At 32.5% G+C, this 72,089-nt stretch overlaps 2 protein-coding genes, 1 long non-coding RNA gene and 2 pseudogenes across 3 annotated transcripts; 2 read left to right on the plus strand and 3 right to left on the minus strand.

Annotated features, from left to right (window-relative positions):
* The first annotated feature begins 16,341 nt into the window (after window positions 1-16,341).
* LOC111309619 (DNA-directed RNA polymerase V subunit 7 pseudogene) lies at window positions 16,342-16,873 on the plus strand (annotated as a pseudogene).
* A 5,012-nt stretch (window positions 16,874-21,885) lies between these two features.
* On the minus strand, window positions 21,886-22,275 carry LOC149513528 (MDIS1-interacting receptor like kinase 2-like). The gene has a single exon (XM_089748691.1). The coding sequence runs from the start codon at window positions 22,273-22,275 to the stop codon at window positions 21,886-21,888; it is 390 nt and encodes a 129-aa protein (XP_089604817.1).
* A 458-nt stretch (window positions 22,276-22,733) lies between these two features.
* LOC111310485 (MDIS1-interacting receptor like kinase 2 pseudogene) lies at window positions 22,734-23,660 on the minus strand (annotated as a pseudogene).
* A 124-nt stretch (window positions 23,661-23,784) lies between these two features.
* Window positions 23,785-24,785, minus strand: LOC149513529 (uncharacterized). The gene is made up of 2 exons (XR_016330211.1): window positions 24,284-24,785; window positions 23,785-24,117 (listed from the first exon to the last, which is right to left on the minus strand). It is a non-coding gene; the product is annotated as an uncharacterized LOC149513529 (long non-coding RNA).
* Window positions 24,786-28,814: 4,029 nt separating this feature from the next.
* LOC111289419 (uncharacterized) lies at window positions 28,815-37,466 on the plus strand. The gene is made up of 2 exons (XM_089748693.1): window positions 28,815-32,273; window positions 33,137-37,466. The coding sequence occupies exons 1-2, from the start codon at window positions 29,157-29,159 to the stop codon at window positions 36,545-36,547; spliced, it is 6,528 nt and encodes a 2,175-aa protein (XP_089604819.1). The 5' UTR covers window positions 28,815-29,156; the 3' UTR covers window positions 36,548-37,466.
* The last annotated feature ends 34,623 nt before the right edge of the window (window positions 37,467-72,089 follow it).

Raw genomic sequence — 72,089 nt, forward strand, 5'->3', positions numbered from 1 at the left:
CCATATGCTCTCATACATCATACCTATGTGGACCCTCTCAGTCTCCTCTAGTACACTCACAAACAAACATACACACCCATAAGACGTAGAGCCCCAATACTCCTATGGGGTGTCTATCCCACAAAACCCTACAACTCTCTTACATCTTTTTCTCATATCTAACCCCGTAGAGACTTCACCTATTTATAACCATACAAACTTGCCCATTAAGAATCCCTCTCCTCTTAGAATTCTTCTCCTGTAAGTCAAACTTGCCTATTAAGAATCCCTTTCCTTTTAGAATTCTTCTCTTGCAAGTCAAACTTACCTATTAAGAATCCTCTTTCTCTTAGAATTCTTCTTTTGCAAGTCTTCTTGTCCATCAAGCAATATCTGACAAATCTCAAACAAATCTCTAACAAATCCCAAACAAATCTCTTATGGGATTTGAGTCATTATTCCCAACATCTTAAACTTGATGGGTTCAGACCTGTCAAATTGTTGTTGATAGCCCCAAGATATATGAGTTGTCCACCGAGGCATACATTCTCATGTAATGGACCACCGAGATGGTTGTCCGATATTTGGAATGATTCCAAACGAGTAAGATTGCTGAACGAAGGAATTAGCCCTGATAAATGATTATATAGAAGACTTAACCCCACAAGCTTCGTCCTATTTCCAATTGAAGCAGGAATTGAACCAGAAAACATATTTTGATCAAGGTAGAGAGTAGATAAGCTGGTCAAGTTTCCTAGGGAAGCAGAGATTGAACCCGAGAAATTGTTATAAAAGAAAATAAGTTCTGTAAGAGATACAAGCATCCCTATCTCTTGAGGTATTGAACCGAAAAGCTTATTTTCTAAAAGGTAAAGTGTAGACAATTTGGTTAAGTTTCCTATGAAAGCAGGGATGACACCAGCGAGATTATCACTTTACAACTGCATTGTGATAAGAGATCCAAGCTGTCTTATTTCACTGGGGATAGAACCAGAAAGGTTATTTCCATACAGATAAAGCCATACCAATTTACTTAGGTTTCCCAGAGATGTTGGGATAGGACCAGTTATTTGGTTTATTGAAAGATCAAGCATATTGAGTGACTTCATCATTCTAACTTCTCTAGGTATGGCACCATTGAGACTATTGTCAACTAGGAGAAGTTGGGACAAATTATACAAGCTTCCAATAGAAATAGGTGTTGGACCGGTGAGATTGTTTGCTACAAGGAGAAGTAGAGAAAGTGAACTCAACCTTCCGATTTTAGATGGAATACTTCCGGAGAAATTGTCAAGCCCAGTGAGCTTGGAAAGGTTCCAAACCTCTCCAGGAATAGAACCACGTAGATGGTTATAAGAGAAAAAGATGTAGGAAACTGAACTCAACCTCCCAATTTCTTGTGGAATGGAACCATTGATCTCACTATTTGATAAGGAAATCAACTCAAGACTTTTCAATAAGCCAATTTCGGATGGAATATTCCCAGAAAAAGTATTTAATGTCTATGTGATTTGTTCTAACTTTAAATAAAAAATCTTTTTTCATCATAGATTTTTTTATTACAAAAAAAAATCGATGGTGATTTAACATATGAATAAAAAATTTAAGAGGAGAGAAGTGAAATCATTAAAAATATGTAAATACATTATTTTTTAATGTGTTTGATAAGAAAAATATATAAAATAGATAAAAATATATTTTTTATTTATTATTTGATAAATATATATTTTTTAATTTGTAAGCTAAATAGAGGTGAAAATTAGAATTGAATTTTTTTCATCTAAGATTCTTATATGAAGTTTTGATTTTTATAATATTTTATTTAATATCTTGGAATCAAGTTATTTGATAATTAAAACGAAATTATAACTTTAAAATCTATATCGACTTATAATATTTTATTTACCCAAGTCTTTTGCATAAGCAGTATAATACCCTAGTCGACTCAAAATCGACAAGTTATGCCATTTTTAAATTAGTTTGTTCTCTTCTGTGTATGTTTAAATAATTCATATTTGACATGTCTATTTGAGATGGAAACAATACCCTGAATGCTCCATGGCCAAGTAGAAGTGTTTTGAGCCAAACCTATTTGCAATGAGGTATAAAAGCTTGGTCTATTTGGCAAGCAGCGAGGACGCCCCAATGACCCAGCGATGTGGCTGCCTTGCTAGAGTTTATGGACTTAATATTGAGCACGTAGGGAAAGTTGACTTGCGGTCGTTTATCAGTGTCGGAAGCAAGTTTTTTCAAGAGATTTTTTTTTATCCTCCCCAGAATTTGGCAAGTTCAATTAACATTTCTGGCCATGGCTGCAAAGTTCAAAGTTTCTAAGCGGAAATGGTACTCAGCTGTGAGATGGTCCAAAAGGTTGTGGTCTGGAGGGGATGTTAACCTTAAACTGTATTTTGCTTATTTGTATCTTGTTTCTTCTATGTATTTATTCGGCTATGAAATTTCTGACTTTCAACTTTCTTTTGCTTCTTTCCTTGGGCAATAATACGTGTTTGACACAAATATATTCATTTTTTATTATATTTGGAGTATATATTCATATACGATGAATCTATTGAACACAAGAAAAAAAATAAAGAGGCATGGAAATATGGCTATTAGTATTGAAGGATGTAATTTCGTCGAATCAAGCTGATGCATTGTGAAATTTAATTCGATTAGATTCAAAAGTTTGGGGTTTAAAATTTGATTTGATTTCGATCGAATTTTTTTTCATGTTTAAGTACAGCTCATAATTTAATTATGTCACTTGAGTTTGGCTTGGTAGACTAGATTAAGTTAAGTACAATTGTAAATACATTAAACACTATTTTTATCATTTATTTATATATATTAAATATATTAAAAATAAAAGTCTAATTAGGCTCTTGAATCTCTTGACTAGAATATTAAACTATTCAAATTAGGCTTGATTTATTATTCGAGTAATTCGAATTTGAGCTTGATTTGATAGTAAACAAATTGAATCGAATAGTTCACGAATAGCTTGATTTGTTTACTCTTATAACATTGTTCTTAAATCAAAGCTTAAAAGATTTATACACATGTTTGGGAGAAAGAAAAAGAAAAGGAATGAGATACTAAATTAAAATAAATTTTTGGACTCAGTTTTAACTTAGTATATTTTTTAAATTTGCTTTGTCTTGTTTAAATCACCACACAATAATAATGATAAAAGAAATTTTGGTTTTTATTTATTTTTTTGGGACATTATGAAAATACAAATAATTTTAATTATCTTATTCTCGTATACTATTTTTTTTTTCTTTCACTTGGGCAATTAAATTATTAAAAATGAATTTATTTCAAAATTTTTTAAAGTTCAAATGTATATTTTTCGTATCAAACATAAAGAAAAAGTAATCGAAAAGAGTATTCTTCTTTAAAAAAGAAAAAGTAAAACATTAACCTAAAACTAAAAGCCAAATGACGAACGTTTTTTTGGTTATAAAATTTTGTCACATGATTTGTGAGTGAAACTTTCGTTCTACCAATTTTGGCTGGTTTAAACTAGTATTCATTTGTAGTTTAAAAGGTATTATTTTCAACAGGATTTTGTTTGACCGGCTTGTATTGAATAAGATCATAGAAAAGATTTTGAAGGGGATTTTCTTTCTTTTATCATTTTTGAAATGGTTGGTTATTACAACTTATTGATTTTTCTGTACTTCTCATAATATACAGATCCGAAAATCTATAGCTAAATTTTACTAATGAATGGAGTCGCTACCAATCTTTTTTATTTAAGTGTAATTGGCCACCTAAGGAATTTATTCCTTTAAAGAGCTTCTAAGCTTGACTAAGGGTTCCTAAAAGAATAAGTTCGAATTTACTAACTAGAACAGGGTTCGGAATCGGTTACATGTAGGGAAGGTTATAGCACCCCCACATGCTCATCCAAAGGATGGTATCATATTATTTTGAATTTATCCTATGATCTTGAGTCTAATGATTTCAAATTTTAAGTTAAATATTGGAAATAATTTTTAAGATTCTCTATCAATTTGGTAGAACTCTTAAAAAATACTTTCTCACCTCAAAAGTATTCAAGAATCCCATTTGATTTCTTGAAGAGGCTCCGTCATAAAAAAAAAGGTTTATTTATTATTTTTTTATTATTATCATTTTTTTGTTGAAAATAAATCTAATTATTCCACCATTTGGGCCAAATTAGAAATATTTTCTCTTTTTTTTTTATTTTTTCTTGGAAAGAAAATAATATGACAATTATTTTTATTGAAATTTCATTTAAATTATTCCACTATTTAGGCCAAATTTAGATGAAATTTCGCACCTAGAGATTTATTAGAAATTTACCATTTGAAATTTTTAAGAATCTCATCCTTGGATAATTATCACATATTTTCAACCAAAAATCTTTTGTTTGGACAAAGAATACAATTACTTTTATTGAAACTTTCATCTAAATTATTCCACTATTTGGGACAAATTTAGAGAAAACTTTTCACCTAGAGATTTCTTAGGAATTTACCATTTGAAATATCTAAGAATCTCATCATTGGGTAATTTGTATTTAATTCCCACAATTTTTATATTTTTTTTCATTTATTATTATTATTATTTGTTTGAAAATAAATATTAATTATTGTTATTGAAACTTTATCTAAATTATTACATCATTTGGGCCAAATTTAGACAAATTTCTCACCTAGGAATTTTATAGAAATTTACCATTTGAAATTTCTATAAATTGTATCATTGGATAAATAATATTATTCCCAAAATTTTATTTTTATTATTATTATTTTTTCTAAATTCAATCATGTAAAAAAAACATATAAAAATAAATAAATAAATAAAATACTAAAAAAATACCAAAAATGGCTCGACTGGACCGGATCGAGATGGCTCGACTACAAACTCAGAAAGAGGCTAGAACAGTGCGGCTCGAGGCAAGCGGCTTGGCTCAACACGGCTAAGGGTTTGGCTAGCACATGGGTTAGAAACGGGTTCACGCTCAGGTTAGGTCACCCGATGGCAAAACGAGCAAATCCTCAAGGATAATGAAGGTCAAAATGACGTCGTTTCGTAGGGGATATAAAAAGCTGAGTTCAGTTCTTTTTCCTCAGATCCCTCATCCCCATTCTTTCTTCCCTTTCTTCTCTCTCTTTCTCTCTCTGGCACCCCAAGAACACCGATTGAATTTCACTGGATTCTGAAAATTTTGGTTAGAATCTAGGTTTTTGCCGGTAGTTCATCGAAAAGTTCAATGGTTTCTGGAGTTGTTATGCCAAAAACTATGCAGCTAGGGGAAAAATTGGGGATATTGTCAAAAAATTCAACTGGTGCCGAAAAAGTAACCAAAAAATTCAACCGGTGCCTAAAAATTTCGTCAAAATCTGGAAATTTTTCATAAAATTTTCAGAAAAAAAGTCAAAAATTCGAAAAAAAATTCCTAATAATCCTAGGATTCCCATAGCCCCTCTAAATACTTTTTGCCCACTTCTGCTTTCTGTTTGCCCTATTTTTTGTGTTTCTCTCTTTGTTTTTCTCTCTTTGTTTTTCTCTTTTCCTTTCTGTTCAGTGTGTCAATTGATAGGGAAAATTAAAAGAATTCTAGTTCGATTGTGAATCCTCCTCAGATCATCACAAAATAGATTCAATCCATGTATAATTCTACCACCTTAACCATGGCTAAATTTACTTATTTATTTATTTATTTTTTAATTATCCTAATATTTATTATCATCTAATAACCAAAAATTAATCTGAAAAAAAAGAACATAAAATAAAAAAATCTAGAAGAAAAACAAATAAATATATCAGCATGAATAAATAATTAAGCCCAAATCTTTGGGCTTGACTGACCCCATTGGACCAAGCCTAATTGATTTGGGCCTGGATCAAATTGGGTGTTTACAATTGCCCCTCTTTGCGCATTTCCTGTGCAACAAGAATTGTGCAAAGACATAAACACCCCACTTATGCTAACACATTCATTTTTTTCTTTTTTTTTTTCTAAAAAAGACACTAAAATTTGCTAAATGACTCAAAACTCTTCTAAGCAGAGATTCACAATTTCAACTTTGAAAAAGTAAACAAGGTTCCTCTAATCAGAGGCTCAATGACTTTGGAAAAATAAATAAAGCTCATCTAAAGAGAGGCTCAATGACTTTGGAAAATAAATAAAGCTCCTCTAAACAAAGGCTTAACGACTTTGGGAAAAATAAATAAAGCTCATCTAATCAGAGGCTCAACAACTTTTGAAAAAAATAAACAAAGCTTCTCTAATTAGAGGCTCAACAACTTTTGAAAAATAAACAAAACTCCTTTAATCAGAGGCTCAACAACTTTTGAAAAAAATAAACAAAGCTCCTCTAATCAGAGACTCAACAACTTTTGAAAATAAATAAAGCTCCTCTAAGCAGAGGCTCAACGACTATGAAGAAAATAAATAAAGCTCCTCTAAACAAAGGCTCAATGACTTTTGAAAAATAAGTTGCTCCTCTAAACAAAGGTACCACAACTTTGAAAAGTAAATACTCCTCTAAACAGAGCACCACAACTTTGAAAAATAAATGCTCAATGACAATCATGTCTAAAGGAGTTATAGATCGTGTTTGAAGGAATTTTGTAATGGAAACTCAAAGATTCACAATTTGAGTTCAACATTCAAAGGTTCAGATTTGCAAGAACCTTTCAACTTCGCAAGAATTTACTGAAATTTGATTCTCAAAATTTCAATTTCATAAAAATTCAAATTTGCAAGATCTCAAGATTCACATTTGCAACTTGCAAGACTGGCATCTAACATTTAAAGATCATCATTTAACTTGAAGATTCACATCCAAAAGTTCAAGGCTTTTCACTCGAATTCAAAGGTAAGCATTTGGCAAACTTGGGATTCACATCCAAAAAGTCTAAAGCTTTTTGTTTGAATTTTGGAGATTCACATCCAAAAGTTCAAAGCTTCTCAATTGAGTTTAGAGGCTCACATGCAATAAAACTTAGAGTTTCACATCTAAGTTCAAAAGTTCTCACTTAAAAATTTAGAGATTTGTATCCAAAAGTGGAGTTTGAAGCTTTGAATTTTGGAGATTCACATCCAAAAGTTTGAAGATTCACATTCGATGAACTTTAGGGCTTCACACCTCAAAGATTCTCATTTTGAAACCCAAAGATTCTCATTTGAGTTTGAAGATTGACAAATTTTAGACTTCACACCTCAAATATTCTTATTTTGAAACTCAAAGATTCTCCGTTGAGAACTCAAAAATTCTCATCAAAATATTCACAATTTTTTTTTCAAGTGACTCAAAAATTTGCATGAATGAATGTCATGACCAAAGATGCAAATGCCTTCTTAATGATGCAAATGCAATAACCTAGATTCTCATAGTGCCATGCATGTCCAAACAAAGTTTTAATTCATCAAACTATGTGCATGTACTATTTAAACAACGATGCTTATATGATACATGTAATGCAGACATATGAAATCCTAAAAAACTATGGTAATATGGCTCTCAAGACTCCATCATTTTGAGCTTCTTAGCAATAGCCATCTTAGAATAAATTCTATCTTCTATCACTTGGTCATCACTCATAAGTTTCTCAGTACAAATTTCATCCTTCATCACCTGATCATCGTTCATAGGTTTCTCAATATTTTTAGAGCAAATTTCATCCTCCATCACTTGATCATTGTTCATGGGCTTTTCAGCACCAATTTCACCCATTGCCCCATACTTTTTCATCACAACTCATAGGTTATGTTGACCAATTTATCCCCATATTCATTACTTAGACATACTTTTTTTAAAAAAAATTTGCCTCATTTTCATTTTGTTGACCAATCCATCATTATATTCCTTATTTGGTCACACCATGTGTCTTCTCAATTCATCCTATTATCCTGGATTTCTTCTTAAAGGAATACAAGAATCTTTTAAGCACATTATCATTCATTCATCATCATTTCAAATCATGACAAATATAATACACTCGTATATTTTCTTGATTTATTCTAGAGATGTAACAATAAGGAAACACAGGGTGATTTGAGAGAAAGGTAATCAATGAAGGACGAGTTTGGTGCAAAACAAACAAGGAAAGAAATAAATTGGATACATGTCATTGGGATGAATAGTATATCTAAACAATGAATATCCAGATAATTTTGAACATTAATTTAGGATTCTTTTTCAAAAACTCATTCCATTGACTATCAAAATCATTTTGAGCTCATTAAACTTCGTCCTAGCTTTGAGGGATCCTCAAATGTCTTTGATCTTCCTTTCATGTGAATCGTTTGTCCAACTCTCAACTTAGAAAATTTTCTACTCAGATCGCCCTTTTGGGTTTTCAACTTGAGTCTCCCTTTTTCATCTTTTTTTCATTTTCTCTTTTTTCTTTTTTTTTCTCTTATTTTTCATTTTTTTCATTTTCATTTTTTCATTTTTTTCATCCATTTTCCCATTTTTTCCTCTTTCCCTTTTTCATCTTTTTTCATCCATTATTGATATCTCACACACATTAATATCTAGAGCAATATATCGTGATTCTATTACTTTATCATAAGCATGCCTTTGCCCAACATATGATCATTCAATTCGAGCATTCACATTTGATCCAAATGGACTTTTCAAGGTTGTAATGTGGGCCATGGTGAGGGATCAAAAAAAGATAAAATAGGCTCAAAACATGTGTTTAAAGGTTTCAAAACCAAAGGATCATTAATTATTTGATGCAACTTGGCCTTTTCCCCATTATTTCAATACTTTTTCTTTTTTGTTTTCATTGATCTCATTCTTCAAAAAAGGAGTCCCCTTATTTTGCCCCAAATCACGTGTGACATTCATTTTATTTTTTTCTCTTTTTCTTTGTTTTACTTTTTTCTTTCTTTTCTTTCTATCTTTAAGATCTTTTACGATTTTTTTTGCCATTTTTTTCAAAAAAAAAAAATACCCCACAGTGTAGAGGTGATCCTTGGTTAGGGTTTTTTAGAAAAAAAAATCATAATAGGCTCAAAGAGGTAGCAATGAATGGTTTTTTGATTGGTAAAAGAAAGATGACCATTTTTCATCTCAAATGTGAATGCTTTCCTTGAATATCATCTATTAAGCAAAAATAAGCTCATGGATTTGTATAGAAGACTGCACATCTTCAAGATATATTAATTTCATATCTATTAGTAGCTGGCTTTCTTCGCTCAAATAGTCTCCTCAAATCAATGTGAATAAGTTCTCAAAATTAAATCTCAGAATTATTGTTATCATTGTCTAAACATTCACCATTCAAAATTTGAGAATAGGAGTGGAGAGTTATTAAAGGTAACAGAGTACGTAATAATGGTTGAATGAAAGAGAAAATATAATAAAATGCATTAACTTGCCTTTATTAAAATGATAACAAATGAAATCCTATTGCATTAAAGAAATCCTAACATTACTTTAAAGGAATCCTAAAATGATAAGAAACTTTCAACCAGCCTTATCATCATTCTCCAAAATTGTGTCCTTGTGCAATCAGGTGGAGGATCTTTATTATTTGCCCTTTGATTCATTATAGCTCTTCAAGCCTTTTTGAATTAACATGTTATTGATTCTCATTCAGAGCATTGACATTATGATTAGGCAATAGATTGCCACTAACATTAGGTGTTGTTGCTCTTCTTTAATCAAAACTTACCATTCCATCCCTGATTAACTGTTGCACTTTATGTTTTAGAGCAATGCAATTTTTAGTGGAATAGCCAACAATTTCATAGTGGTAGTCATAGTGAGTTGCAGGATCATACCACTTAGGATAAAGTGGCTTAAAACTCTACACAGATGGGGGCAATCAAGTGGCTATTATAGAGCTCACGATATAACTCCATATAAATCATGGGGATTAGATCAAATACGAGTTTTTTTCGAGTAATTCATTACTCTCGTGAACCATTTGCTAGGCTAACAGGATGCATTTAGGGTCTTGTAGGAGTTTGAATGCTAAAGATGTATATGGGAGCTTGGGGGCTAAAAATGGGTTGGTATGTGGATGAATAAGGTGGTTATGGAGCTAGCTGGTATGGATAAGATGAGGCATTGTTCAGAGCAGGATAGTATGGAGAGTAATCTTGGGGTGAATAGGGTTGATATCCCTTGAATTGTTTGTCGAAGTTCACAACTTGAGCTTTAGTCTTTTTTTTCTCTGATGCCTTCTTGGTTTCTCCTCCTTCCAACTTGCCATTTTTAATGGTATTCTCAATGATTTCACCTGAGATCACCATGTCAGCAAAATTTTTTGTTGCATTCCCTATCATCTTTTTATAATAGGGAGATATCAAAGTGCTGACAAATAGTACTACGATCTCTTTCTCAGTTAGAGGAGGCTGTACTTGAGAAGTAATATCCTTTCACCTCTAGGCGTATTCCTTAAAAGACTCATTTACCTTTTTTTCCAGGTACTGTAAAGATAAACGATCAGGAGCCAAATCCATAATATGCTAATATTGATTAATAAAGTCATGGGCCATATCGTTCCAAGAACGGATGCAAGTTCTATCCAGCTAAACATACCATCTAGTAGCGGAGCTCATAAGGCTATCTTGAAAAACATGCATTAGTAATTTTTCATTATGGGCATGGGCTGCCATTTTTCGATAGTACATGGTGATATAAGTTTTTGGGCACTTTGTACCATCATATTTATCAAATTTTGATACTTTGAACTTTGTTTGAATAACCACATCTGAGACTAAGCATAGCCTAGTAGCATCAATAGAACCATAAAACCCAATTCCTCCTGTAGCCCGTAACCTTTGTTTAAGCATACTAATCTTCAAATCTTCTTGAGATTTCACTTTTATCTTTTTCTTTTCTTTTTCTTTCATGTCAGCCAGATCAGGAACTTGAATTGGTTCTACTGTCTTTTCAGTAAAGACAAGATTCACATAGCTGTGATAATGCCATGGATTGGAGGTTGATGGCATTCCAAGATATGTAGGATATGTGAATTGTTGTGGTGGAACCTCTTGTGTAGATTGGGCTTGAAGTGGACCAAAACTAAGAGGATATAGGGGGTTAGTCACTTCTTATGATGTAGGGCCCTATTGGCTTATGTTTTCTTCTACTCATTTCCCCTTATTTAACTTGTTGAGAGCAACCAAAATTTTACTCAACTCATTCTCAATCTTTTCCTATGTTTTTTCCAATTTTTCAAATCGGTGAGAATTTTCTTGCTCTATTTGTTTGGCTCTGGCTCTGGTGTTGTGTGATGAGTGGGATTTCTACTGGATGGAGCTACTTTGAACCTCGAGTACCATAATTGTATGATTATTAGAAATTATGAATTCTATGTATGATATGCAAATGTATGCATGAAATATACTAATATTTACCACATCACCAATATTGATAAAAGAAATCTCCATTTGAAACTTTATTAAATAAAACTTCAAAATTACATCCTAATAAAGTCAAAGCAATATTTTAAAATCCTAAACATCATTCCTTATTTCTAATGCCTCCTTATAAACTTCCTAGCTTGTTCATAATGATTTTATGCCTTATCTAAGAAATCAAGTAATTGTCGCCTATGGACTCCCACTGGTTGCACCACAGCCTTTAAATTTTTCATTTTTTCTTCCATTTCTGATGTTTTATTTGCAACAATACATATCTGATCAAACAAATGCCTTAGATGCCTTTGTTTTTCTGTGCACATGTTTTTCTATAGCTCACTTTATTGAGCTTGTCTCCTGCATTCATTAGTCAAGGCTTCTACTTATGCTATGCGTCGATTCACTATCTCTTGTAGCATTTGGCTATGTCTATGTGCTCTAGCAGTGGCCTTTTATTCTTCCTCCACCCTCGCTTTTAACAATTCATTTTCTTTTAAAATTCGGGCAAGCTCAGGTGTGATTGATGAATGTGTCATGTCTAAATCATTAAATAAGGCTCTCCACTAATCTTTTTGCTCTGTTAGGCTTTGAACTTTTAGTTCTTGAAGCTCCAAACTCTCTTCCATTTCTTAGTTCAATCACTTATTTTCTTGTTCCAACTCATCTTTTTCAGAGTTCTTTCCACTTTAATCAAAGGATCTTAAAGAACGGGTTTTGAAGAATGCCCTAATTGTTCACTAGGAAGCACAATGTCCTCTCCCCTCTTCACATGCCATACACTATATTCTAGGGTGATGTCGTAATTAAACCTCCCTTGGTTAACCCTGGTGGTTTGCTTTCATGCTTTTTTGATCTTTTCAATCACTCTATATGCCCCTTTATCAGCGAATGAGAACTCTTACTAGTTGAGTCCATATGTTTATGGAATTAATTGCTCACATCCGGATTGTCTTCTTACCAAAGTTAGGGCATAAGTAATAGCACCCCATAGACCTAATAAGAACACCTACGGTTGATCTCCACAACTGCATAATGCTGTATCATGACACATCCAAGGTGCTCTCCATACTATCCCTTGACTATCAAAGGTTTAGAAGTAGGAAACCCATTCTTCTTTTGACTTTGCTTGAGGCCATGTGCTATAACAAAACTCCTTAATGGGGATGCTGGAATGAAGATATGGTTTGTGAAACTGACTTTCTTTGCATTCAATGTGACTATTTATCCATACATAAAGTAACTGTAGACATCCATTAAATCGCCCTTTACTAGTTCTGAGGTAAAAGTTTAGAGAATGAATGGTTTCTGCCAGAATAGTTGGTGCTGCATTGACTTGATATGCTAATTGATCCATAAAATCTATCATTGCGACATCAACATAGCCGATGACTTTTGGGAAGATCACCAGTCCATATAAAGCTATAGCCATAGCCACTAACCCCTGATCATCATCTATATGTCCCTAGATGAAATCTTGTGGAAAACTCCATGGAATAGCCTTACTTTCACCTTTTATCTTAACACATACATCGACTTGAGGTAGGCTAAGTCCAAGCATTTGCACTAGCTTTTTACGATAGCCCACCTTATTGGACCAATAAATCTTGTTTGGGTTTGGCAAATCAAAGTGAAGTAGGACCATATACTCTTCAATTGTAGGCACCATGTCTGTTTTATTGAAAATGAAACATTTATAAGAAGGATCCCAAAACTGAACGATGGCTCTAATCAAATTATCATCCACTTTCACTTAGAGTAGTGATGCTATGTCTCTATATTTATTCGCAAATGCCTTCTACCTTATTCTAATTATGTATCCCAGACACTACTTAAATCAGCTAGATCATTTTGTTGTAGCTTGAGATGAATTCTTTCGGGCAATGATGAGATAAAATCCTTAGGCAAGCAATCTCCATGTTTTCTTTGACCTTTCTCTGACTTGATTTTCAATTGATGAGCAGATTCATAATGGATTGATGTAGACTTTGATTGCATTTGGCTTTGCATGGATGTAAGTGGGAGATCTGATTTATCAATGGTAAATATTTCCTATATAAGAATAATGTAAATGATAGTGTTAAACATGGTCATGAAAATGATGCATATAATGAAATGATATGGAAATGGTGCACTAAATTAAGCAAATAAAATGGTTAGATAACAAACTATTCCTTCTTGTGTCCTAATTTTTGGTTATATCTATTGATGGGTATGAAGGGTTCTATCTTAAATTGGTCTCTTAGGGGTGAACTACATGCAGAGTTAGGAGATTTTGACCACTAAAAGGTTTCCAAATTGTTCCTTACATCATTGTCCATCATAGACTAGTAAGGTAGTCCAATCCTCACCTATCACAAGCTACCAACGAAAATGATTCAATTTGAGTGGGAGTATTTTGCTAGCCATTACAGAGATTATTATCTCACGAGAGCATAGGTTTTTACTCCCTTCTAAGAGGGACAGAGCTTAGGTATAGACCTCATGTAATGTAAATGCATGTGATAGTGTGTGTGAAGGAACACATAGGCTTCATTCCCCAAAAATAAAATACAAGACAAAAAATGTTAATAAACAAATAATTACAATGTAAAACCATTAAACCGAAGAATAGGATAAATTCAAAAATTATTGCTTGACTCTCTATAGAATCCCCAGTAGAGTCACCAAATTGTCATAACATATAGATCCGAAAATCTATAGCTAGATTTAATAAATGAATGGAGTTGCCACTAATCTTTTTTATCTAGGTGTGATTGGCCATCTAAGGAATCTATTCCTTTAAGGAGCTCCTAAGCTTGACTAAGGGTCCCGAAAAGAATAGGTTCGAGTCTACTAACCAAAACAGGGTTCGGGAGTCAATTACATGTAGGGAAGGTTATAGCACCCCCACATGCCTATCCGAAGGATGGTACCATATTATTTTGAATTTATTATATGGTCTTGAGTCTAATGATTTCAAATTTTAAGTTAAATATTGAAAACAATTTTTAAGATTCTCCATCAATTTGGTAGAACTCTTAAAAAATACTTCCTCACCTCAAGAGTATTCAAAAATCCCATTTGATTTATTAAAGAGGCTCCGTCGTTGAAAAAAAGGTTTATTTATTATCTTTTTTTATTATAATTTTTTGTTGAAAATAAATCTAATTATTCCACCATTTGGGCCAAATTAGAAATATTTTCTCTTTTTTTTTTATTTTTTCTTGGAAAGAAAATAATATGGTAATTATTTTTATTGAAATTTCATCTAAATTATTCCACCATTTAGGCCAAATTTAGAGAAATTTTTCACCTTGAGATTTATTAGAAATTTACCATTTGAAATTTCTAAGAATCTCATCCTTGGATAATTATCACATATTTTCAACCAAAAATTTTTTGTTTGGAAAAAGAATACAATTACTTTTATTGACACTTTCATCTAAATTATTCCACCATTTGGAATAAATTTAGAGAAAATTTCTCACCTAGAGATTTCTTAGGAATTTACCATTTGAAATGTCTAAGAATCTCATTATTGGGTAATTTGTATTTAATTCCCACATTTTTTATATTCTTTTTCATTTATTATTATTTTTTGTTTGAAAATAAATATTAATTATTGTTATTAAAATTTTATCTAAATTATTCCACAATTTGGGCTAAATTTAGACAAAATTTCTCACCTAGGAATTCTATAGAAATTTACCATTTGAAATTTCTATAAATTGTATCATTGGATAAATAATATTTATTCCCAAAATTTTATTTTTATTATTTTTTTCTAAATTTAATCATGAAAAAAAAAACATATAAAAATAAATAAATAAAATACTAAAAAAATACTAAAAACGACTCGGCTACAGACTCAGAAAAAAGTTGGAACAGCGCGATTCAGGGCACGCTGCTTGGCTCGGCACAGCTAAGGGTTTGGCTAGCACGCGCATCAGAAATGGGTTCACGCTCGGGTCAGGTCTCCCGATGGCAAAACGCGTGGATCCTTAAGGATTATGAAGGTCAAAACGACGTCGTTTCATAAGGGGTATAAAAGGCTGAGTTTAGTTCTTTTTCCTCATATCCCTCATCCCTGCTCTCTCTTTTTCCTTTTTTTTTTCTCTCTCTCTCTCTTTGGCACCCCAAGAATATCGATTGAATTTCACCGGATTCTAAACATTTTGGCCAAAATCTGGGTCATTACTGGATGTTCATCGAAAAGTTCAACGGTTTCTGGAGATGTTATGCCAGAAATTGGGTAGCTGGCTGAAAACTAGGGATATCATCGAAAAATTCAATTGATGTCGAAAAAGTAGTCAAAAAATTCAACTGGTGCCAAAAAAAATGCCAAAAATTCGAAAAAAAAATTCCTAACAATCCTAGGATTCCCGTAGCCCTTCTAAACACTTTTTGCCCACTTTTGCTTTTTGTTTACTCTATTTTTTTGTGTTTCTTTCTATTTTTCTCTTTTCCTTTCCATTCAGTGTGTCAATTTATAAGGAAAATTAGAGGAATTCTAGTTCGATTGTGAATCCTCCTTAGATCATCACAAACAGATTCAATCTATGTACAATTCTACCACCCTAACCACGGCTGAATTTACTTATTTTTTATTTATTTTTTAATTATCCTAATCTTTATCATCATCTAAAAATTAATCTGAAAAAGAAGAAAATAAAATAAAAAAATTCTAAAAGAAAAACAAATAAATATATCAACATGAATAAATAATTAAGCCCAAATCTTTGGGCTTGACTGATCCCATTGAACCAGGCCCAATTGATCTAGGCCTGGACCAAATTGGGTGTCTATAATTCTGTTCTTGAAGGAAATGCCATATTTTTCTTTATTGTTTGGATTGTTGAAATTTGGTTTAACATACTTGATATTGGGATAGGACTAAATCAGTTTTTGAGTCCTTCAAGATTAATATACTGTTTCTTTTAACTCTAAGGACATTCGTTTAAATGCGAATTGCCTTTTTCTTTTCTTTTTTTTTACATCTCCTTGTTGATTGCAGTTGCAGAATGTTTCTCAAGGTGCAGTTGCCATGGAATGTCATTATACCTTCTGAGAGCTTGGATGCCAAAGTCTTGATGCTCTGAAGGGCTATAGTGGTCCACCTTTTGGATGAATTTGCTCGGAAGAAGGCCACCAAGGATCTTTGATATTTCATGGCTGTAACAATTCTGGAGAGCATTGGAGAGGGCAGAGTTAGACAGGAACACAGGGGATGTGCTTTTCTCTGTTGTCTTCAGTGGAATCACCTTCAAGATGTTCAGAGGAGAGATTTTGGAAGGAGTTGTACACAAGGTACTAAAACATGGATTTTTCTTGAAGTGTGGACCAATCCAAAACATCTATTTGTCTCACGTAAAAATGCCCGACTATCATTATGTGCCTGGAGAGAACGCTATCTTCATGAATGACAAGCACTCAAAGATTGAGAAGTACGTTGTCATCCAATTTATTGTGATCGGAACACAGTGGATGGAAGTGGAGAGGGAATTACAGGCATTGGTAAGTTTGGAAGGTGACTACTTAGGACCAGTTTCCTAAATACAACTTTTGTTTCATCTTTGTATGATTCGGATGTTCTTGGTACTGCTTTCTTAGGAAGCAGTTGACAGTATGCGTGTTGGATGTTGAACAATTCTAGTTGTTGTAAATTCGATTGGACAAAGATGTTGAATTCTAGAGCTTACTTATGATGTTAGCTTTGTATAACTTGGTTCGGTTAAATCGGCTTTTGGTTTTTGAAGTTTTTTAAAACTGAATTGAATCGACCAACTGAACAATTTTCTCTCCCCTTGTCAAGTCTAGCTTTCCATTTCTGAAGGGTTTTTGTTTCAATGGATGGAGCAGTAGCTAAAGAAGTAGTTTGAAAGGATACCAATTACTAAGGCAAGGACTAGTTTGAAGCAATGCAAGGATGAGAAAGAAGAAAACTTGGGACATAGAGGAGATGATACCATTATTAGATTGATCGAGAAAGCTTTGTTGCACACATAGCTATATATGTAAGCTGTGAATATAAAGTAGTGAAGGTAAATATATTTATTCATTTAAAATCAAAATCAAATTGGTTTCACATTTCTACATTTGTTATAGAGAAGAATTAATGGAAGTAATTGCTATGCTTTAGTTAATTGTTTGTAGAATCCATTTTATTTCTCATGCTTTAGTACTTCTGCTTCTAAGATCATTCTTTGTTTCTCAATCAAACTTCTTTCTATATTTAGTTAATTCAATTTGGATAGCAATCAATAAATAAAATTTTAATAATTTTTTTAAAGAACATTAATATTTTCATTTTACAATAATAATTATAATAATATACAACCTTAAATCTGTCTAGATATGAACCTGATTCAATCTAATTTGATTAGAAAAAAATTAACAATATAAATTTGCTCAACTCAAACTTGAAAAATTATTTAAACTTGAATTAATATGACTTTGAAATGATTCGAACTCAAATAACTCAAAAGTTAATTTGAAATTATTATTTAAAATAAATTGATTTGATTTCAAAATATAATAATTTAAACTCAAAATAATCCAACTCTAATAGTTTTAATTTCAAATAATCTGATTATCATCCGAATAATCTATACCTACAACCATCCAAACTTTCTTTTACTCTAATAATTCAATATGAAGTAAAATAACACATAAAGATGCCACCATCATATCTATAAATCTTTTCCAAAAATTATTTGTACAACTAAATTCAATATTTCAAAACAGGTCAATTCTAATGTGTGACTAATTAATGTAGAGATAACTGGCGACACTGAGAAATTTGAGTAAAATGTATTCATCCATCGATTGCCATAAGATTTTATACAATTATATGAAAGCAAGATTGTTTATTGTATTATCTTCTCATTTTAAACACTGTAAAGAAGTTTGCAAAGTTTTTGAAAATCCTCCTAACAATGCAATCATCATGGAAGACATGCCTGCCACGCATTTGTTGGGATTTGCCTTGAATCTCAAAATCCCACATCGAAAGTTAAGTAAGTTTGAATTTGTCTTGTATCCCACATCGGGAGTTTAGTAAAGGTATAAAGGGTTTCACCCCTATAAATAAGATGTTTTGGTTTTAGTTTAGTAACCTCAGAGAGTTAGACACCAAAAGAATAGCTAAGTGAGTAGGCTATTAAAAGGGTGTAATTGGGTTTTGGGTTAAGTTTTGAGTAAGGAGTTTTAGGAGACTTTTCTCATTCTAAAAGTCTCATAATTGTAAAGATTTATTTGATAGTGGATTAGATTTGGAGTAGGCCATTTTGAGTTGGGTCGAACCAAATATATTTGTGTGTTCTTATTCTTGATTTGAGCTTGTTATTTTGTGTGTGGTTGCTGCGCGTGGGTATTGTGGTATTTCCCAACAAGTGGTATCAGAGCGAGGTTCCAGGTTCGAGGTTCGAGGTTCGTGGGTCCAAGAGATTGTGAAGCAGTATTTAAAGATGTCTGAAGAAGGTATGTCTGGTATGTCTATGCCTAAGTTTGAGATTCCGTTATTTGATGGAAAGAGTAATTTTATGTTATGGCAAAGTACGATTCAAGATCTGTTAGTACAACAAGGGTTGGATCAAGCATTAGAGAGTAGTAAGCCTGAAGGAATGTCTGATGCTAATTGGAATAGGATTCAGAAGAAAGCCGTTAGTACTATTAGATTGGCACTAGCTCCAGAGGTAAAATACAGTGTGTTGACTGAGAGTACTCCGAAGAGTTTGTGGGATAAACTTGAAGGTATTTATGCTTCGAAGTCATTGACTAATAGATTATGTTTGAAGATGGATCTGTATTCTTTGAAGATGGAAGAAGGTATGAGTCTTCACAATCACCTGAATGAGTTTAATAGATTGGTTTCTCAATTGCTAGCGATTTCTGTTGATGAGTTAAAAGATGAAGAGAAGGCTTTAATTTTGCTGGCATCTTTGCCCAAGTCTTATAGGCCTTTAGTTCAGACTGTGTTGGTAGGTAGGTCTACTTTAAAGTTGGATGATGTGATTGTTCTATTGCGTGAGAATGAAAGGTTTATGGGAGCTCAGAACTCATCACCTGGGGAGAGTACACTAGCTGTAGAGGGTTTTGATCGAGGGAGGACTCAAAAGAGGATTGATGGATCAAGATGGAGATCTAAATCAAGAGACAGAGATTATAGTGATGTAGAATGTTATTATTGTGGTGAGAAGGGACATATCCAAGTACGCTGCAGAAAGCTGAGAAAGGATATGGCTGTTTTCAAAAGGGCGAATGATGAGAAGAAATCAGATGAAGAAAAGAGTGATACTGCTGCTATTTTGTCTGATGATGATGATGTTGTTTTGACAACTTGTGTGGATGAGACCCAGACTTTGAAAAGTGACAAAGGTTGGGTTTTAGATTCAGCTGCTACAGTTCATGTTTGCAATGATAGGAGCTGCTTTGTGGAGTTGAATGAGAATGAAAAGTATGGGGATATTGTGGTTGCTAACAAAGAAAATGTGCAGATTCAAGGCATTGGGAGTGTTCGCCTTAAATCTCACAATGGTGTTATTAGGACACTTCGTCATGTAAGGTATGTACCAAATTGTCACTACAATTTGATTGCTTTGGGTGAGTTAGCTTCTCGAGGGTACACATATTATGGTAGTAATGATTGGTTGAAAGTGTACAAGAATGGTAGTGTGATTCTACAAGGGAATAGGGTCAATCACTTGTACATGTTTGATGGAGGCTCAGTTGCTGGAATGCCTGTGATGAAAGAAAAGAAGAAAGGTAAGCATGTTAGCTTTGCAGATACTGTTGAAGTGTTTGGAGATTCAAGTCAAGGGAGGATTTGTTGGGATTTGCCTTGAATCTCAGAATCCCACATCGAAAGTTAAGTAAGTTTGAATTTGTCTTGTATCCCACATCGGGAGTTTAGTAAAGGTATAAAGGGTTTCACCCCTATAAATAAGATGTTTTGGTTTTAGTTTAGTAACCTCAGAGAGTTAGACACCAAAAGAATAGCTAAGTGAGTAGGCTATTAAAAGGGTGTAATTGGGTTTTGGGTTAAGTTTTGAGTAAGGAGTTTTAGGAGACTTTTCTCATTCTAAAAGTCTCATAATTGTAAAGATTTATTTGATAGTGGATTAGATTTGGAGTAGGCCATTTTGAGTTGGGTCGAACCAAATATATTTGTGTGTTCTTATTCTTGATTTGAGCTTGTTATTTTGTGTGTGGTTGCTGCGCGTGGGTATTGTGGTATTTCCCAACAGCATTAAGGCAACTTCATCTCCTACCAAGAACTCCTCCAAACAAATGGCACATTGTTTCTTGGAACTCAAATCCTCGAGTCTTCTCCTTTTCTTCATGAGTAAAAGACTATCTTATCGCATCACCAATTTTTTTTTTTCAAAATTTGAATAGAAGACTAACTAGCAGGCTTGAAATTCAATGTCATCGATGGCTTATCAATCACATGAATTTTTCATATAAGCCTCCATCCTTCTATTATAACCAATTAAGTCCTCAAAAATTTTATTTTTGTCTAATTAAATTTGAGTATAATTTTGTTTCGTTAAGCTCTTTTTCTTAGATGAAAATTGCAAAAACTAATATTATTTCTTATCAAATCAACATATATGCCATATTTCTTTTTATGATGCCAGCGTCTACATAGCATATATTTGAAAATAAAAAAGCTATTTGGATGCTAATGTAGCCTATTATATGAGCCATTTATTACATATTATGTAAACTACAATTCAATTTAAATTTTTACGTTTTGCAATACTGAAATTAATTTAACAAATACAATTATTACTGTTGATATGGTAAAAATAATGAATTTTAGTGGTTTTCATGTAAAATAAGACTTAATTAAAAAAGAATAATGTTTTATGCTTTCAATTGGATTAAAAAAAAGATAAAGATTTATTTGAGAAATTTGAAAAAAATACAACATTTTAGCATTTTAGTAAAAAAAAGGTACAAGTTAAAGGTATATATTTCAAAATCATCACTCAAATCTGTTTCAATTGTACTCAATACAATTACAATTAAATTTTGAATGATTTAACAAACAGTGAATGGTGAAAGGTTAAAAAGATGAAACTGTGAAAAATAATCTGTACGAGTGTGTATAAAAATAAACGGCGAGTAAATAGTAAAATCAAAAGGTTATTGTGTGAAGTTCTGTTTATTGTAATTTGGTGTGCTCACCAAATTTTTTTTTTTTTTTATTCAAACAAATAAAAAAGTGATGTTAGAATTGCTGTAGCATTTCGAAGCGAAAGTATTGTAGCAAATCAATATCATAGTAAAATATTACAATTGATACTGAAAGTTGAAATTCTAAATCTGGCCATTAGTTACATTTCAAAAATAGGAAATCTTGAACATACAAATTAAGTGCTTAAACACAGTTGTTCTATATCACAGGCTTAAACATAGCTATTCTATATCACAGCTAATTCACTACAAAAGCTTTATTACTAGAGTGCTTAAACATTTCAGTACAAAGAAGACTAAAAGAAATAGATTGAAAGCAAATACACGTGCTTAGAATTATTATTCAAATTGTTAACACCTTAATATTAGCCACTACAGACTTCACGATCCCACAATTCTCCCAATTTTATGATTGAGAAAGGATTGGGCAATGGAAACGATTGACGTGTAAGGGCTTGAGCAACTTGTCGCATGGTTTGCCGAAGTTGGGGACTGCCATTCAAGCATGCAAATCCCAGCTTTGTAGTAGAGACAACATCCTTTGCAACTTGTCTTACTGGTGGTGAGAGGCATTGGTCTATCACATCTTTAAGTAAAATCAGTTGGTTGTCATTTGGTATCGATGTCGATGTTGATGCTGGTGCCGATGACGACGATGGGAAACATGAAATCAAATCACCAGGATACCTCCCCATAAGTATTTTCCTTGTTAGCACCCCAATACTGTAAACATCATATCTCTCATCTACTTTCATTGTATAAGCCAACTCTATTTAAAGAAATATATTTGATCAATGTACTCTAGTAAGCAATAAATATATCTAATCAACACATTATTATGTTAGAATATTGAGAAGATTAATGTGGAAAAGAAATTGGGAATATTTAAAAAATTACATGAAAATTGAAATTTAGAGGTTTAAATAAGATTTTACATTTAGTTCATTAGTTTGATATATTGAATTTTGTAAAATTAAGTGTTAAAGTTCAAAGATTAATTACACATTTGATACTTAATTAGAGTAAAATTCTTTAATACTTAAATTTGAAAAGTTACAATCTTAATACTACTTGTACTTTGTTTTAACACATCAATTTGCACACAAACCTAACACTTTTAATTGAATGATGACATGTTTAAAGCATAAAAAAAAAGAGAAAGATATTAATAAATACCTGGAGCTATATACCCGAAATTGCTAGCAAGTAAGGTCTAATTGGAAGAGTCGGGCTTTAAAAGCCTGGTTGTGCCAAAATCTGAAACATGAGCCTCATAGTCTAAATCTAGAAGAACATTATTGTTGGAAATATCTCGATGAATTATAGGTGGTGAATGGTCATTATGCATATAAGACAAGGCATTGGCCACTCCTTTTACAACATTTAGCCTCTTCTTCCAATCCAACTCCATTGCCTCGTCCTTGTTGCTTAAAACCATTCTCAAACTTCCCCTTTCTACAAACTCATAAACCAAAAATGAGTCCTTTGGATGTGAACAAAAGCCATACAGCGTCACAATGTTACGATGCTTTATTTCTGATAAAGTATGAATCTCGCTTTCAAAGGCTTTCAAGTTATTGGAAATCATGCTACCTTCAGATTGGTGAAGTTTCTTCACAGCAACCACCTCACCAATGGGTAGCGCAGCTTTATAAACGGCTCCATAGCCTCCTGAACCAATGCAATTGTTGGAGCTGAAATCTTCAGTGCCTTCAATAATGTTCTCGTAGAGTATTCTTCCATTATATCCCCACAATGTGAAAAAATCTCCAAGTTGTGCCTCGATTGACTCGGATTTTCTGGTTCGGTTCTTTTGGCAAAGAATAAGGAAACTTCCAGCCATGATAAAGAGCAAAAGAAGAAGACCAAAGAGTGGAAGCACAATGAAAATGATGACTATGGTGCTTTTTCTATGACCGTTGCTAGTAGCAGCGACAGCACAAAGCATTAGTCCAGTGGCATTACCACATAGTCCCTTATTGTTTCTTAAGGCATCGAATGAAGCGTCATGAAATGCCTTAATGTTAGGAGTAGGGCCTTCTAATTGATTGTAAGATATATTCACAACAGTCAAGCTTTTCAAATCATTAAAAGATTTTGGGATGGAACCATTGAGCATATTGTGAGAAAGGTCCAACATTTCCAAGGAATGTAATTTTGCAAGCTGTTGTGGTATCTCCCCAATGTAGACACCGGTTTTGTCCGGATCTACTGTTTTTTTTTAATAATAATAATATTTAACAAAACAAACAAAAAACAAAAAATAAACAAACAAAAGAAACAGAAATAAAACAAAAGTCAAGGGGTTGGTTCGGCGCCGAACTGGCCCGACCAACTACCCGATCAGCCTCCCGACAAGCCACCAATCACGGACGGTAGGTATGATTTTTCAGTTGAAAAATGAGATTCAAATCTCAGAAAATCTGAGATTTGAATCCCAACAAGCTCTATAAATATAGCTTGTAAACTAGACTAAAAGGGGGAACGAAAAAAAAGAAAAAGAAGAAGGCAGCTTCTGTAAAAAAAATTCTGCAAAAACACACAAAAAAAAAAAACAACAGTCCCCTGGAACGGGGAACCCAGCGCCAGAAAGCCACCTGAAAAAAAAAGAGAGAGATCAGCAGATTCAAAGAAAAAAAAAAAAAGAAAAAAGAGAGACCGAAACTTTGAGCCCCGATCTACGTCGATCACGGCTGTTTCCGGTAAAAAGGACACCGAATCTGGAAAGATCGCGTCGAAGAGAACTTCCAGAAGAATTTTCACCTTTCCCGGTCATCGGAAACCACCGTCCAAGACTGCCGGCGGCGAGCCAGACGGCGGCCGGCACGGTGCTCCGGCAACCGACCGACGACCTCTCCCCCAGAGCTCTCTCTCTCCCTCTCTCCCTTTTTTTTCTGAAACAGAAGCCAAATGAACCAAAAAAAAAAAATCTTCAGCTATATATAGTAAAGCAAAATCTCAAAACGACGTCGTTTAGATAAAGACCCAAAACGATGCCGTTTCAGCCAAGGAGGATCCGCGCGTCAACCCGCGACCCGACCCGGGTTCCGCGCACCCGACCCGCGACCCGCTGCCTTTATCATCTCTGACCGGTCTGACTGGACCGAACCGAACCGCCGGACCAAACCAACCAGATCGAACTGAACCGCCGGACCGAACCAACCAGACCGAACCGAACCGCCGAACCGAACCAGGAGTTGACCGGACCGTTGACCGGTTCGGTTCAGGTAAAAAAAAAAATTTTTTTTTTTTTTTGAATTTTTCTTATTTTTTAAGTATTATTTTATTAATATTTATGCATATTAAAATATCTATATTTGTTAGACTAATTAATGAAATTGTGGTTAAATAATTTTTTATATAATTATGTTATTTTTTAGAATAAACTTTAAAAACAATAAGATAAAAAATAAATTTAATAATAATACTAAAGTAGTAAAAAAATGAAAGAAAAAGGAAATTTTTATCCGACGATGAGATTCAAAGGTATTCCGAGTAGTGATGCCTACGAAATCTCTAGGTGAGAAGATTTTTTTTAAAATACTACCAGCGTATTGGAGTATTTATAAAAAAATTTTCAATACAGTAAAGATTTTCTTTTTTAAAAAAATAATAAATAAAAATTGATTAATAAATTAAAATATAACTAATAAAAAATAAGAGAAGAGGAAATTTTTATCCGATGATGAGATTCAAAGGTATTCCGAGTAGTGATGCCTATGAAATCTCTAGGTGAGAAGATTTTTTTAAGTACTACCAGCGTATTGGAGTATTTATAAAAATTTTTCAATACAGTAAAGGTTTTCTTTTTTTAAGAATAATAAATAAAAATTAATGAATATAATAAAAAATATAAGTAATAAAAATAAGAAGAAAAGAAATTTAATCCAATGATGAGATTCTAAAAGTATTCCGAGTAGAGATGCTTTAAGAAATCTCTAGGTGAGAAGATTTTTTGTAAAATATTACCAGCGTATTGGAATATTTATAGAAAATCTTCAATATGATTAAATTCCTTTTTTCTTCAAAATTTTAATTAAAATTAATAAAATTAATAAAATAATTAATAAAATTTTTGAATGAGAATAAAATGTGTGCATAAACACGAAAATATTTTGCATGGCATGCATAACATAATTTCTTACGAAAAGTAAATTTAGACCTCCAAAGATGAGATTCTAAAAGTATTCCGAGTAGAGATGCTTTAAGAAATCTCTAGGTGAGAAAGAGTTCTTTTAATGTTACCAACGTACTGGAACATTTTAAGAATTATTTCAATAAAAAGGTTTTGATTTATTTTTCTCGAGAATAATTTTAATAAATAAAAATCAAAGAAATTATTTTTCGAATACTGAAAATAAGACTGTTTGTATCAAAATCAAAGGATAACACGTTGTTAATTGGTACCGTTTTTTAACGGGCGTTGTGGGGGTACTAATCCTTCCCCACGCGTAATCGACTCCCGAACCCAGACTGTTTCGCAGACCGTAAAATTATCTTTTTAATAAATTTTAATTAATTTTAAGATTTCATTAAAAGGATATGTTTTAATAGGTGGCCAATCGCACCTAGCCAAAAAAGATTGGTGGCGACTCCGTTATTTTTTATTTCGTTTCCAAATTCGTCGGGCGGACACAAAACCGTTACGACAGCTTGGCGACTCCACTGGGGACGCCTTTTGTTTTCGAGAGTCAGGCCAAAATTAACTACTTGTTATCCTCAAATTTTGATTTAAATAGTCTTAATCAATTTCTTAGTAAAAAAAAAGGTAAAAAAGAAAAACCAAACAAAACAAAACAAATCAACAATAAAAAGCAAAAAAATTCACATACATTTATCTTACTATGCCTCTTATGTTTTATTTTATATATTGCTTTCAATAAATTAGGATATATTTTGCACACAATGGCACGATGCATCTCATACATGAGCTCTATACCCGGGCTCCGTCCTTTATAGGAGGAAGTAAAGTACCTATGCTCTCGTGAGGTGATAACCTCCGCAATGGCAAGCGAAATACTTTCACTCGAATTGAACCCTTTCCGTGAGGATCGGGGTGCCTTACTAGTCCAATATGGACGACAGTGAGGAACAATTTGGGAACCTTTAGACCCTGTCAATCCAAACCCAGCATATAATAAGCCTAGGAAACCAACCTTATGTAGAGCCCCGTCCACCTTCTCTTAGAAAGTACCTAAGAATAAAAGTTGTGTGTAATACGAAACAAAAAAAAAATCTCAAAAACATTAAAAAAAACAAAAAAAAAAACAAAAAAATGTTTTTTTTCAAATCACACTAACTCAATTTTGCATTAATCATATCATACAGTTTTGCATCGAGATATTTGCTCAAGGACACATTTCTCCTAAGAAGTTTCATGGATCCCATAGAACTACAGATTTGCTCATCCTCGGTTAATGTGCCATGTGAGTCGTATAATGAAGTACATGTCTGGTCAAAAGAGGCTCAACAAAAGAATGGAGATTGTTTGCCTACCAGTTATGTGTCTGAGTTACCCGAGAAAATGCATTTAGATCTCACACAGAATGATTTAAAAGAGTTAGCTGCTATCTGGGGTCAATTAAGCGAGGAAAGAAAAGAAAGCTTTTGCAAAAAGTATGGGCAGATTGCATCCCTCATTTCAATAGTGATTGATGAACAGCTGGTCAAAGCAACTATACAGTTTTGGGATCCATCATATAGATGTTTCACCTTTAATCAGGAAGATTTGGTGCCAACTATCGAGGAGTATTCGATTTTGCTCGGGATAGAACTACAATGTCCGGATAAGGTGTTTACTCGAAAGCCAAAATCAGGTTACCGTAAAAAGTTAGCCAAGCTTATGGGGGTTAAGGTAGAAACCATTGATTCTTTTGTGAAGTCTAAAGGTGAACATCTCGGCATTCGTTGGGACTTTCTCCGAAACTTCATTCAGGAGCATTTGGATAACGATCAAGGTATGGATGTGTTTGCTCTAGCATTGTATGGCATGATAATCTTTCCGAAGACTTTGGGTTATATTGAGATAACTGTGGTAGACTTTTTCGAGCAAATCAAAACCCAGGCAATTAATCCTGCTCCAGCAGTCCTAGCCGAAACTATCAGATCATTGAATTTCTGTCGACGAAAGGGGAAAGGACGATTCATAGGATGTGCATCTCTATTGTATATATGGGTCAGAAGTCATTTCAAATGTGGGAAGAGTGCATTTTCAAAACCATATCTTCGAAACAAGGCACCAATCGAAGAGTTTTGTAAAAGCCAATGGCCGACGTTAAAGACTAAGGAAGAATGGGTCCTTTTCTTGCGAAAGCTTACTGGGGATAAAATTGAATGGATGGCGCCTTGGATGTCTCGTGTGCCCTTGTTGTATCGTGGAGGAAATGAGCCATGGATTCCGTTATTAGGGCTATGGGGTGTTGTAAGCTACGCTCCATTGATGGTACTTAGGCAATTTGGTGCGAAACAGTTTGTTCCTGCTACTCATGGCCTGGTCCAAGTAGAATTCATTTACGGAGAATCGAATCCATCAAGAATCCCAGAGCAGTTGATCCAAGCATGGAAGAGAACACAAAGAATGAGGTTAGGGCCTCTCATCGACAAAGTCACTTTTGATTACCAGATTTGGAAAGCAATGCGCCTTAGAGATATAGTACTCCCTCCAGATGATAGCTCATATCAATTGGTTAATCTTTCAGAAGAAGTGCAATTATCAGAAGTTGAGCTTATCAAGAAAGAATTAGAAGCTGAAAAAGAAGAAATAAGAAGGGAGAATTTGAGACTTCGCGAGAAGGTAGGGCAATTGAAATATGAAACGGAGATACAAGGGAGCAAATTAGAAAAAGTCATAAAAGAGCGGGATCAGGCTAATAGTGATTTGAAAAATCTACACCAAGAAAATAAGAGGCTACGAGTTCAATTCAAAACTGAAAAAGTTACCAAGTCTTACCTTAGTCGACAACGAGAAATGGATGAACTCCGAGAGGGAATAAACCAATGGAAGGGCAAAGCTCAAGAAAAGCAAGAGGAGACCACCAGAATTTTTCAAGAATGTCAGAATTGGAAGGGATTATACTCTACAACTTCAGCAAGATTGGTGGAATGCCAAAATGAAAAGGAAAGGTTGAAAGTCATGCTTGCAAAAGAGAGAAGAAAGCATTTTGAAGTACTGAATGAAAAAGAATCACTTCACCAGGTGATCCAAGGGTTAGAGATAGAACTACAAGACCACAAGAGCCATATTTCAGTAATGATAGATGAGTGGCATAGAAGGGAAAAAGATTGGATCTTTACATGTGATTCGGAGAGGGATGCCCACATGAGATGGAAGACAGAAAGCCTAGGGAGGCAACAGTACATAGATCACTTGACTAATCAAGTTTGCAAGGCAGTGAAGAAAACATGGGAGATGGTTGAAAAGGTAGAAGCATTAAGAAAAGAAGTCAATCCCATAGGAGAATATGGACAGCGCCTAGTGAACTTTCTAGATGAGACGAAAGACCATTATGCGCAAGTCAAACGCTTTTATGGATATAACTCTAGGATGTTAAAACCTATGTAATAACAGTTGTATGGGATCAATAAAAATTTCTAATGTTGAAGTTCGTCCAAAAGCAAATATCTCCCACTTGCATTCATGCATCATATGCATCATTTTTCAACACATAAACATTCTAATTTTTTTTTTTTCTTAAAACAAAAACTTTGTGGTAATAAAGGTTCAAGAATAGCTCGCCCATCAAAAATTTCGGTCCAACCTACTCGTCATTCATACAATACCAGGACACAGACAAGAATCATGGAGCAAGAACAAGCCAGTAGATTTGAGAGAATTGAAAAAGCTCAAGAAGAACTAAAAGGAGATCTTAGCGCAATAATGGCTATGCTCAAGAAGCTTGACAAGGCAAAAGCAGTGGAAGAAAATCCTAGCCTTCAAGAGCAATCACCAGATATGGTCGATCCTGTCTATCCTCCAGGGTTTGAACCACGACTGAACCAACCTTCACAAGAAACTAGACTACCAGTTCCTACTCCTGGTGGATATCCTAATCCTTATCCAGGAATGACATCCACACTTGCTCCAGGACAATTTCAAAATTTTGTTAATCCCATTATGATGGAAAGACCACCTGAGCCAATCCTAGTTCCTGATTTGGATGATCCCAAAGAAAGAGAAAAGCTAGGGATGCAGACGCCTGAAAAGGTAGAAGATACCAGTGCTCGGGAGAAGATGAAGTTATTGGAAGAAAGGCTTAGGGCTGTAGAAGGAATGAATTTTTATGGCTCCACAGATGCGGCTGACCTTTGTTTAGTTCCAGACGTGGTAATTCCAACTAAATTCAAGGTCCCTGAATTTGAAAAATATGATGGCACAAAATGCCCAATGACCCACATCATCATGTATTGTCGAAAGATGGCAGCATATGCTCGAGACGAGAAGTTGTTAATGCACATATTTCAAGATAGTCTCACGGGTTCTGCAGTTAGATGGTATGTCCAACTAGATAGAACTCGTATTCATTCTTGGCAAGAGCTTACAAAGGCATTCCTTACACAATATCGTCATGTCACGGATATGATTCCAGATCGTCTATCTCTTCAAAGCATGGAAAAGAAAGCAACTGAAAACTTCAAGGAGTATGCACAAAGGTGGAGAGATGTGGCTGCACAAGTCCAACCTCCTCTCACTGAAAAAGAAACAACTATTTTATTTGTGAACACCTTGAAAGCACCATATTATGAGAGATTGATAGGCAATGCAACCAAGAACTTTGCAGATATGGTGATATCAGGAGAGATCATTGAAAGTGCCATAAAAAATGGTAAGCTCGATGTGGGAGAGGCAAGTGGAGCAAGAAAGAGTGGAGCTCCTAGAAAGAAAGAGAATGAGGCCCAAGCAGTAAATTTTATGGGGCAACAATTCAGAGGTTTCACACCCTACTCTGTACCAGTCTACCAAACCCATTATCCTTCTGTAAACCATGTTACATCCACCCCCCATTCATATCAACCATACCAGTCATTACCACAACCAGCTTATTCACCCCGTTTTCAGCCATCCTTTCGAACACCCACCTATTCTTATAATCGTCCTGTTATACCTACAAGACCAGACTGGAGACCTAATAGTGGTCCAAGAGCCCCAAGAAATACCCAAGAAAAACTCACTTTCGATCCCATTCCCATGACATACGCAGATTTGTATCCCAGACTTGTTGAGAAACATCTGCTTGCTCCTGTTATCATTGAACCTATGAAACCTCCGTTTCCCAAATGGTATGACCCCAATGCACATTGTGATTATCATTATGGGAATCCAGGTCATTCCACTGAGAACTGTACTGCTTTGAAGCGTAAAGTGCAGGGGTTAATCAATGAAGGAGTATTAAATTTTGATACCAGCCAACAGGGGACTCCAAATGTCAATGGAAACCCTCTACCAAATCATACCAAACCATTAATAAATGCTTTGATTGATGGGCAAACAAGTTATGTGAAAAGAAGAATAGAGGAGGTCAAAACTCCTATGGCTAAGGTGTTCGAAGTATTGGTCAAAACTGACATGTTGAAGCCAATAGAACCTCAAAATTACTCTGAAATGATAAACTCAACTGAAAGCTGCACTTATCACAGAGATGTTCTGGGGCATTCTATCGAGAATTGTCACCAATTTCGTCAAGAGGTGCAAAAATTGATGGATGAAGGTCGAATAGAGTTTTACCAAGAGAGAGAAGAGTTGGTGAAAGTGTCTACCATTGATTCAAAGAATAAGTTTGGGCGTAGACCAGTAACTATCTATTATGATGAGAAGCCAACATCGAAGCTAGAAAAACTCGTCTCTCGACCAGTGGTGACAATTAAAGTTCCTGCCCTTTTTTCATATCAGAATGATAAAGCAGTACCTTGGAAGTACGATTATGGTGTCGTAGTCAACCCAGATACTGCTAATATAACGGGTGTAGGAGGCATAACCCGAAGTGGCAGGTGCTATACCCCAGAGGCTCTAGAAAAAGCTAGAAAAGAGAAAGCCAAGGTAGGGGAAGAAAATGAAAGTCAGAGTGATCTTGATGCAACACCAGAAAAAAAATGTCAGAAGCCAGTATCTGAGAGTGAAGCAGGTGAATTTTTGAAGTTAATAAAACATAGCGAGTATAGCGTGGTAGAACAGCTGAACAAGATGCCAGCTAGAATTTCGCTATTGTCATTATTGCTCAGTTCAGAGTCACACCGTAATGCTTTGCTGAAAGTGCTAAATCAAGCATATGTGTCTCACAATGTTTCTGTTGAATATGTGGAACAGCTTGTTGGCAATCTGACGATTTCAAACTATATCTCTTTCAGTGATGAAGAGATTCTTCCTGAAGGTAGAGGAAGTACCAAGGCTCTTCACATTACTGTGAAATGTAAAAGTCATATAATGGCTAAGGTTTTGATTGATAATGGTTCATCCATCAATGTTATGCCTGTGACTACTTTGACAAAACTTCCTGTTGATGGATCTTATATGAAACCTAGTCATATGATAGTGAGAGCCTTTGATGGAACCAGAAGAGAGGTGCTAGGAGATATAGAAGTGCCATTGCAAATTGGCCCATGCATTTTCAATGTGAAATTTCAAGTTATGGACATCTCTCCTTCATACAGTTGCTTATTGGGTAGGCCGTGGATCCATATGGCAGGTGCTGTTCCATCCTCATTACATCAAAAAGTCAAATTCATTGTTGAAGGGAAGCTAACATGTGTGGCAGGAGAAGAAGATTTATTGGTAACTCAACCGATAAATACTCCTTATATGGAATCGACAGATGAAGCTTTAGAATGCTCTTATAGATCCTTCGAGATTGCCAATGCAACATATATAGCTGAAGGATCTAAATTATATTCACCACACTTATCTACGACTACTAAAATGGTAGTCAAACAGCTTACCAAGATGGGATGGCGACCTGAAGCTGGACTTGGGAAGAACTTGCAAGGAATCACGAAGTCATCAGTCATATATGAAAAGAGAGACAGATTTGGCTTGGGATATAAACCAACAAGAGGGGACAGAACAAGAATGGTGAATGAGAAAAGAGATAAGAGGATAGCTAATCTTAAGGGATATGAGCTGGAGTCAGAGCCTATAGTCATTCCACACCTCTATGATTCTTTTCACTCAGGAGGATACATTTATTCAGATTTACCGAGAGCCTCAAGTGCAGGATTCATGGAAAAATTTTCAGAGCTGGCCATTCAAATGGTGGATGATGGGGAAAAGAAGAGTCGAAGTGAAGAGTTGTTCGTGTACCCTTGTCCTTCAGATTTTGAGCTGGATAATTGGAAAGTTATGGAGCTGCCTGTTGTTTTTAAAACTTTGGAAAAGTAATGTGAAACTTTAAATCCCTAATTACTTTTTATTAGGAGATCTTTTATGGTGTGTTTATGTTTGTCATTTTAATAAAAGACTTAGAAGATGCATCCATATTTTTTCTATTGTTTTTATCTTCATTTTTACCTTTCATTCTTTTCTTTCCTACATTTTCTTGTCATTCCATCTTTGTGTGCCAATATTTTCTTCATCTTACCCTTTGCAGGGTCCCAAACAATGAACATGAAGATAATCATGGCAATAATCTCGGATTTGATTTTGAAAACTTAATTCATGTTGATGAACTTGATAATGAGGAAGATTCAGATAACTACACATTGCCTCTTGATTTGTTAAAATTAATAGAACATGAAGATAAGCCAATTGAACCCCACCAAGAAATTACTGAATCAGTAAATTTGGGAGGTGGTGAGAACAAAAGAGAGGTCAAAGTTGGTACATCTCTTTTACCAGCTGAAAGACAGAAGCTAGAAGAGCTACTCCGAGAATATGTAGATGTGTTCGCATGGACTTATCAAGATATGCCAGGACTCAGCACTGATATTGTAGAGCACAAGTTACCTTTAAAATCAGGATGTAAGCCGATGCAGCAAAAGCTAAGACGCATGAAACCAGAGATGCTGCTGAAAATTAAAGAGGAAGTGAAGAAACAATTCGATGCTGGATTTTTGGAAGTGGCAAAATATCCTGAATGGATAGCCAACATAGTGCCAGTTCCTAAGAAGGATGGAAAAGTGAGAATGTGTGTCGATTATCGAGATCTGAATAGAGCAAGCCCTAAGGATAACTTTCCTTTACCTCACATCGATACTCTAGTGGATAATACTGCTAGGCACTCCACGTTTTCCTTTATGGATGGTTTCTCAGGCTATAATCAGATCAAGATGGCTCGAGATGATATGGAGAAAACTACATTTGTGACCATGTGGGGAACATTCTGTTACAAAGTCATGCCTTTTGGGTTGAAAAATGCTGGTGCTACTTATCAAAGAGCAATGGTGACTCTTTTTCATGACATGATGCATAAAGAGATAGAAGTGTATGTGGATGATATGATTGCAAAATCTCGTGAAGGAGAGGATCATATCGTCAATCTCAAAAAGCTGTTTGACAGGTTGAAGAGATTTCAGTTGAAGTTGAATCCTGCCAAATGTACATTTGGAGCCAAATCAGGAAAACTATTGGGCTTTGTAGTCAGTGAAAAAGGAATCGAAGTGGACCCGAAAAAGATACAAGCCATCCAAAACTTATCTCCTCCTCATACCTCAAAAGAAGTGCGAGGTTTCTTAGGGAGATTAAATTATATTGCTCGCTTCATCTCTCAACTCACTTATAAGTGTGATCCTATTTTCAAGCTTCTCAGAAAACATGATCCTGGAGAATGGAATAACGAATGCCAAGAAGCTTTTGATAAGATCAAAGAATACTTGTCAAATCCACCTGTGTTGATGCCACCAATGCTAGGAAAACCTTTGATTTTGTACTTGACAGTGCATGAAAATTCAATGGGATGTGTGCTGGGGCAAAGAGATGAAACTGACAGGAAAGAACGAGCAATTTACTACCTGAGCAAGAAGTTCACTGATTATGAGTCAAAGTATTCACCATTAGAGAAGATGTGTTGTGCATTAACCTGGACAGCTCGAAGGCTTAGACAATACATGCTTTATCACACTACTTGGCTCATAGCAAAGCTGGATCCTATTAAGTATGTCTTCGAAAAGCCCTCATTGACAGGAAGAATAGCACGGTGGCAAGTTATGCTTTCAGAATATGATATCATTTACGTGACTCAAAAAGCTATTAAAGGAAGTGCAATAGCTGAATTCCTTGCTGATCGTGCAGTCGAAGATTATGAGCCAATGAAATTAGATTTTCCTGATGAGGATGTGATGGCCATTGAAAAAAATGAACCTGTTGAAAAATCATGGAGGATGTATTTTGATGGAGCTGCTAATGCTTTGGGTCATGGTATTGGGGCAATTTTGATATCTCCTGATGGACATTATTACCCCATCACAGCCAGATTAAATTTTAATTGCACAAACAATGTGGCTGAATATGAGGCCTGTGTTATGGGTCTACAAGCAGCAATTGAAAAGAAGATCAAAATGTTAGATGTGTTTGGAGATTCAGCTTTAGTCATCTATCAGTTACGAGGTGAATGGGAAACAAGAGACTCTAAGTTGATTCGGTACCATAAATACATCTCTGAGTTGGTTAAGCAATTTAAAGAAGTTCAGTTTGAGCATCTACCCAGAGAGGAAAACCAAATTGCTGATGCACTGGCTACTCTAGCTGCAATGATCAAAATAGATGCAAATACTGAAATCCAACCCATCAAGCTGGATGTGAAAGATATACCAGCACATTGCTCAGGTGTTGAAAAAGAAATTGATGGAAGGCCATGGTATCATGATATCATGCAATACATTAAAAGCCAGCAGTACCCAGAACATGCAACAGAAAATGATAAAAGAACTATTAGAAGATTGGCTATGAATTTCTTCATTGATGGAGATATCCTTTACAAAAGAGGTCGAGATCAAGTGCTCTTAAGATGTGTAAATGCAGCTGAAGCAAAGAAGATTATTGAAGAAGTGCATGATGGAATTTGTGGGGCACATGCAAATGGTCATATGATGGCTAGACAAATAATGAGGGCTGGCTATTATTGGTTGACAATGGAGAGTGACTGTATTGATTATGCTAGGAGATGTCATAAATGTCAGATTTATGCTGACAAGATTCATGCTCCACCATCAACATTACACGTTCTAGCTCCTCCCTGGCCATTCTCAATGTGGGGTATGGATGTCATTGGTCCCATTACTCCAAAAGCTTCGAATGGGCACAGATTCATTTTTGTGATGATTGATTACTTCACCAAATGGGTAGAAGCTGCATCATATGCTAGTGTGACCCGATCTGTGGTATGTAAGTTCATAAAAAGAGAGATAATGTGTAGATATGGGCTTCCGGAGACAATTATTTCTGATAATGCCAAAAACTTGAACAACAAAATGATGAATGAAGTATGCACTCAGTTCAAGATCCGCCATCGTAATTCGGCACCATATCGTCCAAAAATGAATGGGGCAGTGGAGGCTGCGAATAAGAATATCAAGAGAATCCTGGAGAAAATGACTGAAACTTACAAAGATTGGCATGAGAAGTTGCCTTTTGCCTTGCATGCTTATAGAACATCAGTCAGAACATCTACTGGGGCCACACCGTTCTCTTTGGTATATGGAATGGAAGCTGTGCTACCGATCGAAGTGGAAATTCCCTCACTGAGAGTCCTGATGGAGGTAGAGTTAGAGGAAGCAGAATGGGTTCGAAATCGTTACGAGCAGTTAAACCTCATTGAAGAGAAAAGACTGTCAGCACTTTGTCACGGTCAATTATATCAAAAGAGGATGATGAGAGCACATGACAAGAAAACTCGTCCCCGTTGCTTTAGGGAAGGAGACTTAGTGCTAAAAAGATTTCTTCCAAATCAACATGATAATCGAGGGAAATGGACACCAAATTGGGAAGGCCCGTATGTGGTGAAAAAGGCCTTTTCTGGTGGGGCATTGATTTTGGCAGAAATGGATGGAGGTGATCTGCCTACCCCAATAAATTCAGATGTTGTGAAGAAATATTTTGCTTAAAAAAAAAAAAGAAAAAAAAAAGAAAAAATGATGACTTATCTAAGTTGAAAACCTGAAAAGGCGGCTTAGATGTGAAGCAAAAGCATCATCAAGAAAAGATCCCACAATGCAGGGGCAAGTGTAGTTTGACGAACTTTGAATAATCAAGAAAGTCATCTGATTTAGTTTTAGAGAAAAAATCTGAGAATATTTTGTTCATGATTATCTTGTGATCATTCTTTTGACACCTTTATTTCAACTCAAACACTTTGACATACACTTGGTATCAGCCATAGAAAATACATTATCCTTCATTTGAAAATAATGCCTATCCTTTCCTTTATCCTTATTCGATATTTTTTGTCCATCAGAGAAATGTGATTGCATTTTATTTGTCTTGAACTTAAAATGATGAAAAGAAAAACAAACATGAAAGATCTCAGCATTACTTTTAAAGTTGACAAAGGCAAATGAAAAAGGATGAGAAAAGCATGACAAGTCATTGATGTTGTAGACTTTTGAAAAAAAAATATTGTGGTCAGATGTTGAAGACAGATTGGTCATATAAGAATTCAGATAAAAGAAGCCGAAAGCGAGAGATTTCGAGAACCTTTTTACTACAATGAACGATTTTGATTGCATTACATGCATTGCATCATGAGCACTCAGTACATGCATCCATGAGAAGTTGTAACCCAGATAGAAATTTTCCATTTCTTAATGAAAAAACAAGATTTTGGTAAAGAAAATGATCAAACAAAGGAATTCAAAAGAGGAAATTTACTTGTTCAAAGATGAGAACTCAAATTTGAAAACAGAAGATGAAATTTTAAAGTTGTTGAGCCTCTGCTGAGAGGAGCTTTTTCCAAGATGAGATTTTAAAGTTGTTGAGCCTCTGCTGAGAGGAGCTTTTCCAAGATAAAATTTTAAAGTTGTTGAGCCTCTGCTGAGAGGAGCTTTTTCCAAGAAGAGATTTTAAAGTTGTTGAGCCTCTGCTGAGAGGAGCTTTTCCAAGATGAATTTTAAAGTTGTTGAGCCTCTGCTGAGAGGAGCTTTTTCAGATGAAATTTTAAAGTTGTGGAGCCTCTGCTGAGAGGAGCTTTTCCAAGATGAATTTTAAAGTTGTTGAGCCTCTGCTGAGAGGAGCTTTTTCAGATGAGATTTTAAAGTTGTTGAGTCTCTGCTGAGAGGAGCTTTTCCAAGATGAATTTTAAAGTTGTTGAACCTCTGCTGAGAGGAGCCCTTTCAAAAATAAAAAAATAAAAAAAATCAAATCAGGATTTATCTTCGGACAAAATCGTCGTCTTTGTCTTTGCCCTATTCCTGATTCTCAGTAATGTGCAAAGAGGGGCAGCTGTAGACACCGGTTTTGTCCGGATCTACTGTTTTTTTTTAATAATAATAATATTTAACAAAACAAACAAAAAACAAAAAATAAACAAACAAAAGAAACAGAAATAAAATAAAAGTCAAGGGGTTGGTTCGGCGCCGAACTGGCCCGACCAACTACCCGATCAGCCTCCCGACAAGCCACCAATCACGGACGGTAGGTATGATTTTTCAGTTGAAAAATGAGATTCAAATCTCAGAAAATCTGAGATTTGAATCCCAACAAGCTCTATAAATATAGCTTGTAAACTAGACTAAAAGGGGGAACGAAAAAAAAGAAAAAGAAGAAGGCAGCTTCTGTAAAAAAAATTCTGCAAAAACACACAAAAAAAAAAACAACAGTCCCCTGGAACGGGGAACCCAACGCCAGAAAGCCACCTGAAAAAAAAAGAGAGAGATCAGCAGATTCAAAGAAAAAAAAAAAAAGAAAAAAGAGAGACCGAAACTTTGAGCCCCGATCTACGTCGATCAGGGCTGTTTCCGGTAAAAAGGACACCGAATCTGGAAAGATCGCGTCGAAGAGAACTTCCAGAAGAATTTTCACCTTTCCCGGTCATCGGAAACCACCGTCCAAGACTGCCGGCGGCGAGCCAGACGGCGGCCGGCACGGTGCTCCGGCAACCGACCGACGACCTCTCCCCCAGAGCTCTCTCTCTCCCTCTCTCCCTTTTTTTTCTGAAACAGAAGCCAAATGAACCAAAAAAAAAAAATCTTCAGCTATATATAGTAAAGCAAAATCTCAAAACGACGTCGTTTAGATAAAGACCCAAAACGATGCCGTTTCAGCCAAGGAGGATCCGCGCGTCAACCCGCGACCCGACCCGGGGTCCGCGCACCCGACCCGCGACCCGCTGCCTTTATCATCTCTGACCGGTCTGACTGGACCGAACCGAACCGCCGGACCAAACCAACCAGATCGAACTGAACCACCGGACCGAACCAACCAGACCGAACCGAACCGCCGAACCGAACCAGGAGTTGACCGGACCGTTGACCGGTCCGGTTCAGGTAAAAAAAAAAATTTTTTTTTTTTTTTTGAATTTTTCTTATTTTTTAAGTATTATTTTATTAATATTTATGCATATTAAAATATCTATATTTGTTAGACTAATTAATGAAATTGTGGTTAAATAATTTTTTATATAATTATGTTATTTTTTAGAATAAACTTTAAAAACAATAACATAAAAAATAAATTTAATAATAATACTAAAGTAGTAAAAAAATGAAAGAAAAAGGAAATTTTTATCCGACGATGAGATTCAAAGGTATTCCGAGTAGTGATGCCTACGAAATCTCTAGGTGAGAAGATTTTTTTTAAAATACTACCAGCGTATTGGAGTATTTATAAAAAAATTTTCAATACAGTAAAGATTTTCTTTTTTAAAAAAATAATAAATAAAAATTGATTAATAAATTAAAATATAACTAATAAAAAATAAGAGAAGAGGAAATTTTTATCCGATGATGAGATTCAAAGGTATTCCGAGTAGTGATGCCTACGAAATCTCTAGGTGAGAAGATTTTTTTAAGTACTACCAGCGTATTGGAGTATTTATAAAAATTTTTCAATACAGTAAAGGTTTTCTTTTTTTAAGAATAATAAATAAAAATTAATGAATATAATAAAAAATATAAGTAATAAAAATAAGAAGAAAAGAAATTTAATCCAATGATGAGATTCTAAAAGTATTCCGAGTAGAGATGCTTTAAGAAATCTCTAGGTGAAAAGATTTTTTGTAAAATATTACCAGCGTATTGGAATATTTATAGAAAATCTTCAATATGATTAAATTCCTTTTTTCTTCAAAATTTTAATTAAAATTAATAAAATTAATAAAATAATTAATAAAATTTTTGAATGAGAATAAAATGTGTGCATAAACACGAAAATATTTTGCATGGCATGCATAACATAATTTCTTACGAAAAGTAAATTTAGACCTCCAAAGATGAGATTCTAAAAGTATTCCGAGTAGAGATGCTTTAAGAAATCTCTAGGTGAGAAAGAGTTCTTTTAATGTTACCAACGTACTGGAACATTTTAAGAATTATTTCAATAAAAAGGTTTTGATTTATTTTTCTCGAGAATAATTTTAATAAATAAAAATCAAAGAAATTATTTTTCGAATACTGAAAATAAGACTGTTTGTATCAAAATCAAAGGATAACACGTTGTTAATTGGTACCGTTTTTTAACGGGCGTTGTGGGGGTGCTAATCCTTCCCCACGCGTAATCGACTCCCGAACCCAGACTGTTTCGCAGACCGTAAAATTATCTTTTTAATAAATTTTAATTAATTTTAAGATTTCATTAAAAGGATATGTTTTAATAGGTGGCCAATCGCACCTAGCCAAAAAAGATTGGTGGCGACTCCGTTATTTTTTATTTCGTTTCCAAATTCGTCGGGCGGACACAAAACCGTTACGACACCCAATAAGTAAATTCTGGCTTAAATCTAGATTTTGAAGGCCATTTATGTAGCTTACTGAAAGTGGAATGCTTTCTCCAAGTTTATTCTTGCTCAAATTCAGGTCCAATAACTTTGAGCACTCTCCAAGTTGATTAGGAATCTGTCCACTCAAATTGTTTGATGCCAAGTTAAGATATTGTAGATTTAAAAGAACTCCAATCTCTGGTGGAATTTTGCCAGAAAGTTGGTTACCACTTAGCAAAAGTTTGTACATCAATGTCAGTGCTCCCAATTCCTTGGGAATCTCACCAATGAGATGATTTGAAGAGACGTCGAGTTCGTGGATTTGAGTTGCTTGCTTCAGCTCAGGTGGTATCTTTCCAGAAATGTTATTATTGGAGATCCGTAGGCTTGTTAGACTATGGCATTGCCCACAGTTTGGCGAAAGTTCACCATAAAATTTGTTGTTGCTTAATGCAATATAATTCAAATTAGGATATATACCAAAAGCTTCTGATATATTTCCTGTCAACTGGTTTCCTTCAAGCCTAACTCTGTACAAGCTTTTGCAGTTTCCTAAACTTGATGGGATCGGACCTGTCAAATTGTTGTTGTTAGCCCCAAGATATACGAGTTGTCCACCGAGGCATACATTCTCAGGTAATGGACCACTAAGATGGTTGTCTGATAATTGTAATGATTCCAAATGAGTAACATTGCTAAGTGTTGGAGGAAGGAAGCCAGACAAACTGTTCTGAGATAAAAAAAGTTCTGTAAGATATACAAGCATACCTACCTCTTGAGGTATTAAACCGGAAAGCTTATTCTCAATAAGATGAAGACTAGACAATTTGGTTAAGTTTCCTATGGACGCGGGGATTGAACCAGAGAAATTGTTATCATATAAAATAAGTTCTGTAAGAGATACAAGCATCCCTATCTCTTGAGGTATTGACCCGGAAAGCTTATTTTCAAAAAGGTAAAAAGTAGACAAGTTGGTTAAGTTTCTTATGGAAGCCGGGATGACACCAGTGAGATTATTACGTAACAACTGCATTGTGATAAGAGATCCAAGCTGTCCTATTTCATCGGGGATAGAACCAGAGAGGTTATTACCATACAGATAAAGCCATACCAAGTTACTTAGGTTTCCCAGAGATGCTGGGATAGGACCGGTTAGATAGTTCATTGAAAGATCAAGCATAACAAGTGACCTCATCATTCCAACTTCTTCAGGTTTGGAACCATTGAGCCTGTTGTCAACGAGGATAAGTCGGGACAAATTGTGCAAGCTTCCAATAGAAATAGGTATTGGACCACTGAGATCGTTTTCATGGAGATAGAGTATAGAAAGTGAACTTAATAATCTTCCTATGTTAGATGGAATATTTCCGGCGAAATCATTCTTGGACAAGTCAAGTTCGGTGAGCTTGGAAAGATTTCCAATGTGTGAGGGAATGGACCCATACAGTGAGTTGTTAGGAAGGTGAAGACCGATGAGGTTGGGGAAGGACAAGAAGTTGAGACTATGAAGTGTACCTTTGAACCCATAATCTGGAAGGCTTAGATTGGTGATGCTTCCAGCCTTGTTGCAAGTGATTCCGACCCAATTGCAATGCTTGTCTCCAACCCACAAAGAAGAGAGCAAAGTTTGGTGTTGTTGTCAAGGCTAGCTTTCCATTTTAGAAGAGTTTCTGTTTCATTTGCAGCAATGGGGGATGAAGAAGCAAGAACAGAGGGAGACTGATGCAGGACGACTATAAGGAAGAATAGGGCTTTGAATGGCATTGTGAAAGATGCCAAGATTTGGATGGTTCAAAAAGTATTGTTTGTTAGTTGTTGTAAATTACATTGGCATGGTCAGGTATTTATGCAAAAAATTAGAGTATTTCAGTCACTATGAAACATCCACATCATGTGGAAAGATGCAACTTCAAGACCGGCGGGATTTTACATTTATATTATTATCTCTTTCTAAATGTAATACCAAGAATACTAGTGTTTAAACTTTTAATTATTTTTATTTGTTGAATACTATAATATTTATTTTATTTGAACATGTCAAATATGTTTTTATTTGTTTAAAGAAATTAACATAAGTATTAAGTTACAAATGAAAAAAGAAAAACCAAGATTTTCTCTCACGCTTAAATATAAGTAATAAAAAAATTATTTTCGTAATTTCTTATCTTTTTGAGGTTTAACAAATAATCAATAATATTATGTATATTAATTTAACTCAATCACATAAAATATTTACGAAAAGTTAATCACAAATTTTTTGGTTCACATTAATTAACTAGTAGTTAATCAATATATTCATTAAAGCTACAATCTAATTAAGATTCATTATCCTATCATTATAGTTATTAATTAATAATATAGAAATATAGATAAAAGAAATAATTAACAAATTTAAAAAAAAGACTTAAAGTAATATTAATTAAATAAATACATTGGTTCCAAAAGGACATCTTTTTAATTACAATTTGAGACTCTAAATTACAGATCTCTAGTTCAAATTATGAAATAAGATACGAGATGAAAGAGTGTTACCATTTACTTGTGATAGAATAACCTAGCATGACTTGTGCCATTTATTTATGATTTATTTTATATATGAGAAAAATGTAATTTACTTATATAATGCGTTTGAGAGGTGTGGAACTTCTGTGGAAGATAAAAATATTATAACTTTACTTCAATATTCTTTAAATCATTAAATCATTTTTTTCTTTTTTAACTTATTAATATTAGTTAATCAAATCAAACTAAGGGTGTGAAACATTTGTGCAGTAAAAATATAGAATTTGTTTTTTTTTTTAATCTAACAATAGAATTCTTAGGATATAAACTTTAGTTTTTAGGTAAAGTGTTGGTTTAATAAAAGCATTTAACTTTTTTTTTGTTTTGTTTCTATAATTTTTTGTTATGTATTTATATTAAAATGTTTCCTCCATTTTGCGTGAGGTTGCTTTTCTCTAAAAGAAATTATTTATAAGAAACTTAAATTATATTATATGATAAATAAATAAATAATATTACTTATGAAAAAAATAGTAGTAATTATAAAAGAAAGATAATTATTTCAAAATATTAATTTTTAAAATAAAAACAACTACAGAAAATTAAATTAATTTTAAAATGTTAAAATCGATAATTTTAAAATTTAATTCACAATTAAATATTATAATCAATTATAATTTTTATTTATGCAAATTTTTTGACACAAATAGTATGCAAAGCTATTTAATTATATAAAAATAATTAATTTTTTGTGGAAAAATCATTTTGATTATAAAAAGAAAAGCTTTTTAAAATATTGCATTTGACAAATATGTCATTTCGACCTATTAAAAAAAGTAAGTAAATAATAATAATCATGAAATTAAAAAATCACGTCATACTTTTAACTTTCCCCACAAGCTAAAAAGAAAAAAAGGAAAAGGAAAAACTCACTCATCACTATTCTTTTTCTATCAACAAAAAAAAAAAAAAAAAAACCCAAAAACGAAATTTCACTTAATGGCAAAAAGAGATTTTGTGGATTTGATCCAACTCTGAATTCAATTACACATTTGCAATTTGCCAAAATTTTGAAATTCCTTCTTCTTTTTAGCGAAATAAATGAATTTACTTTTTGACTTTTGAAAAGCATGCTTGAAATACATTACACTCTTCAAATACTTCATCCAACCATAGCTTAGAGGAAGAAATTTAGTAAGGGCTTGATCCCAGTTTCAGCAACAAATAGAGGGTGATATTGCTTTAATAAAATCATGCAGAGAAATATTAGTGTTTTCACATGTTAGGTTCTTTTAATTCTTTTACCCATAACTTTATGCTTAACACTCATTGGTTTAGAAATAAAAAAGTAGCCAACATTTCAAAAAAAAAAAAAAAAAAAGAAAAAGTAGATAGAATGAGGTAGATCTTCCTGCATTTTCAAGAGGAAAGGTGATAAAAACAAATCAATTGCTTTAAAAAATGCAAACTTATCAACTTTTAGAAAATTTGCATCATAATTATATTTTTTTTATAAAAGCATTTGATTCAAAAGAAAAAAGATTATTGATCATATTTTTACTTTTGATTATTTGATTATTACATTTGGTTATACAATATTTTCAAGTATCAAGAATGTAAGATTATTAGTAATATCAAAATAGGACTTCAATATCAAAAAAATTACATACTAAATCAATACCCATAATATTTTAACCACAAGCTTTTTTTTGACAGCTAACTATGTTCATAGTTAAATTTCTTTGTTTTTCCTTTTTTAGGAAAATAGATTCAAATTTTATTTTAGAGAAGAAATAATACATCAATCAACTTAATAAAATATTTCGATAATTTTTATTTTTCTTGCTTTGCATACCCTTTTAAATGCACTTTGATAACTATAGACACCCCAATCTGTCTGGGGTTCTACTTGTTTCTGTTAATTTGAAAAATAATAATATATAATAAAAATAGAAAAAAAAATAAAAAATCAGGAAAACTATAAAAAGGTTGGATCTGTTTAGGATTGTTTCTCTGGGATTGTTGAATTTGGGTTGAAATCAAAATTGAAGTTTGAACTGGAAAGGGAATCAAAACTCTATTGATATAAGGTTCTCTTGAATTGAACCCTATAAATACAAACACTAATCGAGCCTAAGAGGGTACACAAAAACACAGAGATTAGAGGTAAAAAAAAAAAGAAATACGGATAGATCAACAAAAAGCATTTGCAAAAGCATCCAGAGAGTGTGAAAATTTTTAAGGGAATTTTTGGGGAAAAACCAGTTTTTTCTTTACAAAATTTTGTAGAAAATTTTTAGAATCTGATTGAATTTTTTGGCGACTTTGAATTTTCTGGTGAGATTCCTAGATTTTGATGTATTCCTTAGTTTTCGGCAATAGATTTCTAGAAATTGGCGAAGTTCTGGCCAACTTCTAGTGTACAAACTTAGATTCAGGCCACATTTTCCAAAATCTGATGAATATTCAATCAGAGTTCATCTAGTCTAAAGAGAAAATGGAGAGAAAAGGGGAGAAGAGAGAGAGGGAGTAGAGGAATTCTAAGAAAAAAAAAGACTTTTTGCCTTTTATACCCTCTGTAAGATGACATTGTTTTGGAGCTTAAGAATCTCCCAGGATCCTCACATTTTCACTTAGACCAACCCGACCCAAGCACAACCCATTTCACCGACCCATGTTCCAACCAGTCCCTTCAATCGAGCTAAGCCGCGCCCCGCCACTCTAGCAGAGCCATTTCCTTTTTTTGGTATTTATTTATTATTTATGTGTTTGTTTATTTTTAAAGGTATTTTTGCATGATTAAGTTTAGAAAAAATAATAAAAAAATATAAAATTTTGGAATTAAATATTAATTATGCAATGATAGAATTTTTAAAAATTTTAAATAGTAAATTTCTATAAAATTCGTAGGTGAGAAATTTTTTCTAAATTTGTCTCAAATTGTGGAATAATTTGGAGAAAGTTTCAATAACAATAATTAATATTTATTTTCAAATAGAAAAAGGAAATAATAATAGTAAAATGAAAAAATTTTGGTTGAAAATATTTCATAATTATCCAATGATGTGATTCTTAAAAATTTCAAATGGTAAATTCTTAAGAAATCTCTAGGTGAGAGATTTCTTTAAATTTATCCCAAATGATGAAAAAATTTAAATGAAATTTCAATAAAAAATAATTTTCATGTTATTTTCTTTCCAAAGAATAAAAAATGAAAAATTTCTAAATAAGCCCAAATGGTGAAAAATTTAGAAATTAAAAAAAAAAAAGAAGATATCTCTAATTTGGCCCAAATGGTAGAATAATTAGATATATTTTCAATAAAAAAATAAAACAAAAAAATAATAATTAAACCCTTTTTTCGACGATGGAGCCTCTTTAAGAAAACAAATAGGGATTCTTGAATACTTTTAAATTAAGAAAATATTTTTAAGAATTTTACCAAATTGATGGAGAATCTTAAGAATTATTTCCAATATTTCAACATAAAAATTTAAGACCATTAGGATCAAAACCTTAGGATAAATTTAAAATAAAATGGTACCATCCTTCGGATAGGTATGTGGGGGTGCTACAACCTTCCCTATATATAACCGAACTCTTGAACCTTGTTTTAATTAGTAGACCAGAACCTATTCTTTTAAAGATCCTTAGTTAAGCTTAGGTGCTCCTTAAAAGGATAAATTTCTTTGGTGGCCAATTATACCTAGACAAAAAAGATTGGTGATGACTCCATTTGTTAAGTCTAGCTATAGATTTTTAGATTTGTATGTTATGATAGTTTAGTGACTCCACTGGGGATGCTAGAGAGTTAAGCCATAATTTTTAAATTTATCCTATCCTTCGATTTAATGGTTTTAAATTGTAATGATTTGTGTTATCTATTTACTAACGTTTTTGTCTTTTTTTTGTCTTTTATTTATTGGGGTTTAAACTTTTATATTCCTTCACACAAACTATCACATGCATTTTCATTACATGAGCACTACTCCCAGGCTTTGTCTTTCTTAGGAGAGAGTAAAGTGCTACACTATTGTGAGATGATAATCTCCATAATGGCTAGCGAAATACTCCTACTTAAATTGAATCCTCTCTTTTGGTAGCCTATGATGGGTAAGGATTGGATTGTCTTACTAGTCTATGATGATAATGATGTAAGGAACAATTTGGAAATCTTTAGTGTTCAAAATCTCCTAACCCTATATATAATCTCCACCTAAAAGGCCAGCCTTAAGATAGAGCCCTTCCTACTCAATGATAGATATACCCTAAAATTAAGACACAAAAAGGAACAATTTGTGTGATATATTGATTATCTAAGCATTTTGTGTGTTTGACTTTGTGCATTGGCATTATTTCCATATCATTCTATGCATGATCATGTTTAATATTGGCATTTGCATCATTCTCATATAGGAAATATTTACCACATATCAGTTATTGATAAACCAGATCTCACACCTATATCCATGGAAAGCCAAATGCAATCAAAGTCTACATTAGTCCGTTATGAATCTGCTTATCAATTGAAAATCAAGTTAGAAGAAGGGTAAAAAAATAGAGAAATTACTTATTTTAGGATTTTATCTCATCATTGCTTAAGAGAGTTCATCTCGATCTCCAGCAAAATGACCTAGCTGACTTAAGTAATATTTGGAGATGCATGAGTAAAACAAAGCAGGAGATGTTTGAGAATAAATATGGAGACATAGCTTCATTGCTTCAAGTAGATGTGGACAATAATATGATTACAGCCATCCTTCAATTTTGGGATCCTTCTTATAAGTGTTTCATCTTCAATGAAGTAGACATAATGCCCACAATTGAAGAATACATAGTTTTACTCTGCTTTGATTTGCCAAACCCAGACAAGATCTATTGGTCAAATAAGGTGGGTTATCATAAAAAGTTGGTGCAAATGCTTGGACTTAGCTTGCTTTAAGTTGATGTTGGTGTCAAGGCAAAAGGTGAAAGTAAGGCTATCCCATAGAGTTTCCTACGAGACTTCATCCAGGGGCATTTGGATGATGATCAGGGGTTAGTGGCAATGGCTATAGCTTTATATGGATTGGTAATTTTTCCAAAAGTCATTGGATATGTTGATGTCACAATGATAGACTTTGTTGATCAGTTAGAATACAAAGTTATTGCAACTCCAACCATTTTAGTAGAAACCATTCATTCTCTAAATTTTTGTTGTAGAAATGGTAAAAGTCGATTTAATGGGTGTTTACAATTGCTTTATGTATGAATGAAGAGTCATATTGAGTATGAAGAAAGCTAGTTTCACAAACCATAACTGTATTCCAACATTCCAATTAAGGAGTTTTGTTGTAGCACATGGCTTAAAGCAAAGATGAAAGAAGAATGGATTTCTTATTTTTGTGTTTGATAGTCAAGGGATAATTTAGAGAGCACCTTGGATGCATCATGACACAGTGTTATATAGTTGTGGGAATCAACCTTGGGTGTTCTTATTGGGTCTATGAGGTACTATTACTTATGCCCCAACTTTGGTGAGAAGACAATCTAGATGTGAGTAGTTTATTCCAAAAACCTACGGACTTAACTGGTGGAAATTTTCTTTCACTGAGAAAGGGGCATATGGATTGATTGAAAAGATAAAAAAGGCCTAGAAGCAAACCATCAGGGTTCCAAGGGAGGCTTACTTATGATGTCACCCCAGAATATATTGTATGGCATGTAAGGAGGGGTAAAGACATTGTGCTTTCTCGAGAATAGTTGGTTGGCTATTCCCCAAAGTTGATTCCTCAAGATCCTTTAATCAAAGTGGAAATGGCTAAAAAGAAACTCCAAATCAAGAAAGATGAGCTGGAATAAGAAAATAAGTGATTAAAGTTAGAAATGGAAAAAAGTTTAAGGCTCCAAGAACAAAAAATGCAGAACCTCACAAAGCAAAAAGATAAGTAGAAAACCTTATTCAATGATCTAGATATGACACATTCATCAATCACAACTGAACTTGTCTAACTCTTAAAAGAAAATGAACTATTAAAAGCATGGGTGGAAGAAGGACAAAAGGCCACTGCTAGGGCACACAAACATAGCCAGATACTACAAATGATAGTGGATTAGTGCACAGCACAAGTAGAAGCCTTGTTTAATGAATGCAGGAGACAAGCAAAATAGAGCGAGCTATGGTAAGATATGTGCACAGAATAACAAAAACATCTAAGGCATTTGTTTGATCAGCTATGCATTGCTGCAGACAAAGTGTCAAAAATAGAAGAATAAATAAAAGATTTGAAAGTTGTGGTGCATTCAGTAAGCTCATAGGTGGCGATTGCTTGACTTCCTAGATGAGGCACAAAATCATTACTAGTAAGCTAGGAAATTTATAAAAAGCATTAGAATAAATGATGATGCTTAGGACTTTAGAATATTGCTTTGGCTTTATTAGGATGCAATTTTGAAATTTTATTAAATAAAGTTTCAAATTGAGATTTTTTATCAATAATGGTGATGTGGCAAATATTAGTACATTCCATTTATGCATTAACATATCAAACTTAGGGCATATAATTTCTAATAATCATATAATTGTGGTACTCAAGGTTTAAGGATAGCTCTACCAAGCAAGAATCCCACTCATGAATATAATACAAGGGCTTGAGCTAGACAAATGGAACAAAAAAATTCCAATAATCTCGAAAGGATAAAGAAAGCCCAATAGAAGCTTAAGGGGGAGTTGAATAGAATTCTAAAGGCTTTGAATAAGTTGAACAAGGGGAAGAATGTCAAAGAAAATACTAACCAATAGGACCATCTGTTATAAGAGGTAACTGTCCCTATATATCCTATTGATTTTGGGCCACATCAAGCCCAGTCCACTCAAGATGCACCACCACAGTAGTTTGCATAATTGGTAGGGTGCACGTAGCCTAGAATGCCATCAGCTTCAAATCTAAGACATAACTAGAGCTATATAAATTCATCTTTACTGAGAAGGTAGTAAAACCAACCTAGGTCCCTGATTTGGATGATCTGAAGGAGAATGAAAATTTAAAAGCAAAAGTGGTAGAGTCATTAGATGACTTGATGGCTTACCAAAAGATTAGTATGTTAGAAAAAAAGCTACAAGCGGTGGAGGGAATCAATTTTTATGGTCCTATAGATGCTACTGGGTTTTGTCTAATCCCAGATGTTGTTATTCTTTCAAAGTTCAAAGTATCAGAGTTTGAGAAATATGATGGTACAAAGTGTCCAAAGACCTATATTACCATATACTATCGAAAAATTATAGCCCATGCCCATAATGAAAAGTTGCTAATGCACACATTTCAAGATAGCCTTACTGACTCTGTTACTAAGTGGTATGTCCAACTAGATAGAACCTGCATTCATTCTTAAAGTGATATGGCCCGTGACTTCATTAGTAAATATCGACATATCATAGATTTAGCCCCTTATCATTTATCATTGCAGAATATAGAGAAAAACATAAATGAATCATTCAAAGAACACGTCCAGAGGTAGAGGGATATAGCTTTTTAAGTGCAACCTCTTTTAATTGAAAAAAACCATAGTGTTGTTTGTCAGCATTTTGAAATCTCCCTATTATGAAAAACTGATAGGGAATGCAATAAAAAATTTCATCGATATGTGATTTTGGGCAAAATCATTGAGAATGCCATTAAGAATGACAAGTTAGAAAGAAGGGAAGCATCTACCAAAAGAGCCCTAAAAAAGATGAAAGCTCAAGCCGTGAGCTTTGATAAACAAGAATTTAGGGGTTATCAACCCTACATACCATAGGGTTACTCTCCATATTACCCTATTATGAATAGGCTTCTCCTTACCAGTACCAACCAATTTCATAGCCATCCTACCCCTGACATATCAATCCCTTTTTAGACCTCAAACTACCACATACAATCCTAACATTCAACCTCCCTCAAGAACTCAAACCACTCTTGTTAGCCCGATGGATGGTTCACAAGAGCAACGACCTACTCATGAAAAACTCGTATTTAACCTAATCCTTATAACTTATACGGAGTTATATCGGAGCTCTATAACAACCAATTAATTAACCCTGTCATTTGAGCCATTCAAGCCACATTTCCTCAAGTGGTATGATCTTGAAACCTATTATGATTATCACTATAGGATTGCTAATCATTCCACTGAGAATTGCACTATCTTGAAGCACAATGTGCAACGATTAATCAAGGATGGAATGATCAATTTTGATACATAAGGGGTAACTGCACTAAATATTAGTGGCAATCCTTTGCCTAACCATAATGTGAATGCTCTAAGTGAGGAACGAGAGTGTCATTTGAAAAAAAAAGTGGCAAAAATCAAGACACCTCTCAGTCAGCTATTTGATGCTTTATGAAAAGCTAACATGATACAGCTAATGAGTCCACATAGTTATCTCATAGAGCACATGTATAAGATAAAAGTTGCATATATCATAGTAGGGCAATTGGCCATTTTATTAAAACCTGTGAGCAATTTTTCCAAAAGGTATAGAAGCTCATGAATTCATACCATATTGAATTCTATGAACATGGAAAGGTTTCAAAAAATGCTGAAATATCTATAACTGATAAGCCATCGAAATTGCTTTTAAAATCAATAACAATTCAATGTAGAAATAAGCTAAAGTTGATCAGAGATAAGCTTATTCCCAAGCCAATAACTTTTAAAATCTTGACTCCATTCCTATATAAGGATGCTAAAGGTGTGTCCTAGAAATATGACTGTGATACAGTAGTTCAGGGGGAAGAAAAGAATGCCTTTAAGTCTAATGCTGGAAATACAACTAGTGTAGGGGGCATCACTCGAAGTAGGAAATGCTACACTTCAGAAATGTTGAAAAGGGCTAGAAGAGAGAAAGCCAAGGTAGAAGAAGAATAGAATGAGCCAAAAATGGTACATGAAAAAGAATGTCAGAAGCCGATGTAAAAAAAAAAGGCTTGTGAATTTTTAAAGTTGGTGAAACATAGTGAATACTTTATGGTTGAACAGTTGAACAAGATACTAGCATGAATCTCATTGTTATCATTGCTATTAAATTCAAAACCATATTGAAATGCCTTGCTGAAGGTGCTGAACTAGGTATATATGGCACATAATTATTTGTTGAGTATGTGAACCACTTAGTTGAAAACCTAGTCATGCCAAATTACATAGCATTCAGGGTGATGAAACTCTGCCAGAGGAAAGAGGAAGCACCAAGGCTCTACATATCACTATCAAATGCAAGAGCCACATCATAGCCAAGGTCCTCATCAACAATGGTTCCACTATTAATGTCATACATATGTCAACTTTGACAAGGTTACCTATTGATTACTCACATATGAAGGATAGCCAAATAGTCATCCAAGCTTTTGATGGGACTAGGTAAGAAGTTTTAAGACATATAGAGATGCTCTTACAAATTGGGTCGTGCACTTTTAATATAAAATTTCAAGTGATGGATATCTCTCCATTTTATAGTTGTCTATTAAGAAGGCCATAAATTCACATAATGGGTGCTATCCCCTCTACTTTACACCAAAAGATCAAGTTTAATGTAAAAGGTTGATTGGTGGTGGTATTTAGGGAGGAAGACATGCTAGTAACCCAACCATTAAATGCCTCATAGTGGAAACTGCTAAAGAAATGGTGGAATGCTCTTCTCAATCATTTGAACTAGTCAATTCTGTAGGTGAGAGACCTAAAAGCCAATAATTTTCAAGGATAGTGGTGAGTCAAATCATCAACAAAAAATGGTATCTTGGAATTAGGCTAAGCAAAAATTTACAAGGGATAAGGGAGCCCCTGGCAATAATTGATAACAATAAAAAGCTAGGTTTAGGCTATGAGGTAGAAGGATAGGAGATTGAAAGAAGACAAGCAAATGGAAGAGAAAATAAGACAACAAGAATAATGATCATCCCACATTTGTATAAGACCTTCAAGCCTGAAGGGTTTCTATATCTAAATGCAAAATTAAGTATGAAAGAGGCATTCTTTGAGTTATCCATTCATGTGGTTAGAGATGAAGGGGGTATGAACAAGAAATATAGGTTTGCCCTTGTCCACTAGGTTATGAGCTGAACAATTGGAGCATCATTAAAATGCCTGTTATCTTTGAAATTGATTCAATATAATTCTACATCCTGGTAGCTTATGCCTAGGGCATTGAGATGATCTTTTATGTATAGGCCATTTATTTATTATTATTTTAATAAAGATTAGGAAAGATGCATTTTCATTCATTTCTTCTATTGTTCTTATTTTTCTATTTTCCCAACACATCTTGCCAACACATTCAATTTTATTTAATTTTAGGTTCTTAAATGATCATGAAGATGATCATGTTAACGATCAAGGGGTTAATTTTGAAAATTCAATTAACACTAATAAACTTGATAGTAAAGATGATTATGAGGAATATGAATTACCTCCGGACCTAATGAGATTAATTGAGCAAAAAAACAAGCCAATTGAGCCTTATCAAGAGATGATTGAGTTGGTGAACTTTGAAGATTAAGAGTATAAGAAAGAGTTAAAATTGACACATCACTTTCATCAACAGATAGGCAAAAGTTAGAAAATTTGATTTAAGAATATGTAGGTGTATTTTCTTGGTCTTATCAGGATATACCAGAGCTTAGTACAGAAATAGTAGAGCATAGACTACCCTTGAAGCCAGAATGTAAACCAATCCAGCAGAAATTGAGGTGAATGAAACTTGAAATGTTACTAAAGATTCAAGAAAGGGTGAAGAAGTAGTTTGATACAAGTTTTCTGTAGGTGGCTAATTATCCAAAATGGATAGCCAATATAGTACCAGTTTTTAAAAGATTTAGAAAAGTGCAAATGCGTGTAGATTATCATGATTTGAATAGGGCTAGCCGATAGGATGTCTTTTTTTTGCCTCATATTGACACACTAGTAAACAATATGGCTAGGATTCGATGTTTTCTTTCATGGATTGGTTCTTAGGGTATAACTAGATAAAGATGGCTACAAATGACATGAAAAATACCACTTTCATGACCATGTAAGGGACCTTTTGCTATAAAGTCATGCCTTTTGGTTTAAAGAATGCTAGGGCAACATATCAAAAAGCTATGCTGACACCTTTTCATGACATGATGCATAAAAAAATTAAAGGATATATGGATGATATGATAGCAAAATCTCAAAAAGATGAAGATCATGTCACCAAACTTAGAAAGCTATTTGAGAGGTTGAAAAAATTCCAACTTAAGTTGAATCCAGCTAAGTGTACCTTCGAGGCAAGGTTAGAAAAGTTGCTAAGCTTTGTGGTTAGTGAAATAGGGATTGAAGTTGATCCTGACAAAATATGAGCTTTCCAAAATTTGTTACCTCTAAGCACATCAAAAGAAGTTCAAGGTTTTTTAGGTAGACTAAACTACATTTCTTGATTTATTTCTCAGTTTACCTACAAGTGTGATCTCATTTTTAAGCTTTTCCACAAGAATAACCTTAGAGAATGGAATAAGAAATGTCAAACGACTTTTTATAAAATTAAGCAGTACTTGTCAAATCCTCCAGTATTGGTACTATTTATTTTATGGACACCTTTGATCTTATACTTGATGATGTATGGGAATTCAATAAGATGTATGCTAGGGCAACAAGATGAGTCTAGCTGAAAAGAGAGAGCTATTTACTATTTGAATAAAAAGCTCATGGAATATGAGTCCAAGTATTCTTCTTTAGAGAAAATGTGTTACGCATTAGCTTTGGTTGTCAAAAAACTCAGACAGTACATGCTCTATCATACCACCTGGCTTATAGCAAAACTAGATCCAATCAAATACATCTTTGAGAAGCCTTATTTGTCTAGAAGAATTGCTCGATGGCAAGTAATATTATCGAAATATGATATTGTATATGTGAGCCAAAAAGCAATAAAAAGGAATGCTATGGCTGAGTTTCTCACAAATCATGCTGTAGAAGACTATGAGTTAATAGGATTGGAATTTCCTGATGATGATTTAATGGTTATTTCCCACTTAGAGAAGGAAGGGCATGAAGAAAAGTGCTGGAAAATGTATTTTGATGGATCTATCGATGCTTTGGGACATGAAATTAGGGTAATTTTAATTTTTTCAGAAGAATAATATTACCCTATAACAGTGAGGTTAAATTTTAATTGCACAAATAACATTGCTGAATATAAGGCATGTGTCATGGGTTTATAAGCTGCTATAGATAGAAAAGTTAAAGCATTGAAAGTGTTTGGAGACTCAACTTTAGTTATATATTAGTTGAAAGGAAAATGGAAGACGAGAGATTCGAAACTCATTCCATATCACAATTATATTCTAGAGTTGATCAAGTAATTTGAAGATATTCTATTTGATCATTTGCATCAAGAGGAGAATCTGATTGCTGATGCCTTGGCAATTTTGGCAACAATTATTCGAATTAATGAAAACACTGACATTCAACCCATTAGGCTAGATGTCAATGATGTGCTAGCTCATTGTTCTAATGTAGAAGAGGAAGAGGATAGGAAGCCTTAGTATTATGATATCTTACAGTACATAAAAAATCAGTAGTATCCTATCCAAGCAATTAAGAATGATAAAAGGTTCATTCGAAGCTAGCTATGAGCTTCTTCTTAGATGGAAATGCCTTGTATAAGAAGGGCCATGATCAAGCATTGTTGAGATGCATAAATAAGGTTGAACCAAAAAAAATTATTGAGGAGGTGCATGATGGAATATGTGGGGCACATACAAATAGACATATGATGGCAAGATAGATCATGAGAGCAGGGTATTATTGGTTGACAATAGAGAATGGCTGCATTGATTATGCTAAAAAATGTCATAAGTGCCAGATCTATGCTGATAAGATCTATGCTTTGCTGTCTGCTTTACATGTTTCAGCATTACCCTGGCCATTTTTTTGGTGGGGCATGGATGTCATTGGTACTATTACCCTAAAGGCTTCTACTGGGCATAGGTTTATTTTTGTGATGATAGATTATTTCACGAAATGGATGAAAGTGGCATCATTTGAAAATGTGACATGATCTGTGGTATGCAAGTTCATAAGAGAGAGATTATTTGTAGATATGGACTTTCAAAAAGAATCATTTTAGATAATGCCAAAAATTTGAATACTAAGATGATATAGGAAATATGTGCTCAGTATAAGATCAAGCATCATAATTTAGTGCCTTATCGTCCAAAAATGAATGGGGTAGTCGAGGCAACAAATAAGAATATAAAAAGAATTCTTGAGAAAATGACTGAGACTTATAAAGATTGGCATGAAAAGTTGCCATTTACGCTGCATGCTTATCAAACATCAGTGTGTACCTCTACTAGGGCAACCCTATTTTTTTGGTTTATGGGAAGGAAGTTGTACTACCAGTGAAACTGAAAATCCCATCTTTAAGGGTTTTAAAAGAAGTTGGATTGGAAAAGTTTAAATGGATTCAAGAACATTATGAGCAGTTGAATTTCATTGAAGAAAAAAGATTGACAGTGCTGTGCCATAGTCAGTTATATTAAAAAAAAATGATGACTGCTTATGATAAAAAGGTTTGGCCTCATTGCTTCCGAAAAGAAGAGTTAGCCTTGAAAAGAATTCTCTCAAGCCAGCATGATAACAGAGGAAAGTGGACCCCAAATTAGGAAGGGCCATATGCTATGAAACAAGCTTTCTCGGGTGAAGCATTGATATTAGCTGAGATGGATGGAGATGATTTGCTTCATCTTATAAATTTTGATGCTGTGAAAAAATATTATGCTTAAAAAAAAAGAAAAAAAAAGGAGAACTCAAATCAAAAACCCAAAAAGGTGGTTTGAGTTAAAAGGGGGTTCATCTAAGTTGAAAACCTAAAAAGACAGCTTAGATAAAGAGAGTACAATATCGAATTTGAGAATTCACTAGCATAGAGGCTAGCATGTTCTGATGAGCCTTAAATTGTTAAGTGCATTATGTGGTTGAGTTTTCGAAAAAGACTTTAAGATAGGTTATCATGATTATTTGATTGTTTATTTTGGGCATTGTTACCCCTTTCCTTTTCACATTTTTCAATAGCCAAAGTTGTGCCATCATTTTTTTTAATAAAAGATATTTCACTTGCTTGTGTCTCTCTTTTGTTGATTATTTCCTAAGCCATTCCCATTATTTCCTTTTAATACCTTGCAATAGAGGAAATGTGTGATTACATTTTTACTTTTTAAAATTGAAATAATAATGGATAAATGAATAATAGCTTGAAAGATTTCTACATTACCTTGGAAAGGTTGAGACTGATAAAAGCAAATATGAAATGTTCAATTCCTAGTAAGGGTAGTGAATAAGGAAAAAAGAAAAAAGATTTCTTGAAACAAAAGAATGGGAGTTAAATGAGAGGGATGTTTAAGAATTACATCAATTTGGTCTTGGTGCCAAAAGATTGAAGAATGCAGGATTCAAGGAAAAAGCTTGCAAAACTTGAGTACCACAATTGAAAAGAAATTAATTGATATTGACATAGCATGCATTACATTTCAGAATGTCTATTGCATGGTAAGCATTGCACTTAAGAATGTCCAGTGCATGAAATTAAGAAGTAAGGATATTTTAAGGTCCTATATGGAAAAGACAAATGTAAAGATTTTTTGATGAAAGATTTTCAAATTCTCATTGGAGAAAACCTATAAGGTAAGATTCTAATCCATGAAAAAAGGATATTTCTCAGTATTAGGAATGATTAGCAAGACTTTCGAGCATAATCTCCTAAAATTTCTTCATACATAATCTATGACATCTCTAGACATGACTATTTAAAGGAGCCTTATTTATTTTCCAAAGTTGTTGAGCCTCTATTTAGAGGAGCCTTATTTATTTTTCAAAAGTCATTGAGCCTTTTGTTTAAAAGAGCCCTATTTATTTTTCAAAAGTTGTTGAGCTTTCGTTTAGAGAAGCCTTATTTATTTTTCAAAAGTTGTTGAACCTCTGCTTAGAGGAGTTTTTATGAAGTCTGAGTATGCTTAAAAAAAATAAAAATAAAAAAAAAAAACAAAAAACAAAAAACAAAAATTTGTGTCTTGATTCCTGATTGGGTTGTTTATGTCTTTGCACAATTCTTGTTTCACAAAAAATTGTGTAAATAGGGGTAGCAGTAAATACCTTAATCTGTCTAAAGTTCTACTTGGTTTTGTTAATTTAAAAAATAATAATAAATCAAAAAATCAAAAATCAAAAATCAAAAAAACTTTAAGGAGATTGGATCTGTTTAGGATTGTTTCTCTGGGATTGTTGAATTTAGGTTGAAATCAAAATTGAAGGTTGAACTGGAAAGGGAATTCAACTTTGTTGATATAGGGTTCTCTTGAATTGAACCCTATAAATATAGATCCCAATCGAGCCTAAGGGGTACACAGAAACAAAGAGATCAAAGGTTAGAAAAAAAAAAAAGACAGATTAGCAAAAAGCATATGCAAAAACATCCAAAGAGTGAAAATTTTTTAAGGAATTTTTTGGGAAAAATAATTTTTTGTTGGAAATTTTCTAGAAATTTTTAGAATTCGATTGAATTTTTCAATGAGAATCTTGCGAGATTTCCAGATTCTGGCATATTCTCTAGTTTTCGGCAATAGATTTTCAAAAATCGATGAAGTTTCGACCAACTTTCGATGAAGAAACCTAGATTTCGACCACATTTTCTAGAATTTGGTGACTATTCATTCGAAGTTCATCTAGTCTAGAGAAAGGGAGAGAAAAAGAGGAGAAGAGAGAGAGGAAGCATAGGAATTTTAAGAAAAAAGACTTTCTGCCATTTATACCCTCGCTAAGATGACATCATTTTGGAGCTTAAGAATCCACCAAGATCCACGTGTTTTCACTTGGGCCAACCCGACTCGAGCGTAACCTGCTTCATAGACTTACGTTCCAACCAATCTCTTCAGTCGAGCCAAGCTAAGCTGAGCCTTGGAGTAGAGTTGCCAAGCCATTTTCTGTGTTTGGAGCCAAGCTGAGCTGAGCCTCTGAGCTAAGTTGCCAAGCCATTTTCTGTGCTTGGAGCCAAGCCACACCAAGCCACTCTAGTCGAGCCATTTCCTTTTTTTGGTATTTATTTATTTATTTGTTATTTATGTGTTTGTTTATTTTTAGGAGTATTTTTGCATGATTAAGTTTAGAGAAAATAATAAAAAAATATAAAATTTTTAGAAGTAAACATTAATTATCCAATGATGAAATTTTTAGAAATGTCAAATGGTAAATTTCTATAAAATTCCTAAGTGAGAAATTTTTTCTAAATTTGTCCCAAATGGTGGAATAATTTAAAGAAAGTTTCAATGACAATAATTAATATTTATTTTCAAACAAAAAAAAGGAAATAATAATAAGTAAAATAAAAAAATTTTTGTTGAAAATATTTGATAATTATCCAATGATGAAATTCTTAGAAATTTCAAATGGTAAATTCCTAAGAAATTTTTAGGTGAGAAATTTCTTTAAATTTGTCTGAAATGGTGGATGAATTTAAATGAAATTTCAATAAAAATAATTGTCATTTATTTTCTTTCCAAAGATTAAAAAATGAAAATTTTCTAAATAGGCCCAAATAGTGAAAAATTTAGAAATTAAAAAAAGAAGAAGATATTTTTAATTTGATCCAAATGATGGAATAATTAGATACATTTTCAATAAAAAAAACCAAACCAAAAAACAAAAAAAATAATTAAACCCTTTTTCCGACAATGGGGCCTCTTCAAGAAAATAAATAAGGATTTTTGAATACTCATGAGGTGAGAAAATATTTTTAAGAATTTTACGAGATTGATGGAGAATCTTAAGAATTATTTCCAATATTTCAACATAAAAATTTAAGACCATTAGAATCAAAACCTTAGGATAAATTTAAAATAAAATGGTACCATCCTTCGAATGGGCATGTGGGGGTGCTACAACCTTCCACATATGTAACCAAACTCCCGAACTCTATTCTGATTAGTAAACAAGAACGTATTCCTTTAGGGATTTTTCGTCAAGCTTAGGTGTTCCTTAAAAGGATAAATTTTTTGGGTGGCTAATTATACCTAAATAAAAAAGATTGGTGACGACTCCATTTGTTAAGTCTAGCTATATATTTTTGGTTCTATATGTTATGACAATAATCAAAAATAAAATATGCATGAATCCAAAAAAATTTATTTTGACAAAATATGCGACCACCGCTGATTTCCCTTCCATAAAGAAAGAAAAAAAATTTTACAAAGGATTAGTGCAAATAAAACTTGGAAGTGAATTAAGCTCACTACCATGCATAATGGATCCAGGAATTATAATTGGTGATGCAAATTAATATATATGTACAATATTATGCATCAAAAGGATATAAATAAAAATTAATTCGTGTAATAAAGATGGACATCTACGCTCATAGTAATTTAGCTTACTTAAGTTTTTATTTCTATTGAGTGTATGTTTTAACTTCATTTGAATTTTTTTAATGAAATATAATAATTAATGATAACTTTTGTATATATTTTTAAAATTAAAATATGTTAAACAAATTTTAATTATTTAAGATTATTATTTTATTTTTAAAATAATTATTTTATTATTTAACTAATTTTATTCTTATTTTTAAACAATTTGATAAATTTAATTCGTGCATAAAATTAGAAGTTAAATAAATAAAAATGTGCCAATTAGGTAAAAATATAATTTACATATAATACTTTAGTATAAAAAAATAATTTAATATTAAAAAGATTACGATTTTCAAAAAATTATAGTCTAATATATAAAAGGACTACGATTTTTTAAAAAATTATAGTTTATATAGATAAAATTGTTGTTTAATATACCTATAAACTTTGATTTTTGAAAAAAATCGTCTAATATACAAAAAAATTATAACTTTTTAAAAAATCATAATCTAATAGTTAAAAACAGTAATTTAAAAAAAGCTTTTTCAAGTTCCCTGGCTGCCCCCACCCTAATCAACTGTGTTTCCTTTTTTCCATCATAATAAAGAAATGAAAAGAAAAAAAATTGGAAGCATCTCAATTGACGCCAACGCCAGTTGGAGGAAGACTTCATAAGTCTTTCAGGAAGTCTTTCACATTATTCATGATTTACGTGGTCTTGCAATCACTTTGGATCTATTAGGTTGGATATTAAAATTAGTTTTAATAAAATTAAAAATAGTGGTAGATATAAAATAGATTATTGTAATAAAAAAATTAAAATCAATAGTAAAATGTATTTGAATACAAAAATAATAATAATGATGAGATGAATTATAATAAAAAAATGATCATTAAAAATATTAAATTAAAATTATATGTAATAAAAATTTTAAATTATTATTAAATTATTTTATGTCAAATAATGATTTTATTAATAAATAATTAAAAGTTATTTATTAATTTATCATATAATAATAAATTTTATTTTTATATTAAATTTACAAAATTATTTTATAAATTTTAAGTAAAAAAAAGAAATAAAAGAATTAAGTGATGAACTTGAAAGAGAAAACAAAAAAAAAAAAAAAAAAAAAACAAATAAAGGGGCCATTGAGTACTAGAACTCAAAACTCCATTGAACGGTGAAAATCACATCACACTATAAAATTATTTGGATTGCAAAGTTACGGGTGAAATAATTTTTAATGGCAACTGCATCTCTATTAGCAAATGTATGGTAACTGCATCAATTATGGAGCTTTGAATGGAGTTTATGTATCTTTATTAAGGACACCTATATGTTCAAAGTTTTTTTAACCAAATATATGTTCAAAGTTCATTTACTAGTTAATACAAGATTATATGTTTTAAGTTTTCTCATTTATCAATAACATAAAAATGAATTTTTTTTATTTTTTATTTTTTTGAACAATTATTTATTTAAAATATTTATTGAAGAATTAAGTCTTAATAAAATACATTTAGTTTTTAAACATTATTATATAAATGTCATGAAAATTATAATTGATTTATCCATTCTGTGCATATTTAAAAATAGAATAAGAATAAAATATGTATCGACTCACTAAAGATTATAACAGTTTGATTCAAATTAAATTTGGTTCGATTTTCTTTGATATTATATAATATTAAGAAAATTTAAAATTCGACCAGAATCTGAATCTTTATTCAATTCGAATCGAATTGAATTTTATCAATTCGGTTTATCAGTTTTAAAATTTTAAAATTTTAAAATTTTAAATTTTTATATATTATTTTAATATAAAATTTTAAGATATTTAAGTAAATTTTGATATAAAATTATTGTTTTTATTTTATAAAAATTTAAAATATATAAAAACTAAAAAATATATATAATTTGGTTCAGTTCAATTTTTTTAATTTTTTAATTTTTGATCTAAAATTTAATTTAAATTTAATATATATATTTAATATTCAAACTTAATACGAATAGAATAAAAAATAATTTAAACTAAATTAAATACTATAATTTTAAATTAATTTTTTTAATTTTTCAATTTTTTTCTCGTTCCTACGCTCACACCCTACCTGCCCCACCTAATTAGTTGCCCTTCTCCTTTTCCCACCATAATAAAGAAAGAACGTAAGAAAAGAAAAGAGAAGAAAAAGTAGAAACATCTGATATTGACGCCAATGTCAATTAGAGGAAGACTTGAGAAGTCTTTCAAGGTGTGTCTCACGTCATTCATGATCTACTTGGTTTTGCAAGGATTTGATCACACCGTAATCTGCGCTCAATTAACGCCGATATGGTGTCACCACATTCATGACTTACGGTGTTGAGTTGACTCGTGCGTGTACCACATTTACTCGTACATTAATCTTCATGGAAATTAACTGGAAAAGGGTTTAGCCGTGTTATCCGCGCCAGCCAATGTAATTTTTACTTAAATAATTAACAAAATATATATTCCATTGAACTATCCAATTCATGGCTTCTTTTTTAATATTATTCTAAGTCCTATAGTTTCTCATGCTTGTGTCGGTTCGGCCATCCTTTGTTTATCCAAATGAAATCATAAATATTATTTTTATATTTAATAAAACCTTATTTTATGTGAAAACTTAACCAAATTTTAACATTTTACACGCTCAAACTAAAATTTTAATATTTTAATATAGTAGGTTTATTGTTAATATTAATTTACTCAATTCCTTTATTTAGGAATATTACACGATTTTAATAATTACATGAAAACAAAACTTTTGAACATAAACATTTAGCAAATAATAAGTACATATCTATTGTAAACATCTAATTTTATCTTAATCAATTCAAATTTGTTTGATTTTAGGTGTTTGATGTCAATGTTCTTATTTGAGCTAACTTAAACATTTAAATTGAATTTAATTCGTGTGGACTTATTTTAGATTAATCATTTCTTTCATTTTACATAAATTAAAGTCCAATCCAATTCAATTTGAGACAACTGGAAATTAGGTCATAGGGTATTAAAGGCCCAAAGTTGATAGGGAAGGCCTAGAATACATTTTAAAGCCCAAAAATTCAAAGGCTCAATTTTATTCAACTATTTCAATTAAATGAGAAATTAGACCAAAAAAGAAAAAGGTAAGAACACAGACCGAATACTGGGGTTTCAGTTTTTAGTGGCATTTTTTTAAACATTTAGCAGCGTTTATAAACGCCAATAAAGATTTGCAGCGTTTGCAAAAAATGTCAATCAGAGTGCTGACTATACACGCATCGCAAAAAATAGCGACATCTATATCTACAAAATGCTATTATTTTAGAGGTGTTTGTATCTTCGAGATGTCACTAATTTAGTGGTGTTTTTATTAGAAAAACGCCATTACTTTGATGGCATTTGTATAAGAAAAATACTGTTAATTTAACGGCATTTTCTAGAAAGACGTCGCTACTTTTAGTGGCATTTTATGGAACAAATGCCACTAAATTATTTATTTAGCAATATGAACACAAAAGTCGTGAAATTAATAAATGTATTTTTTTAAAATAAAAAATTTCTATTAATATTTATTACTTTCATAAACGAGCTTAAATTTAGAAATTGAAATTAATATAAACTTAATTCACATTCAAATATGTATTTAATTAACACAAAGTTTAAAAATTAGTATAATAATATTCAAAAAAATTTTAATACATTAACAAAATAAAAATTAAAATGTATGAAATTGATGATTGTATAGATTTTGAAGGTTACCAATTGATGAAGGAATTTTACCACCTTGGTCACTAGCGTGCTCAAGAACCTACTAAATAATACCATACAGTTTTTAACACTTTATTGTAAGTTTTTTTAATATTAAAAAATATAAATATTTACTAAATATAATACTTGAGTTGGTGGACCATCGAGATCAATTCTTGAAAATTGTTGTCGTACAAAATTCATAAGGTGATCTAATCAATCATGCAACTACTGAAATTTTGCACGCTTTTGCTTCATTCTAGCAGATTCTTCCTCAATTTTGGCACTCTTCTATTCTTTTTTGCTTCCATTTGCTAGAAACGTTATTGCATAATTTGCAACTCCTTTTTCAATATTGAAATGTCTCACGAAGACTGACTTGCTAATAATGTAAATTATTGAGAGCTATATCTATAGTAGGTAGATGGTGTTAGACGCAATCTAAGGCTTTGGACCCATCCATGCCTTTCTTTTCCAACAACTTCTATAAATATCTGATTTTTCAATTCTTGCATGTTGAGAGAACTATCAGATGCTACTTCAATCTCAGCAGTCATTTTTTCTTTCATTTTCTCCTGTAAATTAGTCATATACAATTATCAAGTTTAATGATTAATTGATAATATGTTAAAAAGAGTAAATATTTACTTTCTATTAAAATAGATGTTACAAATTACCACAATTTCTTGTGTTTTGACATTCATGTAAGATTTGTCTTTTTTGTGTGTGTTAAGCGAAAAAGTTTCATACGTCCAATTTTACTGCCCATCTCAATCTCTTATACAAAAACATATGTTATTTGATATGATACATATCAACCACAACTTATTTATGCATATCAAGCCTATCAATCAAGTTCAAAATTTTCAAATAATTTTAATATCATGTATTTATATTTTGGCCCTTTAACAACACAGTAGTCTTAAATAGATGTAAATAATAAAAGCATTTTGGCCTTTCACACATATCGATAATGGAAACCAAATTCAATTATTTAGACAAGTTTAATATCATGGATTGAAGCCATTCAAACTATTGAAAGCCATCCAAAAATTTAATATGCATTTTTTCCTTTTAAAGGCAAAAATAGTCCAAAATAGACATAAATGATAACTTTTTTACCTATATCAACTATAGAAACTAAGTTCAATCAATTGGACAAGTTTAATATCAAGTATTGAACCTATCCAAACTATTAAAATACAACAATAATAACAAATTTGTATTTTTACCTAAATAGACATAAACAATAATTTTTTCATACATATCATCTATGTAAACTAATTTTAAAACTTTCGATAAGTTTAATATCATGTATTGAAACTATCAAAACTATTAAAATAGAATAATAACTATTAATTGGCATATTTACCTTGTAAGGGCTTAAAAAGTTCATTCATTGGAATAAGTTTAAAATCATAAACTTACTGTTTCTTTTTGCTTTCTTGCAAAACTTTTTGATCCACTTGTGTGGCTATATTTCCATTGCTTTCTGCTACCAATCCCAATCTGTTCTTTTTCCTGTTATAAAATATAATTGCGTATATGGTATACATACAAATATTACCAATTTTAAGCATAAAACACTTTTATTATTTCATTATACTATACAAAGTTATAAATTAGTACCTCTCGTTTTCTTGAGAACCAAAATCTAACTAATTGGTCATATTGCCACCTAATCACATTATGGGGTAGATTTTCCATCGTTGCCTCTATACTAGTATTTCAATCGAAATACATATTCTTCAAATTATGCTTATAATCTTTCATTTCTTTCTCAATGACTTAAGCACAAATGAAATTGGTATTTCAAGTAAAAATCTTGATTGTAATAATACAATAAGAAAAGTTTGAATAAGTAAACAAAATGTAAAATAATTATATTTTTATGTGTAATTAATTATACTAATACCTCAATAAAGTTTAAAGCACCGGCCTTAACTTCTGCTAGAACTTTGTGCCATATTTCATAATGAATAGGCAATTTCATTCCATTACGGGTAACCATGCCTAGAAATCTAGCCAATAGTTGAGTCTCTTCACCAATTGGTTGCCTATTAGAGTTTGCAGACACTACAATACACTTATTCGAAGGTAGTGCAAACAATTCCTTCAAAGTCGCCCAACTTCTGGTCCTTTATTGACCATTGTTATCAACTGTAAAAAATAAAAAAATAAATTTGTAAAATGGCAATACTTTTATCATTATAATTAAATTCTAAATATGGGGTATATGGTACTTGCATTCAAATTTAAAGCATAATAAATTGACAAGATACTATATAAACTTGGACCTCCTATATTGCCAGATCCAATATCAATTAAAGGGTTAAAAGTGCTAAGTTAGATCTGATAGTACTTTCATTCCCCTCCAAAGGATTCAATCCATAGCTAATATCAATAGGTGCCACAGACGGTTCTGAACTAATATCTCTAATATGCATTCCTTCAATCTACTTCTTCGCATTGTAGCTTACCTACATCATAAAAGCAAATATATAAAGGATATCAGTTAAGAACATATATAAAGACATTGAGAAGTTAATAAATCCTAACCTATGCTATATAAAGAACATATCAATTTAATTAAATCAAAAGATAATGTAGGATTTACAATACAATAAATATACAATAGTGAATGCAACATTAATTACATACAATCATTTACTACATTATGTCTTAAACACTCGAATTACAAAATATAGATGATCTATCATGGTTCATAAATGTTTTTAGTAACATCTTTGTTAACCCACTGAGTGTAGGTACTGGAGATATTTTCATCCAAGTTTTATTCAACAAAAGGATAACATTCGGTTCTATGTTCAACATCATCTCTAGTATCTAAACCCATATCAAATAAGTCTCTAGGTATGTTTTGAAGAACAACAAATCAACCCAATTCTTTGGGATCTTTAGAATAAAAAACTTGTTTGACTTGAGATGAAAAAACATAAGGTTCATCGATGAGTTGTTGACTAGTATAAATTAATCGAGAAAAATTCATAAGTGTAAATCTATACTGATATTTCTTAATACACCTTGCACTATTCACATTAGCCCAATCACACTGAAATAAGATAACTTTCCACTTGCCATAATAATCCAACTCAATGATGTCATTAATCATGCCATAATAGTCAACATTTTCCTTTAAAGGGTTTGTGTCCCTAGCACTAGCATAGTTATTAATTGATGAAGTAACAATAACTCCTGAATTTTGTGTACTTCTAAATCTCTCACAAGATTTAGTATGAAATCTAAATCCATTGATGATGAGTCTTTTGTATCATTTCACAATCCTATTTAGACCTTGTGAAAGACACTTCACCTCGTCACTAAAAAGCCTTCCACTCCAAACCTACTCCAAAATTTGAATAGGAGTCTTTAAATGTTGGATGCAAGTCATGTAATTTACAAATGCAAATCTTGAGATCATGCTAAACTAAAATTTTAAAAATTAAATTTCAGTAAATTCTTGTGAAGCTGAAAGGTTCTTGTGAAGCTGAAAGGTTCTTGTGAATCTGAACCTTTTATTTTCAAACTCAAATTGTGAATCTTTAAGTTTTCATTACAAATTCCATTAGACACTATCTATGACTCCTCTGGACATGTTTGTCAATGAGCCTTTTATTTTCCAAAGTTATGGTGCCTCTATTTTCCAAAGTTGTGGTACCTCTGTTTAGAGGAGCAATTTATTTTCCAAAGTTGTGGTGCCCGTATTTAAAGGGAGCAATTTATTTTTCAAAGTTGTTGAGCCTCTATTTAGAGGAGTTTTGTTTATTTAAAAAAAATGAATATGTTGGGATAATCATGTGCAGGGTGTCTATATCTTTGCACAACTCCTGTTGCACAGGAAATGCGTAAAGAGGGGTAGTTGTAGACACCCTAATTGGTCTAGCCCTAGACGTATTGGGCCTGGTTCAATAGGATTTGAGCTTAAGCCCATTGGGCCCATTTTAATGGGGTCCAAGTAAATAGGCCTAACTTTTTGTTATTTTATTTTATTTTTATTCTTGTTTTTATTTTGATTTTTTATTATTATTATTTATTTTAAGATAATAGGATATTAGTAAAAAAAAAAAGGGGAGGAAAATTGCAAATTCTGCCATGCATAGGCACTGGCAAAATTACATTTGGTTTCAATCTCTCTAGGATAATTCCTAAGTTTTCTGATAATGTGGAAACCCAATTGAATGAGGATTCCTAATTGATCAAAAACTCTTCTGATCTGATTCTACAAATACAGCCTTGAACACAACACACAAGGGAACACAAAAAAGATCACACAGAAATAGAAATAAAAAATCACAGATAGAAAGCAATCAGAAAGGTTTTTGAAGATTTTTGGGTTTAGGAAGAAAAAAGCAATTTTTTTGGAAAAATCTAAAAAATTCCTAGATTCTGACGAAAATTTCCAAATTTTGGTGAATTTTTCAACATTAGTTGAATTTTTTGGCAAGGGTTTCTAGAATCCAGTGAAGATTCTAGTGAAGTTTGAATTTTTTGATGACCGTCCAATGAACCAACCTAGATTTTGATGATAATTTCTAAAATCTAGTTGATATTCAACTGGGTTATAGAGAAGGGAAAGAAAAGAAAGGGAAGAGAAAGAAAAAGAAAGGGAGATCTGACGCAGAAAGCTTGAAATTAGCCTTTTATAGTGGCTCTAAAATGGCATCGTTTTGATGTTTTAATTTAACCCATGATCCACACATTTTAGTGCAAGGTGACCCGACTCGAAGTGCAATCCACCTTTTGACCCATTTTCAACTTTTAACTCAAGCCGAGCTGAGTTGTGAGCCATGACCCGAGCCGCGCCGTTTCAGCCTCTTCCTGTTTCTATAGCCTAGTCGAATTTTAACAGCCTGCGAAGCCATTTTTTGGTTTTTCTTTGGTATTTTATTTATTTATTTTATTTAGTTTTTTTCTTAGTTTTTTTCTCTTAGTATTTTTTTCTTTCATGATTAAATTTAGAAAAAAATAAAAAGGTTAAAAATAAAATAAATTTTGGGAATAAATATTAATTATCTAATGATAGAATTTATAGAAATTTCAAATGGTAAATTTCTATAAAATTTCTAGGTGAGAAATTTTGTCTAAATTTATCCCAAATGGTGGAATAATTTAGATAAAGTTTTAATAGCAATAATTAATATTTTATTTTTAAAAAAAATAAAAAGAAAAATAAAAAATAAAAAATATTGATAAAAATTTTGGAATTAAGTACAAATTACCCAATGATAAGATTCCTAAAAATTTCAAATGGTAAATTTCTAAAAAATCTCTAGGTGAAAAATTTTCTCTAAATTTGTCCCAAATGGTGGAATAATTTAGATGAAATTTCAATAAAAGTAATTGTATTCTTTTTCAAATTTGTTTGAAAATATTTGATAATTATCCAATGATGAGATTCTTAGAAATTTCAAATGGTAAATTTCTAAGAAATCTCTGTGTGAGAAATTTTATCTAAATTTGTTCCAAATGGTCGAATAATTTAGATGGAGTTTCAATAAAAATAATTGTCATATTATTTTCTTTCCAACAAAAAAAATAAAAAGAATTATTAAATAGGCCCAAATGGTGGAAACTTTAGAAATTGTAAAAAATATGTTTCTAAATTGACGAAAATGGTGAAAAATTTAGAAATCCAACAAAAAATAAAAAATAAAAAGAATTTCTAAATAGGCCCAAATGGTGAAAAATTTAGAAATTCCAAAAGAGAAAATATTTTTAATTTGGCCCAAATGGTGGAATAATTAGATATATTTTTGACAAAAAATAATAAATAAAACTTTTTTCGATGACGAAGCCTCTTTAAGATATCAAATGGGATTCTTAAATACTCTTGAGGTGAAGAAATTTTTTTTTAAAAGTTCTACCAAATTGATGGAGAATCTTAAGAATTATTTCCAATATTTAATATTAAATTTTAAAACCATTAGAATCAAGACCCTATGATGAATTTAAAATAATATAGTATCATCCTTCGGATGAGCATGTGGGGATACCATAACCTTCCCCACATGTAACCAAACTGTTAAACCCTGTTTTGATTTATAGGCTTGAACCTATTGTTTTAAGGACTCTTAGTCAAGCTTAGGAGCTCCTTAAAAGGATAGATTCTTTAGGTGGCCAATCACACCTAAATAAAAAAGATTGGTCGTGACTTTTTAATTTGTTAAGTCTAGCATAGATTTACAGATCATACGGTATGACACACACTATAAAATTATTTGGATTGCATTTGACAAGTTTGTCATTTTGACCAATTAAAAAAAAATGTAAGTAAACAATAATAATCAAGAAATTAAAAAATACCGTCATACTTTCCCCACATGCTAAAAGCAAAAAAAGAGTAAAAAACTCACTTATCACTATTGTCTTTCTATCTCAAAAAAAAAAAAAAAACTAAAAAAACAAAAGCATAAACTTTTTCTCTCTTAAACCTTATTTTCCTACTACGAGATCTTGACTTGATGGCAAAAAATGAGATTTGGTGGATTTGATCTAACTTTGAATTCAATTACACATTTGAAATTTGCCAAAAATTTGAAATCCCTTCTTCTTTTTAGCAAAATAAATGAATTTATCTTTTGACTTTTGAAAAGCCTGCTTGAAATTCATTACACCCTTCAAATACTTCATCCAACCATAGCCTAGAAGAAGAAATTTAATAAGGGCTTGATCCCACTTTCAACAAGAAATATTAGTGTTTTCATATTTTAGGTTCTTTTAATTCTTTTAGTCATAACTTTATACTTAACACTCATTGGTCTAGAAATAAAAAAGTAGCCAACATTTCAAACACATAAAAAAAAAGAAAAAGTAGACACAATGACAGATCTTCCTGCATTAAAAAAAAAGGTGATAAAAGACAAATCGATTGCTTTAAGAAATGCAAACTTTCCAACTTTCAAAAAATCTGCATCATAATCATAGTTTTTATAAAAATGTTTGATTCAAAAGAAAGAAGATTATCAATCATATTTTTATTTTTGATTATTTAATTAGTACATTTGGTTATACAATATTTTTGAGTATTAAGAATGTAAGATTATTAGTAATATCAAAATAGGGCTTCAATATCAAATAAATTACATACTAATCGGTACCCAAAATATTTTAACCAGAAACCTTTTTAACACCTAACTATGTTCATAGTTAAATTTCTTTGTTTTTCCTTTTTTAAGAAAATAGATTCAAATTTAGGATTATTACACAATTTTGATATATAATTCCAAGAAACAAAACTTTTGAACATGAACATTTAGCTAATAATCACTGACCTACCTCCAATTCAAAAAAGAAAACAAAAACAAAAAATGTTTGATACAAATGGAAAAGAAGCTTTTAACCAAAAGTTTCCATACAACAATGTTACTATCCAATAATACTATGAAACTAAAACTCAAAAAAAATTCCCTAATCTCTCTTTCTTTTTATGCTAATTTCTTATTAAATTCTCTCTCTACTATATTTAAGTGATTTGCTTTTATATAACCCATTGACCTTGCATATATAAGAAGTAATTTATTTTTAAAGATTTAACTAAATTTTATTTATTAATGAAGTGCCAAATATTTAACTACATATATATTAGATTGCTTATACATTTGAATACAAAGGAGAGAAAGGAGATTGAGAAAGCAAATTTTACTTGTACCAAGAATTATTATCCAAATTGTTAGCACGTAATTAGCCACAAACTTCATGACCAACAGTTCTCCCAAATTGATGATAATGAAAAGATTGGGAAATGGAAACTATTGACTGGTAAGGGCTTGAACAACCTATTGTGTGGTTGGCCGAAGTTGAGGATTGTCATTCAAGCATACAAATGTGACCTTTGTAGTAAAGACTACATCCTTTGCAATTTGGTTTTTTGGTGGTGAGAGACGCTAGTGTATTGCATATTTAAGTAAAATCTGTAGGCCATTAGGTACCAATGGTGATGTCAATGCCAACGTCGATGATGATAAACATGATAGAAGATCACCAGGATGTCTTCTCGTAAGAATTTCCATTGTTAGAATCCTAAAACTATATACATTGCATTTCTCATCTACCTTTATTGCATAAGCAAACTTTGCTTAAA

This window comes from Durio zibethinus, chromosome 19 (assembly GCF_047325235.1).
Source record: "Durio zibethinus cultivar Kanyao isolate XHJ-2024 chromosome 19, ASM4732523v1, whole genome shotgun sequence".
Lineage (NCBI taxonomy): Eukaryota > Viridiplantae > Streptophyta > Magnoliopsida > Malvales > Malvaceae > Durio > Durio zibethinus.

Excerpts from the sequence above, each read along its gene's own strand:
- LOC149513528 (XM_089748691.1), bottom strand. The coding sequence starts at position 22,275 with ATGAAAGTAGATGAGAGATATGATGTTTACAGTATTGGGGTGCTAACA.
- LOC111289419 (XM_089748693.1), top strand. The coding sequence starts at position 29,157 with ATGCATCATATGCATCATTTTTCAACACATAAACATTCTAATTTTTTT. Across the intron at positions 32,274-33,136 it reads TAACATGTGTGGCAGGAGAA|CTCGGATTTGATTTTGAAAA; the intron begins GAAGATTTATTG and ends CATGGCAATAAT.